A 71,433-nucleotide genomic window follows, 5' to 3' on the forward strand; every position below is an offset into this window, starting at 1 on the left:
CTAAAAATAGACTTTAGAAAAATAATTTAAAATCAAAAAATTATTAGCTTACCATAGTGTTGATTATCATAATTTTGCGTAGTAATAAACTTATAAAATAATACTACAAAGACATTTTTAACTTTGTGAATTTATTTCAGTTTTTGATAAGATCGTTTTAAACAAAACAATAATTTCATGTTTTAAGCTAGTACAATAATATTAAACTTAGTAGAGGAATACATATAAATAAATTTTTAATATTTTGCGGGGACTAAGTCGAAATGGAAGTATAAAAAAGTTAAAGTGTATAGACTATTATTTAATACTTTTTTAATTATTGCTAAAGTTGTTTCTAATATACAATTAAAAAATTGTTTGCCTTATATAAGAAATGTGTAGTAAATAGTGTTGAAAAAAAAAATAAACTAAGTTTATGTGTATCACATAATAATTAACTAAAAACCATTGTTAAAAAAAAAACTTTTTATCTGTTTAGTCTTTACTGATCAAAAATAGCTTAAAACATTGTATCTGTTACAACTTATTGTTATTAAAACTTTGATCTTTATAAAAATCACAACTCAGTAATCTTTTAGATTTTTTAGTATTTTTAAATTCAACTGTTTATTTTTTTTAACTTGGTTAGCCACACAAGACACTAATAAATTTAAAACTTCAATGTAAACAGTAGAACTTTAAAAAAGCTAAACGTCTTTTCATTGATCTAAAATTTAGTCTTAATTACCAAAACCATACATAAATTAAGTTTCATTTTTATATTTGCTAATGTAATAATTTGATAAAAAATAAAACCTTTCATTAGTTAACTTAAATTTTTTTTTAATTGTTGTAACACATCAAATTACCAACATACAAACTATGATAAATAAAACTTTTCTTTTTTTCATCTGAACTTTTTTTACTTTAATCATTAACAAAAGCCTTTTTAAAATGCTGCTCAGATATATACTATAAAAACATATCTATCAAACTTTTATAAACTTACGGTACTTTTTGTTCTACAATAAAAAAGTTCTGTAAGTAGTGCTGTTCTACCTACTTATGAAACCTTAGAAACTGAGAATTAATTTATTCATCTTAGCAGTAACGTTTAGGAAGTAGAGGTTTGCAAAATGCTCTCGCTTGCACAGTTCTCGTTAACAGCACAAAAGATTAAATTTCAACTTTAAAAAAATCACGTGAGTTCTTTAAAACACAAAGTTCATGTAAAAGTCGTTGTTTGTCACTAAATATTCAAAAATATTTAAAATCAGATATGTTTAACTTTTAAATGAACAGCTATTGTAAGTAAGATAAATACAAAAACAGTTTAAACACTTTGAAAATTATGTAGAAATCAAGGTCACAGGTGCTAATTTTTAAATTTAATTGCTAAGAACAAAGATTTTTTATATAAAATACAATGCTAATTGTTTCCTGTAGTTGACCTAAAAATGTTATACAAAACAGAAGACTTGATCTACAATGAATTTTGCATCACTTTTTTTTAACTACTAGTAAGTTTATAATTTACTTTTTTTTTCTCGCTTATTAACGTTAAAAATGGTTAACATTTGAAACAAAAAGAAAGGTCAAAAAAAATTATAACTTTTTTTAATAATTAAAAATAAGAATTTGTTTTTGAGCATGTAAAACAATTGTATTCTGGCAATGTTTCCGTTGTACGAAACTTTTTTCGTTTATTTCTTAAATTTCTCTTCATTCAAAACTTATCATTACTTGCTATACATCTAAATATAGTTTAGACTAAAACAAAATTTGTTTATAATTAAAGACTATTTGTAAACTAAATTGCTGATTAAATTCTCAAAAAACTTTTTTAAATAACAAAGTATTTGTTTTTTTTTTGATTTAAGATATTACAATAAATAAGCTAGTGCCTAGTCTCTTAAAACAAAAAAAAAGTTTCGGTTTTGTAAGAAATTCACAGAGTATAAATATCTTTAAAACAAGAGACTTTCTACATTAAATAAAATATATTTAAAAATATGCTAGATAACTTAAAACTTAGTATATTTCAGTTGTACAGCTTTTTTGTAAAAGTAGTTATTTTGTCGATTATGCTTCTACTACTTTTAAGAACTTTAAGCATGTAAAACAAAAAAAAAAGATTAAAATTAATACTCAAACTAAGTTTAAATTTAACTTTTTCCCTCCTTTATGGTCGATATTTATCTTTTTATCAAGACTTTTAAACTTTTTCATAGTGTGAAAAGCTTTTTTTGACAAATAGAAAAACTAAAATTGCTTACTTAAAGCTTTTGAACCAAATACTAGAGTTGTAAATCTTTACTATTTATCAATTTCGATAAGTAACGTTATAATTTAATTTCATTAAACAAGACATTATTTGAAAAATTTTGAACTTAAAAAATAAAAATAAGTTTTTAAGCTTGTTGACCGTGTAAAAAACCTACTTTATCAAAAAGCATATAGCTTTAAGTATTCTTTTTTTGAATTTTTTCGATTTATTAACAAAATGCTATTTTTTTAATTCATGAGCAAAAGCTTCTCTACAAAGTGCTTCCAAATTTTCTAAAACTATCTGTGAAAACAGTTCTTTATATACTAAATTTAAACTAAATTTCAAAAGTTTATGTAAGTTGTATATCGAACACTTAAACGTCAATTATTTTCGAAAAAAATAAAAAAAATTTTGTTTTACTAATTTCAATTTTTTATTTCTCATCTAAATTAGCAATATTTATAGAATATTGTTACAAAGAAGGACTATTTCATAGCAATCACATAATTTTCTGTTTATTTACAATATTTTAAAAACTTTATCAAATTTAAAAACTCTTTTAATTTAGACTATATAAATTGCTAAAAGCATCAATAAAGCAAAATTCAGTAAAAAACCCCATTAATATAAAAACTTAACACACACAAGGTAATGATATTCTAAAACTATATTTCAATACAAAAACTATATCAGAACGTCAAAGACTTTAAGATAAAGTTCAAATTTATACGCTTAGTTTTATGTTTTGACTGGATATACATTATGTAATATATATATATTTGTTTATTTAGACTATTTGCTAACAAAAAGCGCATATTTATTAAATATTTCTTTTTTTTTAATGTTACTTGTTAAAACAACTTACAAATTTATAATGTATGAAATCTAACTTGATTCCTTATCATGTTGAAGTAAATGTACAGAAAATTGTTTAAGAAAAATGTTAGCGATTTTATCAAATCTGGAGAATTATTTATTAACTAACTAACAATGAAAACAGTTTTTAGCAGTTTTGCTTGCTTTGTTCTTTTTATTAAGTGTAGAATTTAAAAACTAAACTTTTTATTGTTATCTTTCGTCACTTTGGTATACTTGGTATATTTTTACTTTTTAAATTTTAAAGTTATTATTTTAACAGTCAGAATCTACTAATTGAAACAACTAAAAGAAAACAAGAACTTTTTTTGTATTTATTACTATAAATTTCATGTTTTTTTTTGAATATTTTGTGTACAGCGTATTATCTATTTTGATTAACATATATTATTGTTTATATTATTGAATTTAAATTGTGATTTAGATGTTTAAGTTTTTGAATTTGCTATAACATTCTTTACTGATGGATTTAAGTGTTTTTAGTTTTTGATAAACTTAGTTGACAAATTTAATTGAAATATAAAATCAAAACCTTATTACATCTTTACTTGTATTAGGTAACCTAGTGGAAAAGAAAAGAATAAGATTAATATGTTACTTTAAAATTTTCATTCTTTTAAACAAATTATAAAAACAAAATTTTATAAACTTAATTATTTAAGAAAAATGCTTTTGTGTCTTTTTTACCTATAAATGTCTAAAATAAACTTGCTAACAAAGATGTTTTGAATAACAAAGATGTTTAAAAAAAGCAGTTGTAGAAATTGACTTCAAAAATGTTTTACATAAGTCAAAGAGCTTGACTTGTTCTTAAAAATCATGAAAAGTTGTCTCTGAGTTGATTCATATCTTTTTATTAATAAAACTAAATATTGCTCTGCGAAACTTGATAACACTTAATAGAAAAAAATACATAAAAAGTTTTAATATTAACTGTTTTAATTTCGATTTTTTTGTTTTTATTTATTTAGTTTTATGAAAAAGACTTTTTTGATTGAAAACTTAATCAAAAAAGTTTTCATAAAATATGTAGAGTAATTAAACTGATTCGTTTAAATACTATCTAAAGTTATCTGCTTTTAATCAAGTCATCATAAAAGCCCTAAGTCAAACGTTTATGTTAGGTTTATACAAAAGCATTAGTAAAGTTATGCTTTTATAAGACATCATGTGTAGTGAAACAACTTTATTAGATACTAAAAACCTTTTTTTTCGAAGTTTTGCTAAATTTTAATGTAATGGTCGGTACAAGTTTAAAATACCAATTTTATATTTGTTTCACATTCAAGAACTAAAAAGTCTAAATAGCAATCAAAAAAGTTATGTTATTTGCTTCGTATTTGCATTGATATGCCCACACGTAAACAGTTAAATACTTAAGAAATAGTTATGCTTAATCACGATACGACATAAAATACAAAAAAATAACTAACATACACGTTTAACAAAAAAAACATTAGATTTTTTTTCAAAAAGAGACAACTTGTTTAGAATTTAAATAGAAAATTAAAATATTTTTTAAAAACAATACAACTAAATCACTTAATACATAAGTTTTTACCTTAGCCAGAGATTTTTGAACTATTACTTTAAGCTTAATGATTAAAAAACTATGCAATCCTATAACAGCACACAATCGGAATTTTTTTCCACTCTTCTACAATTTTAGATTTTAGAACACATTCCTAAAAGTAGTCTTTTTTTCAAAAACATTATACACTAAAGAAAAAAAAAATTGGTACTAACAGTTTAAGAAAAAATGACATAGAATAAATTTTTGACAGTTTTATAAGTATATAATTGTTAAATTGTATTATATTACTCAGTTCTAAATATCATAACACTTGAAGTAGTTTTAATATTCAATGCACATCTTTATCTTATAGAAATACGCTCATTGCACATACTTTACAGCTAATTAAGCTATGATATACAATTAAAGTAATTAATAACTTGATAAACAATTGATACGATAATGTTGAGTTATGTTAATAAAGAACCTTTATAACTTAAATGAGGTAAATTTTCCGTAGTGTGTGGTTAAATGAGGCAAATATACAGTGGGTTCGTTCAGCAGGTTTGACATCCCTGGCATAAATAAAACTTTAGTGTGATCACAAACTGTTTCTTAAGACAGGCATTTTTACTGACAGTTGTTTTTCAAATTTAAATGCTTTTTATTAAGTCCTGATTAAACAATAGAGCGTTAAACACTATTAAAACAATGTATCAGCTATAGTAAAAGTTTTGTTTAAGAAGCATTAATATTTATTAGCGCTTAAAGTTTTCAAAAGTTGCTATATAAAGTTAAGTCAACATTTTTAAACTTTTTGAAAGTTTGCTATTGTACCTTATATTAGGAATTTTTATCTTTTTTATAGAAGGTAACAACCAAATTAATAGAGAGCTACACTTTAAAGGAGTCAATTTATAATAAAAAAAATACTGATTTTATTTCTTAGTAGTTGTTTCACATTTGCACGATGATCACAAGAAACTAAACTATTAAACTAGTAAATAATATGTTTAATTTCTTGTGATCATCGTGCAAACGTGAAAGAGTTGTAACAACATTAATTTAGTAAAAATTATTTGTTTTTATTTTTACTCTTTTAGGTTTCTACATAAATAAGTATGTTAACAAAAGAAGTTTTTGCTTCTTATGTGTTTTTATTTAGAGTCTTAATTTGTTTTAATATTTACAAATGAATTTTATCTCAAAAAACATACAAGTCTACTTAGGATTAATTGTATAAATTTTGCTATAAATAAAAAATAGGAAATATTCTAATTCTAGTCCTTAAGTTGTTCGAACTAAAAAATTTCAATAGTTTTTAATCTAATTACAAACGATTTAAGTCTTTTTTACAAACATTACACTTGCTTTTTGTTTTCATTCACAAAGATTAAAGTAAAATGTTTTTTTGTATTTATTTAAATACATTTATTTACTTTTTTCAGGTATCAATTTATTAAATCAACAACTAAACTAAATGTTATAAAAAAAGTATGACTCCAAATTGAAAAACTCAATTTGTACGAAATTTTCACAGATTGCTCCAGTTCTACAACTTCCAAATAGTTCTATTGGACATGTAATCCGAACAAAGCGCTTTGAAAACACATTCCACTCACACATGACCACTAAATTCATGCTTGCTGACGTCACAAAAGCACTTGTTGTAGAAAGAGAAGAAGCGGAGCAGTGAAAAATTTTACTCACTGCTTTCAACTGCAGCACTTTTTTCAGCATGCTGGTTTTAATGCTTGAATGACTAACTGTGTTTTATTATTAAAATCGTTTTTTTTTTTGCTTAAGCTATTAAAACTTTTTTGGTTAAAATAGACATCGTAAGTTGTTGAATTATAATTTGTGAGAGAAATTTGTTTATTAGATTGATTTATCGTTTGAGTATATTGATTGATCATTCAAAACAGTGTTTTTTTCCTATATAAACTATAAAACGGTTGTTTTTTATTCAGTCTAACTTAAGTAATTTAAACAAAATCTCTTATATCTTTTATTATTTATCAATAGTTTAGATATTTAACAATAGTAAGAGGAATAAATAAGCTTATTTAAAATAAAATAGTAAGGAGTAGGTAATATTTCGGTAAAACTAAAAAAACATTTTTTATAATGGAAAAATCAGTAGCTAAACAGAATCAGCAATAAAATTATAGTGTAAAACAAACAGTATTTTTTTATATATAATCTGGGATACTTTCTCTTTCATGATATATATTTAAAACTATTTAGGAATACAACTTTGAAAGTTTTCCAACAACGTAGGCTAGTCACGCCCAACATTAAGAACTATATGCAAATATAAATATATATACATATATATACTTTTTTTTTTGAAGCTAAACTATAAGTACACATCTAAATATGATTGAAAATTTAATGCTACTAAATAAAAAAATTTTAGAAAAAAAAAACTTACATAGGTAAAGTTAAATATGACTACATTAAAATTTATTTTAAGCTTTGCATAATATAAAATACATATACTGAATCGAAAGCTGTGAACCAAAAAAAATATTTAAAATATACCAAATTAGTCTGTTTTTGCGATCTAGAGATCAGCTTGGAAAGTGTTTTTTAACATTTATAGATTTTATTTATCTGTTTTTAATGTTTTTTTGTTGTAGGTACTGCTAAAAATAAAATTAATATAGTACCAACGCACTGATAGCTGTCAACTAAGCTCTGCTTTTTAATGAATGCAAAATATTTTGAAACAAACTAAAACGAATCATATAATCAGACTTTTAACTTGCACATACATTACAAAAATCAAATGTCTCATCTTCCTACCGGCTCCTGCGACCTCGGAAAACCTCTGATTCAGGATGAGCCTCCTGCATACTCGGAAACTACCAATGGTGCTTTTGGCCAACCTGCCCAGTTGGGTCCTCGACCACAGGGAACCACGGTGTTCGTGCCAGCTCAGGTTGTTCCCGTTGCTCCAGGAAACCCTGCAGGAACGGTGAACGTCGTGACAACCTTTCAGCAGACTCCAGCCTGCACGGTGTTACCCGCAGTGAGTTGTTGTTCGTTTAAATAAGTTTTTACATAATCAGATCTGACTGAGATGAACTGTATTAGTTATAGTTTTAAGGTAGTTCCTCAATTTTTAATACTATGAACAGGTTTAATGTTAATTTACCCATTATTAATAACAAACACACTTTGTTAGTTATTTTAGTTATACATTAACAGTTAACAGGTATAAACAAATCGTAAATTGTTAAATCTTTAGTTTCTCAGCTTATATTCATGTTTTTACTGATTAATTCTTTTTTTAATTAAAAATATTTTAAAAGTATTAAAGTTAAATGTAATAGAAACTATTTTACAGCAAACCGAAAGACATAAATCAAGTATTCGCAAACAACGAATTATTGCAGTTACTTTTGGTGTGGTGTTTACAGCATTGGTAGTAGTTTTTTACCTGCTTTATTTGCATCACTTGGGACAAACTGTAATAAATTCGTTGAATTATGACGATTACGACGATGATTTTTAATGGAGTAAATAATTTTGTGATCAATGGAACGCACTAAAGAAGTTATATTGTTATGAACTGGAAAAAATTTTGTTTGCATTTGGTTTTAACAACTTTTTTCAATTCGTTTTTTTTTATGGTGCTGTTTACTTGTGATACTTAGACGAAACAAAATATAATCTATATTGTTTAAATAAATTTTTAAAACTCTGTTATATCAAAAAGGTATCTTTTTTACGATATTTTGTTAAATTTATATTGCACAAACTTTCGTTTTGTTTTTTATTTCTCTTTATTTTGTAAATCAAACTTACAACATTTTTTTTTTGTTTTTTTTTTGTTTTAAATCATTATTTTTGATACACTAACATACGCTTGCCAATATATTTTATGTAAAAGTTAACTTTTAAAAGTTTTTCACAGCGTTAATTACACACTTTTGTTTTGTAAATAATTTCACTAGATTATCTCTGAAGCTTAGCTATAAAATTTCAAAAGCAGATGTAAAACTTTTATCACTAAACCTGAAACTTAAAAAATATTGCAGTATTTAATCTATACAGATACTAATCTGATCTGTACTTCATACATGTTTTGAAATCTCAAAATTTATTAAGCTTTAATCATAAGTTTGTTCAAACAAAATTACAACGCTTTTAAAATCTGCAGACTTAATACAAATTTAAATAATGCAAAATAATCCACCAATTTCTTACGAGCAGTCACAAACTTCGCCACCTCAAAACTACCCGCCTCCACCTCAGCCCACCTCAACCGGGTACGATCAGCAATATCCCACTTATTCTACAGCAAACTACGTTACTCAGTATTCTCAAAACCCTGCTCATTTCGCCAGTCAACAGACCAATGTGACGTCACACTACCCAAAACAATCTCAAGTCGGGGCAGGTTTCCAAGTGAAGCCACAAAACTCTTATGTACTCTCTGGTGTTAGAAATCCTGCGTTTGAAGGAAATGTTGTTGTTTTGAAAGCGCCTGACCAGCAAACCAACGCAGTGCCAGTAAATGTAAGTAGATATTTTTTTGTACAATTTCTAAATCAAAAAGTAATAATTATACTTTTTTAGACATTTTCAATATTTATTTATTTTGTACAAACATTTAAATGCAAAAAGCAGCTTACAAACTTAAACAAAAAATTAGAGTTTTTAATAACTTTATTCTAAAATTTAGCTTGTGCTGACAAATTTTATTTTCCATTATTTTTTCTCATAAGTTCCTAACAAAAACCTTAAAGATTTTTTCAAACTGATTAATTTTTTTGTTCTACATCTTAACATTATTTTCATACGGACAGCAGGCAAGGAGTGGTATCAGTATAAGGAACCAACGTAAAATTGCGATAGGTTGCGGAGTTATACTGACACTTGTTGGTGTGATTGCGTATGTTGTTTATTATACAGTTACACTTGAGCGAGTATTTTAGCTTTTACTAACTTGTATTTCTTAGAACAAAAAAGAGTTTATTTTATTTTGAACTTGTTTTTGTTAACCACCAACTCTTTTATTTTTCAAATAATTTTAAGTCTTTTACACTCAAAGTTTCAATGGACTTTTGATCCTTTTATTAGTTTAACAGTTTTTATAAAAAAGAGTATGGTTTTATCAATAATTTTTTTCTATAAGAAAGATTGTTAAACTGTTTTCAGATCTGTAACATTCTATATCAGTAACAATTCTTACTGGATGTAGTTTCGTTTTAAATTAAGATTTTATACGTTATACATTTGCGTGTTACTATATACGATTTATTCTACTTAAAACTTTTTAATCTAATTATTGATCGCTTTTTAATATATATATTTTGAATTAATGTAACAAATAAAATATAAATATACAGAATAAAATTTCTGCTTATTATAGTATATTGATTTTTGAGTTACACTGCCATTTTTTAAATTGTTTACAGAAAACAATAACTTTTTTTAGCAGAAATTCGTATAGAAATATTTTACTAATCATAATGTTTAAGTTTGCAATAATAACATTAGTTTGTATATACTTTTTAATATATTTAGATTATAGCTCTATTTGTAGCATTTGTATGCCTAAAAAACATTGATAAATCAACCCTTTAAAAGATTTTTTAGTTTCATAAACTGCTAAATTTCTTTATTTCATATATTTTCATCTAGATTAGTGTTTATCAAAGTTTATGTATCTGGACAGTAATGTGCAAAAACGTTGCTTTTTTTCAAAATAAATTGGCACAAAATAAAACTGAAGTTATCTTGGATTTTTTATCTATTCATATACTTCCTTAAAAACAATATCTTTTTTAGTCTTGACATGAAGCACAAAACTAATATTTTTAAAATCAACTTAGTAACAATAACAGAAGCCTTTTTTTTCAAACAATCTGAAAAATACTTTATTGTGTATATTTTGCTCATTTATAAAAATAACTAGTCTTTTTTTTTGACTGATTAAAATTTTTACAAATAATTTTGTTTGTAATGATAAATGCTTTCGAATTAAAATAAAACATTATATTCAACATATAACCAAAAAATATGAATTGGTGTTAAATTATTGAAATTTTTTGAACACAAGATTAGACATTTAAAAAAAAGAAATATGATAAAATGAGCTATTTCAGTAGATACATAGAATAAAACATTGTTGTGGCTGTCTTGATACAGTTGAAAGATTAAGAATTTTAATAATCTAAAAGAGAAAGTATTCAAAAACTGTTCAAGTAAATTTCTTAGTCACGAGATTAAACTTTTGTACTATTAAAATTTATTTTTATATTTATTTTACATCTGTTTGTAGTTGAGTTGACCACAGTAGTATTTATATCTTTAATGTCCTGAAAAACAATTAAATTATGTCTAAAGTTAAAAAAATTTGAAGTTTTTGATTTGAAATTTGATAACTTCACCGCTTATACCAAATATTCAAATAACAACAAATTTAAAGTAAAAATTACCAATAAAAATGTTTTGTGATTTAAAGTTTGTCGGCTTTTGTGAACTGAAAATTCTGAACCATTAATTTTGTCAAGTACTACACTCATAAAATAAGTTAAACAGTAGCATAAAAATATTACAATTTTAATAAACCTACCTTTTTCATATTAAGTTTAGATAAATTAAATATAATTTTGTAAACGTTGTACATTTTAATCTTTGTTTTTACATATAGAAAATATAAATATGTTATAATACAATAAATATTATTTCTGTTTATTTAAATATGTATTGTTAATTGTTACATTAGCGTACTTTTTATTAAACTTGCTGAAATAAAAGCCTTTAAAGCAAATTTTCATATCTCCCTTTATACGCACAGAAAAATATTATTTATATTTAAAATATCATAAATTTTTTTGTTGTACTTAGATAAACACTTAGCTTCTTAATTTTGTCACAAAAACGATGTATGGATTTTTTTCGATCAGCGCACTTGAAACTACTTTAAAAACACAGTTTAGACAAGGTAGTACAGACTAGCTTAATAAAAAAACTCTAACGAGATAAATTTCGTAGACTTTATAATATAAAATGACAAATGAGCAACCACCACCCTCGAACGACCAATCAAACTCGACCGAACAGTTGTCACGACAACCGCCCTCCTACGCCTCAGCCACTCAGCATCGAGAAAAACAGGAAGCCATGCTGACCCCGCAGTACCCTTGGTCGCAGCTGCCAATCGGTACCAGCTACTCGACAAGTGTCGCGCACGTTGGCCTGCCCGTCAACCAGGGCTTCAATGTGGGGCTGGCCGGAGCGACGCGGCACCAGAGCTTCAGGCAGGTTCCTGTGACGACAACGGTGGTGAGAGTCAATGTAAGTTTGTGAAATTGTTCAATGATAAAAAATAAAAAACTTAAAGTAATTACTTTTTTCTAATCTTGGACATTTATTCAAAAAAATCACAATACCAACAGTTTTTTCTTTTAACAAAGTGTTTTTTTGCTTGACAGTATTTTTTTTAAATAGACGTATTTTGTTTATAAATAGTTCTTAATACACTAAATTAACTTAATGTGTTCGAATATTTTGATTTTTTTTTCGTGTTTTACAGATAACCCCTGATTTCGAAAAGCAGCAAAAACGAAAAAAGTGTGCAAGAATCTTCATTATATTTTTTATTGTGACTTTTTTTCTTACGATGTTTAATTTTTTCTTTCACCAAAAACACTAGTTACAATGGCAAAAGATTATTAAAGCAAACTTTTAATTTTCGACAACTAAATATTTGCCAAAATTTTTTGTTATTTTTATCAAATCTTTACAACAGCTTGTTACGGATCTAAATTAATATATTAATTAACACAGTATATACTTTTAAATTTTTCACATATTTATTAACTAACAATTAATTTTAATTTTATTATCTCAAACTATGTAGGTCGTAATGCAACTTTAAACTTTTAAGAAAAAAATTGGCTATAATATTTTTATGGGCTAGCTTTTGTGTTATTTTTCAATTTTGCAATGAATAAGTTTTGATAAAAAGTTCCTGCCTTTTTATACTCAAACAACATACTTTAGCTGACTTCGAAGCTGTAAAACAAACATAAACGTGTCAACAGTCATTAACTTTTACATGAGCCTATAAATAATTTTTTTTAATTATTATCAGCATGTTTTAGTCTTATTTAGAAATTGTTTAACATTAATGCTTCAAGTTTATTTGCGTACTTCGAAGTCGCAACTTCCTTTTGAGAAATAAAAGTTTCTTAAATGTTATTAAAATACAACAACTAAAATGTAATACACAAAGATATTAAGAACTTCAGCATAACTTCCTTTTTTATTGTTTATTGAAATACTTGAACTTTTTTATCCAGAAAAGTAAAAAACTGAAAAAATGAAGTTGACTAATTCATATTTATTAACAACTACGCATTTTATAATATAAATATTTTATAATCTTATAAAATCTATATACTATATTATATTAGTATAAATGTGTGTACTATATTGTAAAAGAAATATTAGTTGTGTACATTATCAAATATTTCAAATTAGTTTAACACGCAATAAACATTTAAATGTTACCCAACAACTGATGTAAATATTTCTGTTTATTAGAAATAAGACTTTAAAAATGGCAGCAACTCCACCACCGCCTTCCTACGACCAAGCGCAAGCTTCTCAAAATCCCACGCAAAACCCAATCATGCGTGACCAGCAACCTCCCTCCTACGCATCAGCTGTCAATTACCCCAATGAAAATCCTCCACACAAAGTCAATATGACGTCACAACACAACCCTCAACCAGCTGACGTCATAAGCTATTCGTATGCGTCCGAATCTAGATTCGGACTTCCCATTGACCAATCCAACTACGAAAGATCTGTTCCGACAAATGCGAGCCCCCGACAACCTGCTGCATCTGCCGTAATTGTGAGTTAAAATTTTAACTACAAAAAATATCTTTAAACGAGCTTATACACCAGCATACGCTTTTTTAATAAAGAGTGAGCAAATCAATCATAAACTTATAGTTTATCAACAAACCTTTATTATGAATTTAAACGCACATAGAATGTCCTCAAAGTAAAGTTGCTTAAAAATTAAGAACAATTTTTTTAAAGTTAAAACTTTTACAGAGAGGTTCTCAAAGAACGTTGACCAGAGAAGAAAGACTGCTGGAGGAGCGAAGAAGCAGGGAAGTAAGATTGCAGGAGCGAAGAAAGAAGTCAGCGAGGGTAGTGGCTGTTGTCGCTACAATATTGTTTGTTTTTTCTTTGTACAGACTTTTTTTAAGAGGTAGTTTGTAAATAGCTTAGAGAACATATCTTGTTAATGTTCAGGACATTTTATTGTTTTTTTATTTCCTTTTTTTTAAATTAATTTATGTTATATAAAGTATTAATATACTTAAAAAGTTTATTTATATGTATATGTATATATATCAAATTTATACTTGTTTCAGTTAGGCTTCGTTTTTTTTTGTTATTTGACAATTTGTATTTTTAAATAAGGTGACTAACTTTAATTTGACAAGTATTTTGTTTGTATCAATTATATAAACAAATAGAATTACAAATATTTATAAAAAAATTTAAAGAGATTAACTATATTTATATACCCATAAACATAACCAACGTATATTTGTAATTATCTGCAGTCACCTTTTTTTCTAATAGACTTTATATATATTTTTGGATGTAAATTTGTTCCACTGATTAAATAAATTTCTATCAAATCAAAAATTTTACAATAATTATAAGTATTTTAAGATTGATAATAACAGCAGTCTTAATTTTTCCTTTTTTATTTTGCTGCTTGGCTAATTTTTTATGTCTTTATTCAATCCATTTTTTTATCTGCTCAAAGCTCTACTATATTGTCTATCTAGCTACACAGTTTTGTTTTAGCAAATTTTGTTTATACTAACAAATTTTAACTTTTTAAGCTTTAAATTTTTGAACTGATAAAAAACCTTATGTTTTACAATATTTAATCGATTAAATTTCAAAATGCGCTAAATAATTTTGAACTTTTTATTGTATTTCATATATGAGTGTAAAACATTGTTTTCAATAGCTAATGTTATTTTTTTAAGCTCAATGTGTACAACAGTATAAATTTGAGATAAAGTAATTATTTAACAAATTTTATTTGTTTAACTTTTCATTTTTTAAGATATACTTTTTATAAAAACTAAAAAGCTAAAAGTTAGCAACATTTGTTCAAAAACAGAAAAAATAATAGAAATATCCCTAAGAAAATTATCAAAAACAAACAATCAAAACCACAAAACTTTTAGTTAAAAATCCCAAAAAAGTCTGCAATAAATATTTTAAAAGCAGTTAATTTTTAGCCTAAAGAAAAAATTATATAACTTTACAAATGCTTTTAGCTTTTTATTAGTATCAAAATGGCAAGTGCTCCACCTCCACCGCCTTCTTACGACCAGTCAAAAACTTCGCCACCTCTAAATTACCCGCCACCAACCCAACCCACCTCAATCGGGTACGATCAGCAACCTCCAACCTACTCCGCACAGAACTACGCCACCCAGTACTCTCAAAAACCTGCTCCTTATCCCAACCAACAGGCCAATGTGACGTCACCTTACCCGACGCAAGCTCAAGTCGGCGCCCCTTACCCACCAGCAGGTTACCCACAACAAGGCTTCGTACCGGCGCAGCAAGGTTACGGTGTGGCGGGAAATCAGGCTTACAACGGAGCGACTGTCGTCATTCCCCAGCCGCAGAGCTACCAGCAAGTTCCGGCTTCTAACACTGTGGTAGTCAGCGTGAGTTTGTGTTGTTCTATGTTCAGTACTCAGTTTGTGAGTTGTAAACAAAAATTAAAACTTAATAGCTTTTAAACGTCTTTGACTATTCTTGACGTTGTATAATTAATTAATATCGCTTTATAGTAAAACGTTGTATCTATCTATTAAAACTAGCTAAGACATTAAAAAAAAGATAATTTAATAAAAGATAAGAGTATATATGTTCTTTTGTTCTTTATTTTTTTATAGTTTCTGTATTTTTAGTTTTCTCTAATTCAGTTTCTATATAGTCTAACCGCACTTTATTGTTTTAAAACATTTTTAAGTTATCTTAGCTTAATGAAAAAAATATTGTTTTAACTTTATTAAAACATTTCTATAGAGACTTCCCGGAGCTCCTAGTCAGCAAAGACAGAGATGCATTAAGATTATCGGCATGGTTTTTGTTTTATTTTTTATCATCGGAATGATAAACTTTATAATACAAACAAGCCATTGAGTCTTAAATCGGAATGGATGCAGTAAATGTTATGATTTTTTTAGGACTTTTAACACTGATATTTTTTATTTCATAAGTTTACTTATCTAAAACTTCCACCTAGTATCATACGCAAGTATTTTTGATTTATGTCGATTGTATGTTTTAAGTGTAGCTTTTCCACCTAAACTACAAATAAGTGATCTTTAAAATTTATACTTGGTCTAGTACCTAATTTGTAACTTGCATGCATTTGTTTAATTATAAGCTTTTTTGTGTTAAGCAATATCAAAACATATGTATATATTGATTATTTTTAACGTAAATTTGAATTGTACGAAAAAAAGTTTATAGATTGATTCCTAAAATAAACCAACTAACAATTCTTTATTAGTTTCAAGGATGATTTTTATGAAACTACTTATAGTAGTTTTTTACTTAATGTTGTAATACTTTTTTACAGCTGTTTTCAAAACAAAATAAGTTTATTCTTTTTTTAGTACCATATATTTTTTATGTTTTCAAAAGTCTTTATGTTCATAAAACTTTTTTATACAAATTTACAATTCAAAAAAAAAACTTAAAACTTTGCCCGCTTTTTCTAAAATATTTTACTACCTACGTGTATGGATAAGTAAACATTCCGATGCTGTTTAGAAGCATAGAAATTAACATTTTCACAAATATTTAGAGTTACTCTGTTTGTAAATATTTAAAATAAAAGAAATAAATTATGTTGAGTTTTGTATTTTTTGCTCACTTTTATTCGAAAACAAAATTGAAATGATGTAACTGTATCGTACGTATAAAGCTTTTAATCCTAAATAACTTTGTTGTAAACCTATTTTTAATAATAACAACTTATCGTACTTTCAGTTTTTATAAAATTACTTTAAGATGTCAAACGCACCACCTTCCTATGACCAATCACAAGCTGCAGGTAAAAATTCAATTACAAGCATACAAAAGTCTATGTATTATACAAAGTAATGTTTATTAAATTTTTAAACTAGCTTTTAAAATAATGTGATATAGCAAAACTGCATTGTTTTTTTAATTACTGATGCTTTTTGTGGACTTAACTAAATTACTTCCAGGCTCAGCTCCGCAATTCACATACTCAAACAATTTTCAAACCAACTTCAACTCTGATTTCGGTAAACCAGCTGCGCCACCTGGTTCTAACTACCCTGTTCAACCTCAACCTGGGAACTATCCAGTGCAACCTCAACCTGGGAACTACCCTGTGCAACCTCAGGGAAGCTACCCTGTCGGGCCTCAAGGACATGCAAATCCGGTGATTGTGACGTCACACGCTCCTCAGAACGGAAATCCTGTTATAATCAGCGTGAGTTTTTCAAAACAACCAAATACTTTCAGAACTAGTTCTACAGCTAAATATTTAAAGTCAACGCTTTATATTTTATACAGAATATTTTTTTTAACTTTTGTTAGTTAACACTAAAAATTAAGAAAACTTCCAAAAGTTCAAAACAAAATACATGCTGAGTGAAATGCCAATGTTAAACTATATTATTTTATGTTAAGAGCAGTTAAATATTTAAGTTTTCTTAGATATTACAAATACTTAACTTGGAGTTTTATTTGAAACAGAGACTACCAGGGCAGGTAGACCCTAGCGTAAGAAAGAAAAGATGCGTTATGGCAATCACTTTCACGGTGCTGATGCTAATCATTGTTGTTGTCACAAACGTAGTTGTAAGACTGTAAACACTCTGAAAACTCGTTACAAGTAAGTTAAAAAATTTAAACTGGTAAAATGCAGTTTTGCTTAATTATTCTTAGTTTTACTTGTCATTTTTTATTATCCTTTTATTTTAGTTCAATCATATGTAAGGTTTATTTATGATATGTAGTTATTTGGATAGTGCTTAAGTTTTTAGTAGAAACTTAACTGATGAATTTTTAATTTGTCTCAAAGGGCTTGTGCCATTCTAGAACAAGTAAACTAAAGACTTCAAAAGTTAATCTTTTTCAACTTCGATGATTTTAAGGAAGATTACTAATAAAATTTAGTAATGCAAAATATTATGAAATATAGACACTTTTAAAGTACTAATCAAATACTATACTTATTTATAAAACTAAACTTTTATTTTCAATATTTTTAGGTTATAACTTATTACAAGACTAAAAAAATAATTCTAAGCACGTTTTAATGTTATGTATGTGTTTTTAAGTTGTTTAAAAAAATTACTTACGATAAAGTAGCAAATTTATTTTCTAATTTTTTTCGTAGTAAAGAACTATCTTGTTTTAAATAAAAGCTAAAACAGCATAAACTATATATTTTTTTGTGGTTTTTTATACAATAAACAATTAAAATGTTTTTATTTAATTTAGATGGCAGAGAGTTGAATAGTAGTATTTTTACTTTTAAGTTATAGTATGAAATAATTAAACCCTTGTAACGTCTTAAAGTGTTACTCATCAACGGTGTTTTTGAATAAAAGGTCTGAAAGAAATAATATATTATAATCAAAATTTTAAAATGGTATGTTTATAAACTTTTAATGTACATATTCGTTACACGTAAATTGTAAAACTATTTGCATCACAAAATTAATTAACTTCGATACTACGTTGCATAAATAAAGCATTTATATGAAAGAATTTACAAGGTAAACTACGAATAGGGAAATTTTTTAGCCGAGTGGGCCTGATTTAGCTGAAAAAAGCTTTTGTAGGCCGAGTAACTTTTTTTTAATTGGCCTTTTTTTAAATAAAGTTGTAGTATGATGTTAATTAAATAAGTACTATTTTGTTCTAAAAATCAAGTTAAGAGCTTGTTTATAAACATTTTCTAAAAAACTCTATACCAGGGTGTCCCAAATATTTTTTTATAAGGTTTATTTAAAGAAATAAAAAAATTATGGCCTCCTCCGATAAAGTTCTTAAAAAAATTCCCTTAAATGCACATAAAACTTTTTTTTGCTCTTCACCTTAACTCCAGAATATTTAGTGTAAGTTTCAAGTTATGGCCTCATGGCCCCCTGTGGCTCCTTTACTACTCATGGGTCCCCTTTTGGCCCCTTTGTCAACATATTGCACACTTTCGGAAACCTTGCTCTATACTAAATTTGTTATCAAAAGTATTATTTAAGCTTAAGTTTTGTCGCAGGCCATATGTTGACCGCTAGTAGTACAATGCTCGATCCTAACTTAAACAATCAGTGCTAAAATACTTAAAATTACAAACAAAATATTTACAGCTCACCAAAAAGATTTACTTTGCAGAACTGATCCAAAAATCTACTCGTACATTTCTACAATACGTTTCATGTATAGTAATGACTAAAACGTGTTTTATTTATTATTAGTTACCTTTGATCTAAAACAGTTTTTTTTTACTACGTAAAGATTTGTTGTTTTTTAAGTTTTGTTGCTTTCCTTTTGTATTGCAGTTTTTACTAATCATTTCATTTATTAAGTTTTTTTACTTATTTTTTCGATCATTTATGACTATTTGCACAACATCTTATTGAAATGTCACTTGTTTGTTAAATAAAAGCTTTAGTTGTAAAAGTAGTAACTTTTATTATTGTCCTGGACATGACATAAAAGGAATCCGTGGTGTGCGACTCGACAACCGATGGGTGTTTTCGTACAACAAGTCTAAAGACCAAAAATTTTGAGCGCTTTTTTTTTTGGTTTAATAAACATTATTAACTTTAAAAAAAAATTATAAACATATCATTTTTATTCTTTGTTTCACAACATTTTTTAACATAAACTTTTTAAATTCATATAAATTGTGTTCATCTTTTTATAGTATAGGCTTTTTTAGCTTACTCATAGTTGAAACTTATAACTACTATAGAATTTTACTGGTCTTGATTGTAGAAGCAAGTTTATGTTGATTTAAATTATAAGTAAGTAGTGTAGAGTTTAAGGTTACATGACAATTCAAATTCGGACAACTCAAATTCCGACAATTCAAATTCTTAAAAATATATATTTAAAGTACTATATCTCAATAAGTAATATAAATTTGAAAAAAATAAAAAGTACATATGTAGATATTATAAATACCTACAAGCCATTTTTTTCTTTCTTTCAAAATCTAAAATACTTTTCAAGATATTTTAAAATTACTAAAAATAACTATGTTTTTTACTTTATTCAAGCCATATCTCAAAAAGTATTTAGTGTTTTGCAAAAAGAAAAAAATGGCTTGTAGATATTAATATGACTTACATATGATTTTTTTATTTTTGACAAATATACATTAATTTTTTATTTGTGGCTGTTTCAATTTTTTTTTAAGAATTTGAATTGTCGGAGTTTGAATTGTCCGAATTTGAATAGTCGTGCACCCAGAGTTTAAAGATTTTTTTTTTTTTTTCACAAAAATGTAATAACGAAAGGTTTAACTTAAGTCTATTATACTATATTTTAATTTTGTTTTCAGCTTTAAATAATATAAATAACTCAATTGCATATTCTTTAAAGGACTTTGCAACTTTTTATCTACAAAATAGTTATTGTTTACTTATATACTGAATATTAATACAGTTTTTTATTGAAGTGTCTATTAAAAAAAATAAAGATAATTCCTTAAAAACTTTTTTCAAACTTATAAGAAACATAATTTGCGCTAGTCATCTACGTTAATGGGTAGGTGTCAGAAAAGCACAGCGTCATTTTAACACGGGTCGTCACTTTAGCACGGAGTGAAACTTTTGCACGGCGTCATTTGAGTCTTGTTTATAGAAGGTTATGATGTATAAAAATTTCTAAGTTTTGACATGTTTGACCAAATGAATAATTACTTTTAATTTTTGATATTTTAAAAATTTTGCAGATTCTTTAACACAATTATTTAGTTTAAACCCTGCCTGAATGTTAATGTTTTAAAGTTATCCTCAAGAGTCTTACTATTATACTATAATTAAAAAAAAGTTTTTTATTTAATTTTTAATGTTAAATAAGTAAGTACTTAACTTATTCAAACAAAATGTTTTGTATAAAGTTACATATCTTTTTTTGAGGTAGTAATGACACATACGAACATATGTGTATAAAAACATACAATACAGAAATTGTAAAGGAATTTATATACTTTATTAATACAATTTTATTTTTACAAAAAAGTTACATAAAATCTTAAAAGTATGTTCTGTAGAGTTTGAGTGTTTTGTAGTTTTTATACGACGTTAAGATAAAAAAATTGTCAGAAAAATTAATTTGATTTAGAATTTTTTAATGTTTTATGAAACATGAGTTTAGTCATTTAAAATAGATAACAGAGTGTTAAAGTTACTAAAACAAAATTTATTGTTTTGGTATTAAAAATTAAAGAAAAAATCTAGTTTATGATAAATGTATCCATTAAACCACTACTATATTACTTTATGACAGTTAACAATCAAAAATATGTTCTATTACTCAAGAGTATTGTAATAAAATTTAAAATTATTTTTTTTACTAGATACCTGTGAAAAAATGTATTTGTCATAGTTCAAAAATTGTTAACCATTTTAAACAAAATAAAACATTTTTATACACTACTTTTAAAGCCATACTACAGTAGAAGCAAGACATTTTTTTTTGGATATCTTTAAAACTACATTCATGAAATTTTTTTAAAGATACAATAGCTGAGAGACTTTTTGAATAATTTTTAACGAGAAATGCGTCACACAAGTAGAAATTATGTATGCAAAAGTTTAGGCTTGCAGAAAAATCATTTGTATTGTTGCACTTATGACTGCTTTCTATGCAGCTTTAATTTAACTTTAGTTTATTAATATTTTCATACAAAAATTGTTTATTTCAAGTTAGTTATTTTTTACAGTTTTAGCTTAAACTTAGATAGAGTAGAATATTTCAACACAACTTAAAAGCTTTGTACTTGTTTGTTTAACTTTAAGAATTAATGTTTGCTTATTATTTATGATATAAACTCTCTTAGTAAAAAGATTAAAAGTATAGACTTATTTAGTTAGATTAATAATGGTAAAAATATTTTCGGTTTTTTTTAAGAATTTAGCACATATTAAAATATAAATTTATGAATAAAAAATAAAACTTCAACTTATAACCAGCTTGACTTTAACAGATACTATAACTTTTTTTATATACAAAAAACAGTAGTACTTAAAATTAGTTTCAACACTATTTTCTATCTCTTTTATAGCAAACATTTTCTATTATCGAAATATTTTTCAAAGTCTGTAAGACTTCAATTATAGCAAACAAAAATAGCTATTTTGTAGGTATAAAGACTTTAATAAGCTAAACAACAATGTGCTTCAAGAATTAGTTAGAAAGACTGACATGATTGTAGAAGAAATGCGTAGTTTGGTAAATACATTTTTGATTTCTTTATCAAACAAAAAAAACTTTTTTTTTTTAATAATATGACACCTTTAAGGGACTTATTGTTATAAGGTGGCAAATCATAATTATGTCAAATAAACTTTTTGAAAACTTTTTTATTCTTGGTATATATAAATTCCACCTTCAAAATACTTAATAACAACTAATTTACACAAATTTTCAATTTTGATCGGTTACCTAGGCCCTTACTCTTAACCCAGGGGTGGGCAACGAACGACCCGCGGGCCGGACCCGGCCCTTGGACTGAAAATATCCGGTCCGCCTATAAAAAAAAATTAAAGTGGAACCCGGCCCGCGAAAGATAAAACAGCACCCGTGAGCATGAGTTTTGAAACTTACACTAACATTTCGGTTGTGAGATGAAGAGCTTAAAAAAGGTCTCAAGTACAATTTGCAGAAGGTTTTAAACTTACTTAAAACATAGTAAAAAAGAAAGGTCACGTAGAACTTTTTTTTGTCAAAAAGAATCGAGTAATTAAGTTATTTATTTAAAATTAATGAAATGGCCCGCCAAGGACTATATTTTTCCACATCTGGCCGGCCAGCTAAAATCTTTGCCCACCCCTATACAACCTATGGCCAACATTTTAAATTTAATACTCTACTTTCAAGCCATGTATATTCAATTTAGCTTTAATCATAATGATATGCATTGAAAAATAGTTTTAACAGTGTTACTCATTTAGAATTATTTAGTATTAGAACAAGATTTTTTGGCAAACACTTGTTGTAGAGATATCAACTCAGAATGTTTTTCGAACGACATAAAAGCGCTCAAAAATTTGGTTGTAGAAAAACTCTTTTGGTTATCGAGTCGCACACCACGGATACCTTTTAACGTCTTGTCCAGGACCTTTTAACATCTTGTCCAGGACGTCTTAATTAGAGTTTTAACACAAAAACCAACAATGTATCATTCGTCATGTTTTTAAGTAAGTTCAGAATTGTGGTAAGTAACGTTTTAGATTGTTTTTTATGGTTTCTTTTTAAGTTAATGTATGTAACTAAATTGTTTGTTATAAACTTACTTTAGAACAAACAGCATATTTTTTTATTAACAAAAGTTTAGCCATGTGATAAACTAAAGTGAGAAAGAATAAAAAATCTTAGAACAACAATTATTTCATACTAAAATTTATAGTGGACATCAAACTAAATGTCGCAATATTTCGTGCTTATCAGCCAGTAAGATGGATAAGTTATATAACTTAATTTTTTCTTAAAGTAAAAACAAACTTTTTAAATGATACGGGTCTGTTATGCTCAAAGTAACTTTTGCACAGCGTCACTATTGCACAAGTCGTCAGTTTTGCACCGAGTCAATTTCGCACGAGTCGTCTGTTTGAATTAGGCCTGTGTTAGAGTTAGAATCAGGAATAATACGAGCAAAGTTACTCGGGTGCAAAAGTTACGCCGTGCATATGTGACCACTTGTGAAAAAGTGACATTATACGTTCTATCTTGTTTTAGTAAAACATTTAATTTTTCAAATTAGTATAATCATAAACAATTAATAATAATAATCACTAAATAAAGTGTAAAGCGTTTACTTCCTGCTAGAAATCAAAAAAATAAAAACTAATAAAATAAGCAAGTTAACATCTGCAGAAAAAAAATCGAGTTCTGTTGTTTTTTGAAACTTATTTTGAATTACATCCGGGTCATCCACATTTTAAAAATAGTGGCTAATATCCATATTATATTAAAAATATAATATAGTTCTATGAGGTTTAGTGCTCGAAAAGCATTTTTAAATTTAACATTTGTTGTAAATAATTTATGTTTTTTAGTAAACCAAATTCAGTGTTCCTTTGTAGAAATTAGTCAATTTGTATGAACTTCGAAACTGACAAGTAAAATGTGTAAACAACTTAGCTAACTGAAAGTTTATGTAAACAACTTTTGTATATATAGATATAATATCCTAGTTAGTAAAAACCTATATAGAAGTATGTAAAGTGTATGTATAAACTGAAAGTAAATCTATAAAGAACTTATTCTATTAAAGAATATTCAATATTTAATTTTATTGTTTTTATTAGATAACGCATAATGTTAAAAACACTGTATAGGTAATTCTAAAATTCATTATCGAAATATAATTAGAATAACAAAAACTTTTAAGGTCAATGTTTAACTTTAACTCAACTTTAATTATACAAACAATTTAAAATTAAATCATATTACTGGTTCGTTTAAACGATTATCATAATTTGAATTAGTCTTTAAAATACATTGTTGCATTAAAAAGTGGTAACTTCTTTTTGTTGAAAAAGTAAACTATACCTGCTACCTAACAACTTTTATCTAAATCACCACTAATCTTACAAAATGTTATTACTTTATTTATTAAAAGATTGTAGTTAAAAAAAAGCAATTAACTTCAACTTTTTATCTGTAGCTTCCCTAACTTTACAAATTAATATTTTAATACTTTTTAGTTTTCTAAAACAAAAACTATGAAAATCTTAACATGTATTTATTCTGGATTTTAAAGTTTGCTAAAAATGTTAAGTTCCAATTAGTGAAAAAGTAAAGATGAAATAAAAACAAACTGTTTGATATTCTTCATACTAACACGAAAACATATACTGAAAACTACATAAAACAGTCAAAATAAATATTCAAAATAAAAAGTTTTGCTTTTGACTGAATGTTTTTTATTATTCTAATTAAAACTTCTTATTCAAGCTTGGCTGAAACAAGTTTTGAAAAATTATATAAAAAGAAGCTAAGTTGGGCTAACTCTATTTGGCAGCAAACAATTAGTTTTATTAGTGTATGCTGCCCACACTAAGTTAAGTAAAACAACGCCTCAACAAAGGTAGCAACAAACAGCAAATTTTGCTTTATAAGTACTGTTGCCTCATTAAAAACCTTCAATAAACTAGTCTTTCAAATAATTTTTTTTTTATTAACTTTAGTTGTAGTTTCTTTTAACACCTAGTTGCTTGACGGTGTGTAACTGAAAATAAATGTGATAAAAAAATGTAAGAAAAAATTCGACGAGTGTTATTACAAAAGTAAACAGATAATATATGAGTATATATGATGAGTGTTGTTTTAACAAAATAAATAAAATACTAATGCATCTTATATTAAATTAGAAACGTATAAATGAAACCACAAGGTAATTAAAATTGATGTGAAAAAAAAATGTTTATTTAAATGTACTTAATTATTCTCCATAAAAACTATTTAATTACTTGCAGTGTTATCAATTAAATTTAATTATAGTATTTTTTAGACTTTTAATTTTTAGCCATTTTTCTGTAGTGGATAACAAGTAAATTATATTTATTATATGTATTATGGTTACCGTAATCTTAAAGTTTTTTCAATGTATACTTAAAGGTCAGTCTGAGCTGAAAAAAGCTGAAAAAAAACTGAGTCAGCAAACTTTTTTAAAGCTTTCTGATATATTTTTTTATTTATACACTTATCCCTAACCCACCTTACCTAAACATATTAAAAATTAATACTAAAATAGTGTTTAAATAATTAAATAAAAAATAACATAAAAAAAGCCTTTATTTTTGCTAAATCAGCTTTTTTCAGCTCAGACTGATCTTTAAGTATACTAACCAAAGTTTTTTAGTTATTCTAAGATACTACAAAACTTAAAAAACTGGGTAGCTGTTAAATTTGCACGAGGGGACAAAATTGCACGAGTGCACAAGGGCAAAAAATTGCACGAAGAAACTTTTATACGATGGGATAAAATTGCGCGAAGACACTTTTGCACGGAGACGTTTTTGCACGGAGACATTTTTCCACAAATATTTCTTTTTTTTAATTTTTTTATGAATTTTAATTTTATTTTTATTTAGTTGTTTTTTTTTACTATCACTGTTACCCCTAACCCTTACCCTCGGTCAGTAACTTGTTTTTTTTTATTAATTATTTTTTATAATCACTGTCACCCCTAACCCTTACCCCTCGGTCGGTAGCTTTTTTTTATTTTTAATTAGTTTCTTTTTTTTATTACTTTCACTGTTACCCTTAACCCTTACCCTCGGTCAGTACTTTTATTTTTGCTTTTTCCTAATTTGTCTTTTAGGTTTTTTTTTTAATATATTTTTCTGTTTTATTTTTCGCTCTAGAGCAAAATTGACCATTAGTGCAAAACTGTCTTTGTGCAAAAGTATCTTCGTGAATTTCGACCCGTTCCATAAAAAACTATTTTAAGTCATTCTAATAACTAATTGAAAACAATTCTTTTCGTCTTTTTCATATAAATATATTTTAACTAAGCAGAGACAAATAGTATAATAAACACTATTGTTTCTAACTTCTTTATTTTTGTCTCAAATAGTCAAAACTCAAAACTATACGCTTGACAATCTAAGTACAAAATAAATTATAGTATTTACAACCGCTAGATTTACACTGTACTAGATTTCTAGCAACTTGTTTTCTGGAAGCTATACTTTAGGTCAAGGTTGTCAGAATGCTAATATTGCTATGCCAGTTGAACACTTGGTTTACGTGTGTTTCTCCTAAATTAAAACTTCGCTCTAGTAATTTTTGTATACAATTGTAATACTGCTGTGGACTACTCGCACCGCACATGTTACTTATCATTAGCCTGAGATTTTCAATTTATGTACAAAACAATATTAACCTTATTTGCTACGAAAAATGTTAAAAGATTAGCATAGGAGTTTTACAAAACTCTACTTAAAATTTTAACGAAACATATTTTGATAAACAATATTATAACTTAATTTAAAAAAACATCATTGTTTTAAACTGAGAAAAAATAAAGTCTAAATGTATACATTGAAAAAGAAATGTCTACTGAAACTCATCTAAAGGATACATTAGTGAAAAATTAAACTCAAAAACATATTTTGCAGACATTACATAATTGAAGTAATAGGTAAAAACTTTTTTCATGATATGTTGCAAACTATTTTTATTATTCTGCATTGAAATAATACACAAAAAGTTTTGAATTAATCTTTGTTTAGACTTTTTTTTTTGTGAATTATAAATACAATAAAACAACATCTTTAAATTTAGGTTGGAGTTGTTTTTTGTTTTTCGTTATTTACCATACTCTACACTTGAATTTTTTTTATGTACTCGATTAAAATTATTTTTACATAAATACTATGTACATGCATTTTTGTAGAATTTGTTTACAGTATAATCTGTGTTAGTGATAAATGAAAATATTTTTAACTGAAATAACTTTTTAAAGCTAGTTTTAATAATTAAATAAACTTGTTTTATGAAAAAAAAATTGACAAGTATGACAATAGTCTTTCAAAATCGTTTTGAAAAATAAGTTTTTGAAAAAAATAGTATTTGTATAACTTAAAGCACTTCTAAGTTTTTAAAAAATAAACTATTTTATAATTTGTATAACTAACGTTTTTAAAACAACCAATAAAAATTAGTAACATATAAAAGAAGAATAATCTAAAAAACAGTAGCTATGTTTTCTTATAAGTTTATTACTAAACTAATTTGTCAAAACAAGACATCATTAAAGCATTTTCTCGTTAAAAGGTATGTTTTATTTACATATCCTCATAAAATCTAAATAACCTCCAACATTCTTAAATAAAAAAACATATTTTAAATTCGATTTAACTAAAAATACTCACTTAGATTCTACTTTTGTTGCATGACTTTATTTTAAGTCTAATATTTATAGTTAAATTTTTGTACATTAAAAGGATACTGTTTGTTTGAATTCTGTTTTAAATACTGTTCCGAAGTCGTTTTTATCAGAAATTTTTCAAATAAAGTCAAAGCATTATTTTTTATTATTCTTTTAAAATCTTTTCTTTTAACACAATTCTAAATTCATAAACTGTTCATTCTTTCTCGGCTTTAATTATTTACCCAACTAATTTCCATAGAAACTAGTTTCCATGACAAATTTACATTTGAACTGTTTTCAACGAGACCAATTACTACCCAATAAATTTCTTACAAATTGCTTCTCATCAAAACATTTTCTTGTGTAAAATGTATACTTATAACGTAAGTTTTTATCTTATTTGTAAGCTTACAAAACCGTTAAATCCAGCAACTAACACTACCTACGATAAAGTTCAGTAAAATTATGTTAGTGTTAGTATTTAACAGGGGCGTAGCGTGGGGAGGGACACTGGCGCATGCGTGCCACCCAAAAAAAGAAAAATGTAAAAAAAAGAATGTAATATTTTTATCCTTTATATTTTTGTTTTCTGCTTAATTTGCCTTTTTTCAACTATGTTTATCTAGTATTCGAAAAGCTAAACGAAATTTTGAATACCAATTAGTGACAAGTTAGGAAAGTATATGTTATTATTTAATATACTGATTCGGTGCGTAATTGCAAATGCGCACCGATGTTGATGAAAAACTCCATAAGGAAAAATTTTATAAGTTCATTAACTTCATAAGAATTTAGACTCAAAAAGCACGCAATTAATATAGCGCACCGCTGTAGAATAACCTTATGGCAGATTATTTTTATAAAAAAAAAATTACAAAAATACGTCACGCTTAAAGAAAAATTAAACAATTTTACAATTTTTTTTTTATGCTACATTGTTAAGACTACTGCTAGTTTTCTGAACTTTATTTTTGTAAACATACAAGAAAAAGCGTGTCGGCCTATGAGAAATAAACTTTGTTTGTGATTTTTTTTATACAAATACAATCAAATGAATTAAATTTAAAAAGTATACTTTTAACTATTTTACAAAGTTTAAATAAAGTGTAATAACAGTTATAAAGTTGTTCTATTTTAACTTCTTTGTAACTTTATTAAAGTTATGTGCATGAGGTGTTGTTATCACTGTTGTATTGTATATATTAAAGAGATTGATATTTTTTTCGTAAATAGAACAGATACTTTCGTTTTATTGAATACATTAATTTTTAAAGATATAATGTTTACTGTAAGTAATAAAAACAATTTTTATTTAGTAAGTTTACATTTTTGCAAGTATAAGTAATTCTAATTAAATTTATACTTTTATTTAATTGTTTAATTTTGTGATATATAAATATTTTTTAAAACAGTTAACGAACTTATTTTACTTAATAAATTAATTTCAATTATATTACTTATAAAAAGTTTTTTTAAAGCTAATTACAAAAGTTTTAAAATTATAGGATTTTTTGAGAAAAAATTTGCGCACCCCCTGACCAAAATACCACGCTACGCCACTGGTATCTAATACTCAAATTTAAAGTAAATTACTAAGCAAGGTATGGTAAGTTAATGCGCCAATGTGAGTATCTCTAATTTTACAACAAATAATAAAATTAACTAATAAAGTTTTTAATTACATTTGAACCAATAATTTCTTTTATGTAAAATATAACTTAAAAATTCGTCCACTTTAATGAAAAATGATTGGTAAAAATGGCAAGAGGATGGGATTTTAGATGGGAATTGATTGCGGATGCTATATGGCGGACTCCTGAGAAATTGTACGTAAATACAAGTTAAAAAGAAAGCTAAATGAGAACACTAATGTACTAGCTAGTAATTAAGTTTGCTAAAGCTATAAAGCCAGGCCCGAAAAATAATTTATGTTGATTTGTAAAACTTATTTTAAGCTATTATCTTTTTTTCTAGCTAAAAAAAAAGGTATTCGTATACATATAATAAAGTTATATACACAGTATAACTAAAAAACTTGTTTAAAAAAAATCTTATTAATACCATAAAAGTATTTTTAGTTTTGTAGTATGATATAAAACAAGTTTTGTTGTAAAACAATAAGTTAGTTTAGTAAATTTAACTACTGTTGTTTTAAATTAAGTAACACAAGTAGAAAAACACAAACAACATATAACAACACTTTCTGAAAACTATTAAGCCAAGTAGATTAAGACACTAAAATAAGTAATAAGTAAATACTAACACTTGGTTTAAAAAAAATACATACAACATTAGCAACACTGCTGTATTCGTTACTATAAAGGATCCGTTTTTTATTTAAAGCGTAACAAAATCATCATAAAAACTCATTTTTTATATTTTATTTTGATTTATTTATTTGGCAACAATCATCAAAATAATATGATAACTGATTTATAAAAAATGTTATAGAATAAAATTTACACTGCTAATACTACAACTTTACCTTCAAAGAGTTTTCAAAGTCGCATAAAGACCCTACACAGTTTATTTGTAGCTACAAATTACCGTTTTTATTTTTTGTTAAGAGAAAAATAGTAATCAACTAAAATAAAAATTGTATAATATAAATTATATAGATATATATATATTATCATAAAAATTAAAAAAAAAGTACAGAATTTATAGAAATATAATGATATTTTAAGAGCTCTATAAAAACTAAATCTTATTGTTTTAACTCTCAAAAAAAGCTAAGAATTAGATAATTATAAAATATTTTGCTGCTGTTTTTTTTTATTTGTTTAGAAGAAGAATATATTATACTTTTGTTAGATTTAAAAGTTCTTAAGGGGAATCAGATTAATTTTTATCAAACTTTGACTTTTTTATATACCATTTGCAACTTATTACTAACAGATTACTCATTTTGTTTTATATTTTATTTCACAAAGTTTTAAAAAACTATACTAGTTCCATTTTCAAGTGATAAATGTTAAATGAATTTGAAAGAAATGTCTGGTTAGTAAACACTTTAAAAAACTACTTTAAATTATGACGTATGAATAAATTAAAATAAATACAAACTTTAATGATTTAGCAAGTAAAACTAAAGTAAAGGTATGTTTATTAATAAAATATTAATAATTTTGCTTTTCAATTTAATGCAATTTGCATATTTAATTTAGATCGCTCTTCCTCAATCAATATTCATTCAGGCTGTAAAGTTCGCTTTGTTTACATCGTTTCAAAACTTTAAAGTTTTGAACTATGTAAGAGTTTTGACAGGGTGTGCAATTAAAAAAATGTTCAAAAATTGCGCTGTTTTTATCTGTTCCGCAGTCATCTGTAATTTGTAAGAAAATTTGTCATTACGTTTCTCCAATGTAAGAAATGCTCTGAGCTGCAGAGCAGGTGTCTTTATAAATAACATTTGTGTCAATTGCTGCTCAGTATTTACTTTTATTGCTGAAGTAGTCAGAAACATATTTGCTGGTAAAGGCCGGTTTAATAACAATGTTGTGTTTTTGAAATATGGATGCTATTCGTATTTGGAATCTTATTGGACAACTACCTAGTATCTACGTAAACTGTTGTGAAATATGAGCAGTTTTCGGTTTCTGCTTTCTTTACTTTTGTTAATATTTTCATCTTGTTTAAATAATGAGTTGTCGATTTTGTGAACGTCAAGGAATTTGTTGATTTTGGACTCTATAAAGTTTTTTGGATACAGATTCTTAAGCAATAAGTTTTTAATTTTTGTAATTTTATCTTTAAAAGCGGTGAAATTTGAGTATATATTTAGCGCTCTGTTTAGATAAAGTTCAGAGTTATTTTTTTAACTGTTTTCTAACCAAAAATTTTTTTTTAAATCATTTAACATTTATTACTTGAAAATGGAACTAGTATAGTTTAGAAAAGCTTTGTGAGATAAAATAAAAAACAAAATGAGTAATCTGTTGGTAATAAGTTGCAAATAGTATATAAATACGTTTAAAAACCTTCCTATAATAGTATTTGACTTTTTTTTTCACTTTACATTAATTTTTTAAATGCTATAAATAAAAATTTTCAAAACTAACCATCATTTCAATAAAACTTTATGATCATGAATTATTTACCGTCAAAAAGCAATATAATTTATGTTAATTAAGAAAACTTAGGAATGCAAAGTTTTGTTTGTAAGGACTTAAAAAGCAAAATTCTTTTTAAAAAGTTTGATGAAAACAAGTTGTCCCTCTGATACTGATTTTAATTTCTTTAAACTGTAGATCTTAAAACAGTATGTTTTATAAATGTGAGTATTTTAATCTATGATAAAAAATTATTTTGTTTAAAAATTTTCTATTCTAACATCTTAAGGCATATCAATGTAATATATATAGACGGGACACGTTCAAAATCCACCCAGTCAAATTCGAGAACTGCTGACCGAACGAGGGTAAGGGGTAACAGTGATAGTGAAAAATAAATAAAAACAAATTCAAAAAAATATATATATATAAAATAAATTAGTAAATTAAGAAAATGTATAAAAAAAATCGGGTGGGTTTTGAACGCGGGTGGATTTTGATAGTATACCATGTTGACTTTAATTCTTCAAATTAATCTTCAACCATTAGCTTAGTTCAGGGTTCCATAGGACTTAAGAAAATTTTCTCCAGGTTTTCTGAATTTCTTCCAAGTTTTTTAAAGAAAGTGTTTTTGGTCTAATTCTAAAATAAAAATAAATTTAAAGTAAAAAAACTTAATCAGTATAATAACATTCAATAGACACTGTAAAACTACATTAAATGTGTTCTTTAATATTTTTTACAATAGTACAATTTTTTTAAATCCAATTAAAACTTAACTAATTTAAACGTAAAAGTAATTAAAAATAACTAGTTTTTCCTGGTTTTTTAGTGATTTTTTTTTCAAAACTATAGAGTTTTTTCAAATTTTTTTTCAGGTTTTATTTTCAGGTTTTCTCAGCCTAAAATATTTAATTCCAGGATTCCAATTTTTTTGGTATATATAAAAAGTGGGTATTTGTTAAATATGCACAAAGGGACACTTTTGCACGAATAAAATCCGTGAAAAAATATCTTTGTGCATATTTGACCCGCTCCCATATAAAGTGTATATTCAAATATAGTAGTCTATGTTTATTTAAATAATACTTAAAACACTAAGTTTTTACCGTAAGGCTTATTAAAGACTAACAAGAGTTGTAAAATTATAAATAATTTGATTAAAATCCCTGACTATTTCTTTAGTAGTACTTAAAATTAAAAATTTATACTGACTAGTATTTAAAAATTATAATCATCAGATGCAATGATAATTAAGTTAGATAAATTTTTTAGCATATTAATATTGTACTATTTGGTTACAATCTGGTGTGACCTTGAAAATACTATTTGTAAAAGTTTTACTCAACTTGTAAAAAAATAATCTAAAAATTTATAAGTTAAAATCAACGATTTTAATATATTAACAGCTTTTATCTCTTAAAACCAATGTTACAATGTGTTTTTATAATCCTCGATTAAATTATTTCTTTTAAATAGTTAAAAGTACATTCAAGGTTATCAAATTTACTTTAACGTATTTACGGAAAGCTTGATAATAGTTATAAGACTGTTTTTAACAGCAAATTATGAAACTAAAAAAACTTAAATTTCTACAAAATCAGATCCTACTCAATTTTTTTTTATTTAAAAAAATATTTTATATTATTCTTAGTTAATCTGAAACCATGTAGTATTTATAAACTTTAAATTTATTTACTATCCTATCAAAAATAATACACTTATTATAAAAAAATAAACTGAATGTACAAAATATATATACTAGTACTTGTTACTAGCTCCTACAAAATTAAGCCTTCACTCAAAAGCTTTTTATTTATTTTACATTTTACTTTATTCACTAAAAATTGATGAAACGAACTGAATATTTTTACTCTTCAAAATTTACAAAAACAATTGAATAAGTACTTACTAAAATTAAACTTTTTTTAGATACATTGTTTTATAAATAAATAAAATAAAAGACTTAAATGAAACATTAAGTATGACTTCTAAAATTTCTTTAAGTTGTATTATTAAAAAAAAAATAAGTAGTTTTAAGATCAAATATACGAAAATTTGTCTAACATATTACAGTATTAAAATAATTAATACAATTAAATATATAAAAAGCAAAGGGTTAAAGTTCTGCTAAAATTAATTTTATAACTTTTTTTTATAATTTAAAATTATTCATTATTATTTATACAGTAAGCTGTTATGAAGAAACAACCGCACTGTCTTCTTTTTCAAATTTTTCTAAAATAAGTTTTGCCTGGCGGTCAAGGTCAGTGTTCGATGGTCCGTTCCAGTTAAGCACCAAACCGTCCTTAATGTTTCCAAGAGCAGTGTACCTCTTCTCTCCTTTCTGACCGAGCAGCACCCTGCAAGCCATGTTGAACTCCCTTTCCTTCCTGTAATACTCCACGGCACCCTGAGCGTACTCATCAGAAACTTCAGCTGCTTTCTCGGCAACGCTGTAGTTTCTCATCTGGTACAACTGCGCCCAAGCTAACTTGCACAAGAAAAACGAAGCAAAAACAGCCACCAACTGGTATCTTATCAGGCTGATTAACAATGATTGGTTGGAAAAAATAAATTTTGGTAGGTGAAAAACTAAAGAGTATCCGATTGCTACCATCAGTGGTGACAGCAAAGCTTCTGCAAACGCCCAGTTGCCTTTTAAGTACATAAGATGAAGTGCAACAGCATACTTTTGAGCTGCTTCTGATAGAACAAGAGACTCAAGAAGCTTAATTTCGTTCTTACTGTTTGGTTGTATTGCTTTGCCTGCAACAAACCTCAAGTCTATTTCGCTGACCTCAATCATGTTGTCACAGTAAAAATTTCTAGGAATTCCTATGTAGGAGTTTGGTTTCAGGGAGCCAAAACCGTTCAGTCCTCCGCTGACAACACCAACTGTTGTAGATGCAAATGGTAAAATTGGTCCATCATAGCCACAATCCCTTTTGGTTATTCTAACGAGCCACCTCTGGTACTCCCCAGGATACTTGAGGCATTCTAAGGATGCTGTGTAAGGAACTAGCAAGTACTCTGGTAAGAAATTCCTCTGCCCATTTTTCACATACAATGCTAATGCTAAGCCTCCTGCTATGTACCTTCGGTATTTGTAGAGTTTTGCATACCCATTTCTTAATGCATCCATTTAATAAACTTTTATTATAACAAGCACCTTAAAAAAGTTTGAGTAGGTTCAAATTAAAGAATAATAGCAATCTGTTTAGTTACAGACCGCCACATCATATATCACAGATACAAATAAATAGTGAACCAGAAAAAAATTGTAATAAAATGAACAAAAAGCTTGATGTCTTACTAACATAACAGAAGTTACTCAGTTTAAACAAGTTTATAAAAAGTTTTTGAAGATGTATTAGATGCAATTGTTTAAATACATAAAAGAATTTTGAGATATAATTTTTGTGTCTGCTTTGACCCAACTTTAACATCATTCCAAAAACTACTTTGTTAATAATATTTATTTTTTTACAAAGCTTTTGTTGAATACTTAAAGTTGTTTTGTTACTTTACCTTGTACAATAAAAAAAATCTGATATAAAAAAGCCTAGGCAAAAACTCATACAGGTATTCAATCCTGAATTTCTTTTCTAACTTTCAGATTTTTAAAGAAAATTTTAAAGTTTGTTATAAAAAATTTTATTTAGAATATTTTAAATTTTTTTAATAAGTTGTGATCACCACTTTGCTTAAATTTTTTAGCATTACTTTTACAGTTAAAAACAAAAAAGTCTCAAGTATAAACTTTTGTTCTAGTTTTCAGCTATCAAGTTATTATTTTATTTCATACAATAACTTTTTATATTCTTTTGCTAGCAAAATTTTAACAAGTAGGTTTCTAGATTATAATTATTCATTATTTAATGTGAAAACTGATTAAACAATGTTTTAATGGCATCTAAGTATAAACTCAGTTTAATTTTAGTGATCACATAGTTGGATTATAGTGCTAATTTTAGTTGTTGTTCTAAAACTTAAACTTTAAGACATTAACAAACTTTTCATTGTTTTTAATGTTCAGATTTCAAGTATTTGCTCATAATGACATGTTACAGAGGTGTTCAGTGTTTAAGATAGAGTTACTTTTTAAGTATTCTTGTTTACAAGGTTGCTACTCTTTAAAGCAAAAAAATGTTGGATGAGTAATCAAAAACTAGCCTAAATTAGCCTGAGTGTGTGACAACCTTGGAGATATTTAAATGTTAGTTCTTTAAGGACAACTAAAGGTAATAAAGATACACTTGCTCAGCTTTTTTAAAAACTAATATTGCTGCAGCAAGAATAGTGAGTTAATGATGAGTTTTTACCTTTAATTACAAAATATAGTTTTAGAATTTAATTTTGATTATTTTTCGGAGTTTTATGTTAGCAGAGGTAAAAAAATTTCTAATAAGTTAAATTTCATAGTAGTTACAAAATAGTTTAAAATTAAAAATAAAATAAAACATTTTGTACTGAAATTTAAAAAATGGTTATCATAATTGTGATTAATTGGAACAAACTTAGCAAATAATACAAAATTATAGATTTATTATCTTAAAACACAAAACTATATATAATAGATGAAAAACATTTTAAAAATAAAAAAATCATTTTAGCACAAATAAAATTAAAAAATGTTAAAGAGTTGTAATCATAAAAAATACTATATTAGTTCTGTTAAAGAAAATACTAATGAAAGTAAAACAAACTGAAACAAATTTTGTTGTAAATTAATAAGACTTAGCTTTTTTTTGCCACTCCCAGCAGCAACTAGAAACAGCAAAAAATGGAATTTTTGTTTGAAAAATTGGTGGTAGAAAGTCAATATTTTAGTGTATTTAGTGCCTATTAAACTTTACAAGTCTACCTATAACAAAATTTATATATGGCAAAAGGCCATTTAAAGGGTTGTTGATTAATTCAATTTTTGATTCTATAGGCTTTTGATTAGTTCATTGTCTTTAAAAATCAAATATTAACAGATAAATTAAAAAACTATTATAAACTACTTTAACAGAGATGTTATAATATTGCTTTTTTTACAAGTTTAACAATTATTTTCAAGATTTGTTTCTTAAATTCATCAAGAATTTTTATAAATTTTTTGAACTATATTTTATAAAATAAAAGTAAATAAGCAAAATACGTTTTTGTTGTAAGTTTTTCTATCAAAACTTTAGTTAATTTACTAAAATTAAGGTATTTTGGGCAATCTTCAGAGGTATATATGTATATATTTTCAAAATCCTGAGATTTTTTTAACTTGAAAAAAATAAAAAATCATTGGCACCATATACCTTTTTTTTAATATAGTTTTTATTCAGATTAGCCAACATACTTTTTAAAAACACCTTATAAAACATATTTTAAAGCTTTCATTAAATTATTTTAATACAAAGAATTTATTTTATTATTCAAACTGTATATTTATTGTCTAACAAACATCTACTAGCTATTACATAATTAGTTTTAATTAAAATATGATCTTATTTTGCCTCGATTCAAATGTTTAAACAATCATATTTTTGAGTAAAACATTTTATAAGAGCTACTTCTTAAAATATGGTAACTTTTGTCAGGGTGGCTACTGGTTGTTGAGAAATTTCTTTCAGGTTTTTTAAATAACTTGTTTTTTAGTCTATGTTTAGTTTAAAGTTAAGTTTAAGGTTAAAAACTGTGTTTAAAAGTATAACAGCATTGAAAAGATACTGTAAAGCTAATTTAAATATGCTTTTTAACAAAAAAATTCATGATGAAAAAAAAATTTTATCTATACTTTACAATTAGATTTTTCTTGTCAAATCAAAATTTTACTACTTAACATGTAAAAATTGTCTAAAACTCCTGGTTTTGTAAAAATTTTTGTTTTAAATTTCAGGTTTTTCCAGTTTTTTTTTTCGAAAATCTTCAAACTCCAGGTTTTTTTAACCAAAATTGTCATACTCCAGGTTTTTCCAAATTCCAAATCTAAGGGCAACATTCTTTACAATAAAAAATGAAAACAATAATTTTGAATTACTGAAACTAATAATCAATATAGAATCTGATGCTTTTTTGAAAGCTTTTTTATTAATTATATTTACGTTTATATAGCTTTAAAACTTGTATGTATATACTTTATTGTAATATCCATTCACCATCTTAAGTTTTCTATATACTTACTTATGCTTAAAAGTCTTGCGTATTTAATTTTTACCAAATTTTTATCCTAACAGTATTTATACCGCATTTTCTATTTAAACTCATTATGATGTATCCATTATCTAGCTTTTATACATGTTAATATCATATTGTATAGCTTAATTTAAAACATCAGTAGTTTATAAGTATGTTTTGAATAATATTTTTTACCTAATAAAACAATGCATTTGTTGACATTTTTTATTAAAATTTGTACCCAAAAAGAGTTATTTTGAATCTGATGAGTATATAATACAGAGTTGTCACAGATCAAGCTGAGAAAAATTTCCTGACTTTTCCTGACTTTTTGTTAAAACTTTCCTGACTTTTCCAAATTATATTCTCAATTTAAACTTGTTCTAAAATACATAATTAAACACTTAAAACTATATAAAGCTTTCAATCTTATACTTCCTTTTATCATTTAGTATAAAATTTGTAATAAGAAATCTACACTTACTTATTTTATAAACTTTAGTCATTCTACAAAAAGCTACAAGTAAGTAAACTTAACCATTGCATATACCTGTCTTATAACTTATTTTCAAAATTTAAACAACTATGAAAAAATTCTAAAGAGGTAGGTATACACATAAACTTGTTACATAAAATACTAACTTAGAGCTTAATTATAAAGAACTTATTTATTTACTTAAAAAAAAAAACTTTGATTCTAAAATTATGCAAGATTAACTTTTGTGTATATATTACAGTTACACTATGGAAGTGTCCTTGCCACAGATCATCAAAACTAAAATGCATACAAAAACTGCTTGTTTAAGTAGGGTAGTTGTTCAATATGTTAATAGAAAAATTTTGCAGGTTTTTAAAGGACTTTTTTTTATTTTAACCAAATTTGGAAATTAAGTAATTTTGTAAATTTCTAGGAAAATTTTGCAATTTTAGTCTTGACTTTGAAGGATTTTTAATTAGTTTTTAACCATTTGAAGGTTTAGGAAAAAAAGGAATTTTTAAACTTGAACTGACAAAATCTGACCTTTAATCAATTTTGTTAAACTTCCTGACTTTTCTTCAAAAACCCCTATTTTTTCCTGAATTTTCCTGAACTTCCTGACCTTGTGGCAACCCTGATAATGTATTATAACTATACATTGGTCATAAAACATTGCATCAAATCTTTTTGATTTCCTCTTACTGTTAATTTTCTCTAATCTAAACACAATTTAAATTGCATCAGAAATAGCTTCCTCTTGACTGACTTTACATACTAAACATTCAAAGCAATGAAAATAAATGTAAAAAGTAGTTTCATTTTTTTAGCAATAATTAAACTAATAATTTATCAACTACTAATTAAAAACTTGAAATAAACTTTTTATCAGACTAAAAATGCTAAAATTTACTGTTATCAATATATAAAAACTGTTAAAAAACTCTTTTTTTTTTAATTCGAGGTTTATCCATTAACTTTTGTACATAATTCAAGGTTTTTTTGCCTAAATTACCAAATTCCAGATTTCCAGGTTTTGTGGCAACCCTTGTTCTAATATATGTATATTAAAACTATATAACTTGTCTATAGGTAAATATAAAGTGTATTCTTTTAGCCCAAAAAGTCTTGACAAAACTTATTTTCAAGACAATATTAATATTAAACTTATTTAAAAAAAGGCAGTTGTTTCACCCTACAGGGATCATTATATCAATGACTCGCCTATGTATGTTGTCACCTATTTTTTATTTAAATTAATATTTTTTTGATAGTTTTTACAAATAAAAAAATAAACCTATTTCCAATTAATTTAAATAATTAATATTTCAAAAAGTGTTTGCTGAACAAAAATCTTTTTTTGTGTAATTTAATAGATAGAAATCTAAACAATAATTCATACATTTTGTCAATTTTTTTTTTTTTAATTTAAATATGACTTACACAATATACATTGTCCATTGACCATAGTTGTCACCAATCAACTTTTTAGCATTATTTAGAAACAGTTGTTATCAAATCTACATGCAACTTATTTTAGTTTCATATTTAAAAAATAACCACTATTAAACTAGATGTACTCTTCAAATATATAATTTAAGCACCTCAAATCAAAGTCTAAAGCTATTTTTTTTACTTTATAGTGGTTTACTACTTTATTTTTGTACGTAGTTTCAATAAAAAAAAATTAACTAATTTAGAAAAAGTATTTTTTTTGTCCATTTAAAATTAATATAAACTAAAAAAACAAATGACTGGTGAGTTTTAACTCACTTTCATAAATTTTTGAAATTTGTTAGCTAAAGTTTTTTTAGAGTTTAAGAGTCTAATCAAATCTATTGCATTTTTTTTCTTTCCTCAGTTTATTTTGATAAACTTAATACTTCAAACAACCTTTTACTTTACTTAAAGTTATAAGCATTTTATTAAAATGTTAGAACTATATTTTTTTCAGTGTTTTAGTTTATAAATAGAATATAGATCGTTTTTATATTTCATCTACATAACGAACAAAAAGTAAAATAATTATATAATTTAAAATTGTTTATATATATATTTTGTCAAACTTAAAACTAAAGAATACAAATAATAAAAATGCGTATAACAAAGTTTTAAAGTGTAACCAGTTTAAAAATCAAAAAATTTCTGGCTTGTTGGTCGTTTAGTTTAAAATTTAGAAAAAAGTATATGTGCTGTAGTTTCCAATTTACTTAAACATGTTTACAAATATTTTAATTTAAGATGTATTTTTCGATTCTGAGTAGTGAGTTAAGCGATTCATGACTAACATGTAGTTTAGTTTGAAGTAGTTGACCAACACGTTTTATTGATGAGTAGAATTGCAGAATTATGCCAGTCACTACTCAGAATCAAAAAAGACATCTTGAATTAAAATATTTGTAAACATGTTTAAGTAAATTGGAAATTACAGCACATATACTTTTTTCTATATTTTAGATATTATATTTTATCATCACTACCAGTTAGTTATTAGAAGTTACAAGCTTCTAAAAAATCTAGCTAAAAAAAAAACAGAAGATGGTGGTTCCGTAAGATCATTTTTGCAAACCTAGTATAATATGTGTATTTTTTTTTGTTTAAGTTCCACAAAGTCAAGACTTAAGTTTTTTTAAGTTCTTCAGCAGATAATTTTTCTTCAGCCAAAAAAATAAACTTCTGTCTTAATCTCTTGATCAACTAAATCTTGTTGCTCACATTCGTGAGTTTTTTCAGTTGTTTCTGATTTAATGTAGAATAGAACGACAAATCTTATTTGGGAACATCATTTTTAGGTAGTTGAGCTTTAGTTTTATTAGGCGGTACTAAAGGAATTTGACCACTTTGACCAGTCTCACAACAAGTATGTTTTTTTACTTCTGATTTCAGTAGCCTTACAACCTTCTGTTTGAGGTTAGCAGGTAAAAAGTCAAGTTGATACCGTGGATCAACAGCTGTTTTGAGTAAAAACAAATCGTTATCATGAAGGTTTATTCGTGTACAGTTATTAGTAGTATAGAATCTTCTTTCGAAAGCCTCTCCTATATAGTTTTTACCAAGGTTGTCAAGATTGTAGAACTGATTTGACCTGGTGGACTGTTAGCTTTTTGATTACAAAACGTTTTTAGTACTGCTGCATGCGAGATTACACTTGACAGCAGTGCTTTGTTTTCTCTACACTACTACGTTACAATGTAAAAAGTTTGAGCAGTTAAGGTGTTTAAAACAAATGATTAAATCAACTAAACTTTAGTAAGTCTGTTTCGCTGGACTAGTTTTATATATACAACATATTCAAAACAGAATAATCTAAGTATATAAAACTGAAAGAAGCTGATCGCGGAAAACAGAGCCTTTCCAAACTAACTGGGTTCAGATCTAGTCAAATCTCAGCTAGGATCCGACTGAATCCGGATCCGGATCTTGAATCAGGTAGATGACTAATTGTTACAAACCTTTGAAAAAGTGTATTGAAACTAATTTATTTAGAAAAAAAGAAAATCATTAATGTTTTTAATTAAATTAAATTTTTAATTAAATTTTTAAGTATAAAAAAGTATTTCTTTGCCATAAAAGAAGTAAAATTACTATGAATCAAACAACCAGCATGTTTTTTTATTAATAAAGCCATGGTAAGTTATGCCAATAAAAAGCAAATTAAAATTTTACCTCTGTTTATTTCATAAAAATTGGTTTATTGCAACAAAAAATCAAAAAACAATTGTTATCCTACAATACAACATATATCATTTACAATTTATAAAAAGTACTAATACTGCTAATCTGTTTACACTCGGTAGTTTACTTGTGTAAATTTTTGGAAACGTTTTGTTGTTTACGTAGTTTGGTTGTTTTATAATATAAAAGTAAAAATGAACAAAAAACTACTATGGCACTATCTAAATAATTCGATCCCGATTTTTAATTTTTGATAACATATGCCAAAAAAAAAAGGTCGGCCGAATCTTCAAAATTAGAGTTCAGTCAGAACTGAATTTGGATCTATATTTTAAATTAAGATCTAGCCGGAACCGAATCAACTTAAAATACTAGGATCCAGTCAGATTCGAATATTTGGTCGAAAAAGTAATAACCGGCTTCATCAGATGGAGTAAACATTTTGATAACAATGAAACTTACTAGAAGTAGAATGTAAGAAATGTAGTATAATATAAACTCAGTTAGTATAAACTTTAGGTTTTTGAAACATATAAATTTATTTTTAGTACAAATTTTAGGTAAAGTGTACCGTGCATTGTGCAATGCAAAAGTATTTTAAGAAATTTATAATTGATTTGTTATAATTATTTATTATGAACGACTACTATAAGACTAAGTCATTTTTGTTGTAATAAGTGAATGATTATGCTGTTAACAAATCCTGAACAACACGTTCAACTGTATCCAAAAAGTGTACGATTTGATAACTAAAACGTTTTATTGTACACAAAGTCCTTAGACAAAAGCTTTTTGAGCTTTTTCACCGTCCAATAAACTGTTTAACAATCTATTTAGTTTTAATACTAGACGCATGACAGTTTTTGGTAAAATACCTTAGCAATTTGGGTTGAAAATTTTTCAAATTAAGGTGTAGATTCTAGAAAGCGAAAATCTGCGGCATAAAGTTATTTTTTTAGCTAAAAACATAAAAGAAGAGAATTTTTTTTGTTAAAATTTTTTAATTTAAGCGTTTAAATTGATATCTATTTGTTATTTAACGCAGCTTTTTTTAATCATATTATTCATATGAAGTACTGTTATTGACTACTCCAATCATTTTTCATAACTAAGGCTCGTGAAAAACTTTTTCTGTTGAGTGCAGCTGAAAATTTTTATTTGGAAAAGTTTGCGACTTATAAAATGATGGCTTCCGTTCCGACCCGTGTGCTAGACTTACAAAACTTGAGTTACAACAAACAGTCTTATGAATATACAGTAGTGCGGGTCCCGCACTCCGGGCATAATTTGAACCTAATTTTTTACACTACTTTTATCTAAATATGTATTGTGCAAGTTTATTTATTAACCACATTAGACTCTACTTCAGCTTTAGCTAGGCTTGTGTAAGCCCAGCCAACCAAGTAATTACTTTAATAAGTCGTTTTAGTTTATCACTGCATACAATGCTATCAGGCTCTAATTCACATTTGTTAGAAGCTATGTTAAAAGCTATCAGAAGTAGTATCTAATTAAAATAAAGTGAGTGTGTAATTTAGTAGTAAAGATTGTAATAAGAGTAATTGTTAGTTATAGATAGTTATTTTTAAATAAGTTAAAAAAATAAAGAAACTATCCTATCAAGGGAAAAAAGTAACATTAAGTATTAGTTTAGGAAAAAATTAGTACTAAACACTTCTTTTTTGAGGGCAAACATTTCTTATCAGAAGATGTTAAAGTGCAGTTTAAATAACATTAATATGCCAAAATTACTGCAGATATATTTGTTAAATTTTGATTATGTTATAAAGTTTTCAGTTTCATACTCTACCCTTTGGATGTTAGACACTTTCTGGGTATACAAAATTGTATAAAGAGAAAAGAAAATGTGAACCTCACTATCTTTAATAGATTGGTGTGGAGAAAGACCTTTTGGTCATCAAGCCTCATACCATTAATTTTTAAACAACTTTTGATCAGTTTTAAGTTAAACAGGAATAAAAATATAACTTTAAGATCAATTAAAACAAATTTTGTTTTTATTTTTACTTAAATTAAATACGAAAATAAATATTAACAAAAAAAGGTATGCACTTTTTTTAAAACTTATCATTGCTATTATTAATCATGAAAACCATTGTCTACCATTGTACCACCTCCCTTAGATTTTAAATTTTGAGATCATGTGCTTTCAAATTTTTCTTTTTGCCCTTTGTTGTAAATTTCGTATATACCAATAAAATACAATTTATTTTAAAAAACTGGTATAATTTGAGACTAGAACTTTATTGTTGACAAGTTACTGCATATAGTTATAATGATTTATACATGTACTGTTGAAGAAATTAAAAATTAACATCTAATTTTATTTTGATCTATTAAGAAGTTACACTAAAATTTTTTTAGCTAAAAACCTATATCTTATAAGTTTACTGCTAAAATAATCTTTCAATTTTGTACAAGTAACATTAAAACCCTTTGAGAATCAATTTTTAATTTCATGTTGGTATATTAAGTAATTATTAACTTTGTAACAATTTTTTTTTGATCCAAAAGTGAAACAATAAATAATTTTTGGTTTTGACATAATTTGATCATAATTACCAAATAGATAGACTTAAAAATTAAGAAGTATATTAAAAAGGTCTTTGATAGTACATACATAATTTTTTATAACTATATGTGCAATAACTTTGCCAAAAATGAGATTATTATTAGGATTTGTACTCCAACCACAGTCCAAAAAAAAGTGATTTAAAGCTCATCAAACAAAATTTTAAATCTTTAATTTATTTTAACTTTAAAAAAACTTGTGCAAAAAAATAAAGTTGAACTTTTTTTTGTAATAAATACTTAAGAGTATTATGTTGTCTTTTTTTCAGTACATATTAGTGTTCACTTTTAAACAACCATTTCATTACAATTTTACGTTTAATAGTCTTTTTATAATTATTTAAATTACATGCTTTACTAAGACTTTTAACAAGTTTTATCTGGTAAAGGATTGCTTTACTAAATCTGGCCTACTAAAAAATCAATTAGTCCTACTTAATTTAGTCCATCATATACCAAATATTTTTTGAAATTAAAAAAAAAACATGAAAAACAAACTGTTAGATTATTTAAAGTTTCTAAACAAGATCAGTAAAAAAAAAACTTAAACCACGAGTTCAACCCAGATTTTTAGCTTAAATAAATTTAACATTATACAATGTCCATTAGGGTGCTTATAAATAGAGCAACTTTTGAGTTTCAAACTGGAAAAGTTAACGTTTTGGAAATAACACAAAAACACCCTATGCAAAATTTTAAATGATTTAGAGAAATTTCATGTTGGCGGAATTCAATTTTCTGAAAACCACCCCAGTGCAAACTGTATGTAACCCGAAAAATTAAATTTTAGAGTTTTTAGCTGGAATTTTTTTTACATGTGGCAATTTATCACTTCAACATTTTGTGCGCAATTTAAAACAATTTAAAGAAAGTTCCATGGAGGCAACTCTTTATTTTATATAGTTTTTACCATTTTTTGTAAGTTTTCTTGAATTTTTTAAAATTAAAAGTGCAACCATAAAACTTTCTTTAAATCGTCTTAAATTGTGCACAATGTGTTAATGTGATAAATTGTCACATGTAAAAAAAAATCCAACTAAAAACTCTAAAGTTAAATTTTTGGGTCCTATACAGTTTGCATTGAGGTGGTTTTCAGAAAATTGAATAGTGCCAAGGTGAAGTTTCTTCAAATCATTAATAATTTTACACAGGGTATTTTTGTGGTATTTCCAAAGCATTTTTTTTTTTCCAACTGGAAACTCAAAAGTCCAATGATTAGTTGAATGTCTTAAAAGACTAATATTTTTAAAGAAAAAAAAATTATAACTTGTGTAATTTGTTTACTTATAAATTAAAACCTTTTTAAGCATTTTCTTTGAAAATGACCTTAACAAGTTCTTCTTTAAATACTTCTTGAGATTAAAGTAGTTTTAGCTTTATTTTCACAGCTTTTTTTGTTATGACTACGTTCACTGACTGGTTTTGGCAGGAGAAGTTTTGGTTACCGGAAGGAACTTCCTGGTCAGACTTAAGAGACAGACCGGGAGCTCAGTTTGCTCAGCCTCATCATCTGTATTTGGTTCTTCCCTACGCTGTTTCCTTGTATTTGCTTCGGCTGTTTGTGGAACTGTTAGTTTAAATTCAGTGTTTAAACCTAAAAATAAATATCATTTTTATTCAATTGTAGTTTTAGCTCTGATGTAAATAATTACTTGCAATTTTAAGTTTTTACTATATTGTTTTAAAATAAGCTTTTTTTAACATAACTGTGATAATATTTAATGAGTTTTTTTGTATTACAAATAAAAATAGTTATAGATTACATTTATTACCACAGTATATACAATAAAATATATAGCTTTGTTTACTTACATCTAAATATAAATAAATTACTTAAGTTTTTTTTCTATAAATATTATTAAAATTTTTAGCTGATAAAGTTATAAAAAAATAGAAAGAGATAAAAAATATACAAACTTTTCTTCAAATAAGTTATCCAATAACTTTATTAATGATAATTTTTTGATAATTTAATGAATAAGGTGTTAAATTATTTATTACAAATTTTGAACTTATTTTATAAAAAAAATGTTTTGTTGATTAATTCCTTTTCTAAAAGTTGTCTATTTATAAATATTATTTTTTATTTTCTAGTAAGTAAACAACTTTATACTTACTAATAAAACAATTTAATCATTATTTTTTATCTAATATTTTAATGTTTTAGTATTATTCCTTTTTATAAACTTTGCAAAATCTGTGTTAAAAAATCAACTTGTTTACCTTCATTTAAATATTAATTTACAGAGTTATAGCGAAACCACTTGGATTGTGGTTAAATATATCAAATGCAGCCGCAAAGCCACCATCTCCAAATGTTTTGCTTGAAAGAGTTTATGGAACAATAACCAAAAATCCACAAGGTGATAGATTAGAAGGTTAATAAATTGTATTATTTATAGTATTTCTTTGATTTTATTAAGTTATAAAAACAAATATTTTTAGTCAGTAAAATTAAAGTTACAACCTTTAAATTAAATTTTTTGATTTAAGTTTACAAGTTTTTTTGTTTTTTGTTAATTTTTTCTTTGTTTCTGTTAAAGTTGTATAAGTTATTTTAGTCTAAAATTTAGATACGAGCAACTTTCTTTTATCTTATTGCTTCTTTTAATAACAGTTTTAGTTACCAATGTTAACTAAAAGTAATATAAGTGTTATAATTTCTTTTTAAAGTGTATGTTCCATTTTAATTTATGTATGTTATGTTAATAAATTATAATTTTTTTCTATTTTCACTAACCATTTTTAACAACAATTTTCAAAATATGTAGCCTTAACAACCTTGCTAAACTCTGCCAAATTAAGTTATTAATTTTTTTAAAATGTTAGTTTTATTAAGTTATGTAGTTCATAAACTTTGACTATTAAATAGACTTGTTACATATAATGTTTTTATTAGAAAAAATCAATGACAAGTACTATTTTAAACATTTTAAATCTTTGTTTGAATACAAAAACCTTTTCAAGCTTCAAAATTAGCATACTTTATTTTCATAAAACTTATTATTATTAAAATTGATCTTATGTTTAGATAAAATTAAATTATTCTTATTAATTAAAAATAAAAGTAGTTCTAATTCTACACTTTTTACTAAAAATAACAGTGGCTCTCATATAAAAGCTTTAAGTATAAACTACCAGCCAGTTTTTATAAAATTTAAAAAAACTATTTAGCTTTTGATATATTGTTATTTTTGTAAAAAGTTTCTGATACAAATGTATGGACCACAAATTGTTTGGGGTCATTTTTATTGGGAATTTAAAAATTCACTAAAAATCTCTCTTCTTCATTTTTTGAGCTAGAGACCTCAAACTTTCACGAAATGTCCCTTTTGTCAAAGACTTTTCAAAGTCAAAAGACTTTGATTGTTGCGATTTTTAAAATGTCAAAAGATAAAAAATTAGATAAAAAAACAAAAAAAAAGTAGTTTTATTTTAAAAAGATTTTAATTTTTTTAATTAAAAAAATCCTGCATTCATTTGTTTTTTAAATTTATAATGGATTTTCTGTGAAAATTTGAATAAGATTGGTTAAAAAATGAAGGAGGAGATAGATTTTTAATGAAATAGTCTTTTTTGACGTTTTTGGTTTGCGCCTTCCATTAGGAACTTATTCAATCGCTTATATATTAAAAAATAATTTGTATTATTTTAAGTGGTTAAAAATGTCTGGTAGCTCAGATAAAACTTTATAAAATAAGATCAACTTGTAAAAATCAAGGTGGACCCCCCTATGCCCTTAACTTGTCTTAGAAAAAAATCTTAAAATTAACTAACTCAAACTTTTTTTTATTTACTATAACAAGTAATTACTTTTAACTATACCATATAATTAGTTATTTATAAAGATTGTGTGATCCTACTTAAAATAGAAAATCACTAAAGTTTATAAAATTAGCTTTATTGTGTACTATATTATTTTCTTTGATAAAATATTAATCTATGTACATATATAGAATAATATGTTATAAATAATTATTCTAATATAAGGTATAATAATATAAAACATTATTATGGAAAAGATTTTGATTAAAAAAAAATATTTATACTTTAAAATGTATTTTGAAATCATGATGCTATATAATAATATCAAATACTTGTCTGCTTGCAGCCAAAATAGACCATATGTGGCATGTCTGTTCACTAGATTTGGTACTAATTGCTGCAAAACAAAATAAAACTAACATTAAATAAAAATAAGTATTGTAAAACGAGTATAAAAGCTACTTTATATAGATAAAATTATTTTGAGGGTTTTTAATTGTCTTATTGGGTTTTTTAAAACATTCTTATCTCATTCACTTATCCTTTTACTAGTTGTGTTTGTAAAAGTCTTTGTAATGTTGACCAGCTTTACATTTTCCAACAAGCAATTCACTGTAAACAAAACATTTGGAATATGCTTCATTTCTCATCCTCAGTTGCCAAGGCAGTGAAGACTGCTGTCTTAGGATGGTGTACATAGGGGTGAGGTCAGTATGTTTCAAAACTTCTACATTGCTAATATTATGTTATTATCTAGTTCAGATAGTTTTATGGAGGCATTGTTGATGAAAGATGTTTATTTTCTTCTCCTGAACTTCTGACTGGGCAATATTCAGCTGTTGTACAGCTGAGTACTGATTACACAAGCACTAAACACAGCTGAATTTGTGCAAAATTATTGTCTTGGAATCATCCCAAAATCTTGCATATGGTCAGGCGAAAAAGCCTTAAGCTTTACCAATTAGAAAGTTAATCTCAGTGTCCATTGATGCAAAAGACACAACATTTGAGCCAAATTATACAAATTTTCATGTATTTAATGCACTTGTCATCAATTAAAATTGTTGGCAAAAGTATCTTCCTTTATTATTTAGACTTACTTTTTCCATTACTAATAGTGGGTCCAAAATTTGAGCATGCAGAAGAGAACTAAGTCAGTCTTGCGAACTTTGAAAGAATGAGCTACAAAAGAAGCATCATCAACAGAGAATAGGTCTCATACAGTAATTTTTCTCACTGCTTTGCTTTCAAAAACTTGTTTTTACTGTATATTTTGTTCAACCTTGAACTTACAGGTACCATAATGTTGCGTGTAAAAGCAAGACTAACTTTATATTTAGTATCTTAAAATAAGTATAACTATTAAAACTTACTTAAACAAACATCTGAACGTTTAAAATTAGTTTTATGTTTACATTTAAAATAAGAGCTTGAGAAAAACAAACTCACTCTGAAAGTATAATTAAATACTAATATCATACAGTATACCACACTTCAATTCTTAATCTTTATGCAAATTTTCAATTCTAGGTCTTTGCAAGCAGTTGGACTGGAATGAAAGGAAAGTGCAGCGTTGGTTTAAAAGAAAGCGTGATATAAACAGACCATCGCAGCTAGTAAAATTTCAAGAAACAGTGTAAGAATAGATGTTTATATTTTAAAATCTCTTTTACAACAAGATATTTTTCAAATGTTATTTCAATCCTTATTTAAAGATCAAATATATAAAAATGCTACTTTTTTCAAAAAAAAAGTTTGAATAACTACAAATATTAAGTACATTACTTTTTTTTTTAATAATTGATAACAATAAATTTATATCATTCTTATTTTTGCAAACTTGTAACGAATAAGAAAATTAATACTTGATCAGTTTTTGTGAAGAGTGTAATCATTTGAAACTAAAAAATCTTTCGTAAAGAAAATCATCTTATCTCAGGTGGAGGTTTCTGCTGTACACGTTTCTGTTCGTGCTTGGAAACGTGACTTTGTACAAAACGTCGCCTCAGTGCCTCTCAACGCCCAGCACGTGTTGGAAGGGCTACCCGGAGAAGCAGCAACTGAACAGCTACAACTACATCTACTTCCAAACCGAATTGGCCTTCTACACTTCCTGCGCCATATCCCAGTTTTTCGACGTGAAAAGAAAGGTTTGTTTGGTTTTGAAACTTTATAGGTGTTTTGTAAATGTTTTCGATGTACTCAGTGTTTCACAAGGTGTATTAAAAAACTTCTGTTTTACTCAGCAATGTTTTTTTCTTTCAAGTATCTGGTTTAACAAAAAAAAAAAAAACAAATATATAACGTTTGCCACTCATTTGGGCAAATTCCAGGCAAGTATGGAATTTTTATATATTAAAAAAGTTAGACTGATTTAGACTAGTTTGATTTTTTGTTGAAAATTTCAGGCTAGTTTCTTTAAGATTATTTTACTAAAAGTCTTTTTTTTCTGAACTTAAGTTTTAAACTTTAATTTCTTTCACTTTATGGTATTATACCTAAATTAAAAGGTTTAAGTTAGTGGCTTTTACTAATTTAATAGAATTTGTATATTTTTTAAAACTCAAGTTGAATAAGGCTTGTTTTTTGCTTTTAAATCTGGCAACTAAGCTTATAATTTAGAGCAGTTGACTTAATTTTTAATAAAAAATACCTTTAAAATTAAATATTTTGTCTTTTTTGAATGAAGCTGTAAGTAGTGCTTTCTTTCACATTAGTAGTATGTTAGTTTAGAAAAATACTTTTAAGGTTTTTTATTTAAACTAAAAAACTTTCGAAAAAGCTTTAGAACTAGTATACTCAAGTTATATCATGATTTTTTAGTTTCACTTTTGTTAGGGTAAACGAATACATTTACTATCAGTAAATATAATTATTTTACCAAAATTAAAAAATATATATAAATAAAATTTACTGCTAAAAAAGTGGTTTTTGCTCCGACTTAAAGCTTTGCCATTTTTGTGTTCCTTAAAAGTTAAGCACATAATTGATTTAAATTTGACATTTTTTGATATCAGCTTCTGCGGTTGTGTGTTTAGTAATACAAAAGACTTTCTACTTACAAAAGTATTGTTAGCAAACTGGTTTTACGGTAAATCAAGCATTGATAAAAATCAAAACAAGTAATTCTTTATATTTGATTTCCACATTATAACTATACTGAGTAAATATTTATTAGTATTTAATTTTTTTCAAACTTAAATTTTGTTAAGTGTTTATGAACTAGAATTACATGTAACACCTTGTTCTTTTTAGTAAGAACAAAAAACGTGTTAAATTAAAAATTTATTTAATTATTTTCTTGACTTTTTGTTCAGGATTTCTGGGTGATGTTCCTTCACCACATAGCAACCATTTTCCTCATAGCGTTTTCTTATTCGATCAACATGCTCAACATTGGAGCTGTCATAATGGTCTTGCATGACTTTTCAGATATATTCTTAGAGGTGAGTTGATCAAAATTATTAAGTTTTCAGTGTTCTGATGAGCAGATTCAGTAGGTTTTAATTCAAATGAAATAAAAAAAATCAAAGCTAAAAGTTGATATCTATTATAAAAGCGTCATGAAGCTATAGATTTTTCTTCTTAATAAGAAAAATGAATTTTAGGAATATATATAAAACTGTATGTTTATACATCTGTAATTAAGCAGATAAAAACCTTAATGAAAAAAATGGCTTTATTTGAATACAAGTTTTAAATACAAGAGGTGAAGGTTTAAATAATATTTTTATTTTTAACGTTTTCATTATAAAATAAATTTATTGACTAGTTTTTTCATCTTTATACTTTAAATGCATTGTTTACTCATTGCATTTTAAGTTTTTGTTGTATTGTTTTAGCTACTACACCTTAAAAACTATATCAGTGGTTCTAAAACTTTTAAAATATTTTACCCACTGATAACTGAACACAATATAATAATATAAAAAGTTGCAAACAAGAAAATAAGTTGTATATTCAAAGGAGAACAAGTGTTATAATGCCGAGATTGATTTTATAATTTATCCTTCGTAGTTCTTTTATTATATTAAAAATACTTTAAATGATACTAATAAATAAGGTTCGGATAAAATGTTTTATACGTATCATGGTAGTAAGGTATATTTAATTTATAATTTTATTGCGCTTGTGAGAAGTTATTAGCATAAGTTGAAAAAAAAAACTTAAAACTTGAATATTTAAGTTGAAAAAAAATTTAATTGTACGGTATGAGTATACATAAGAAAGTTTGAAGTATTAATAAAGTTTTTCAACCGAATTCTCAAGCACTCTTATAAGCCAATATAAATTTCTAACTTTTGACGGGTAGAACTTTAGTTTAGTATTATTTAGCACTAAACAAACTATAGGAACTTCAAAGCTTTAAAGTAAAAATAAAAGTAGTCAAGACATTAACTGACATCTTGCTCAGTAATCAAGCGTGGAAAATATTGATTTTTCTATATTAAGATGGATTTGTAGTGTTTTTATGTAAAGTTTCTCTCCTTAAAAGAATCCCTATTAGAGAAAATAAACTTTATAGTTTTAACATTTTCAGTTCAATATCTTTATTGATTTTCTGTGTTTTTATTCAACTTTTTATATTTTGACAATGTATTAAAATTTTAAACTACTATTTTTTAAATCTTAAAATATTTTATATTGTATGTAACACTAAATCAATTTACCGTGTTAAATGTTATTTACTTACCACTTATTAAATTTTAGTAGTCTTTCTTTAACTAAGTTTTTTGATAAAAGTAGTTTAATTATTGTTACCACTCATAATTTTGATAGGACTGGAAAAATTTTCTAAGTATAGTTGATAAATTAAGTATTTGTTCAAAGTTTAATTAATACAAACTTGAATTTTTTCTTGAAATTTTGATAACTTAATTTATGTTAATCGATTGAAAGTTTCAAGTATTCTAAAATTTATAGACATCAAAAATGATAAAGTACGCAAAATTCGACCAACTAGCAGAGTACGGATTCATATCTTTTGGACTGTCTTTTTTTCTAGCTAGAATAGTATATTTTCCATTTTGGTTAGTTTGCAACTATTCGTAAATGACAATTTATTAAAAACTAGTTTTATTTTTTTATTTATATTTAATAAGTAATTGTGTAATTGTAAGTAAAATTTCTTAAGATCAACACAGCATTTCAATAAAATTGAATTATCAACTTATTAACCTTAATTTTCTTAAACGGTTATAACAATTGTTACGCTTATCTTCTTTTACATCTTAAGACTTGAACGTTTATGTTATTGTCATAAAATGTTTTTATTTTAGTTTATCCAAAAACTGAGCCAAAATGAATTTAATGTTGAAAAATGAAATATTTGTATCCAATTTATTTTGTAGTTGAATTGTTAAAAAAACGCATAAAAAAATATTACATAAAAACAAAAAATTGATAGATGGCAAGAAATGTAACAACTGTAAGGATGTTTTTATTGCTTTCAACAGTATATCATTTCCAGCTCAGCCGAACAAGTACTTGTAAGCAAAAAAATGTTGGAAGTAAAAAAAAATACTTGAAGTTGGTAGCTTCAACCGGTTCAGCTGTTACTATGCATTAGATCAGGGGTCGGCAGCCTTATGTAACTCGCGGGCCAATTTTCTCGCGAAAAATTGCTCGCGGGCGGCACTATTTAGAAAAACACTTTTGAGGGCCGCATTTATTTAAAAAGGGTTCTAGTAATCAGCATAAAAATATTATCTAAGATCAAAATAAGAAATATTAGAGCATAAAAAGGAGTAATTAATGAAGTAAGAACCTAACTTTAATTTCTTATTACAAAAGCTTTAATTTTTATTGTTTTAAAAACGTATATTTTTGGCTAAAAAGGAGCTCGCGGGCCGCAGATTTTGACTTTGAGGGCCGCATATGGCCCGCGGGCCGCAGTTTGCCGACCCCTGCATTAAATGAATTGTTTTATATAAAGCAAATGAAATATATTTATACAAACGTTCAGGGTGCTGCACAGTGTGTACTACGACGCGTTCGAGGTGGCCGGCTACTTTCCCTCCTTCTACTTTTTCAGCGTATGGCTGGTGGCGCTGCAGATCCTCCACGTTTACTGGGTCTCCTTCATATTCAAGGGGCTGTTCGACTTCATCAGGAGCGGCGGCGGTGATGTTAGTGCTTTGTGTTGTTTGTTTAAAATAAAAATTTAAAAAAACGAGAATAAGTTTTAAATATTTATAATTTATTGTTATAATTCAGCAAATCTTAACCTGGGGACAAATTTCCTTGTTTTGGGGAGTGAGTTTTTTTGTTACAAGTTAGGGAAACTTATGTTCATTATCTATCTTTTTAGGTTAAAGTTAGTGTTTGACTGTAATTTATTTAAAGTCAAATAAACTGTTCAAGTTTTACGATTTTTTATATTTAATAAGCTTAAAGTTCAAAAAATCTATTTTTTTCTTCAAAAATAAACGCCGTTTTGGGAATTGGGGATAAATTTGGTAATTATCCTCTATAAAGGTGTAAGTTTGGTAATAACCTTCCAAGAAGGGGTGAAACATTAAAAAGGTTAAGAACTGCTGTTATAGATAATAAATCTATATTCTATCTGTATGCTATCTTTTTTTTTGATGATACTTGCTTATAGTTTTATTATGTAATTGCTTATACTTATAAAAAAACCGTGTAAAATAGAAGTAATTGTCTTGCAACATAAGTATATTTGAATTAAACAAATGTCATCAAACTCAGTTTTATTTTCAAAACTAATATATTTCACTACATTTCGTCTGAATTTAACTAGGAGAACAATACAAGGAAACTAATGTTTTATATTTAGATAAACATCAAGATAGTTTATTTCTGTTTCAATATTAGTTTTCTTGTTATTGTTCTGCTGCCAAAAAAACTGTTGAAATATTGTGAAATATATTAGTTTTGAAAATAGAAAAAAAAAAAAATTGACTTTGATGTCATATTGTTTATTTCAAATTGAAAAGACTTATCATTTTACTACTGAAAAAACAAAACATGTTTATTTAAAAAACAACATTATTTTTTATACTTAAAGTATTACGTTTTCTAGTTATATTTCAAGTAACATAGAATATCTAGTGTTAATTTTATTCCTGTAAATATTAAATACAACTAAGTTTAACATATTTGAAATAGACCAAATGTTTAACACTTTATAATTAACAGTTTATGCTTAAAAGTTTTATTTAACTAACAAAAAAATTTCAAATACTTAAAAAAAATTCTTGCAAAAACTTACTTTTATCTATTTAGATTTTAATTTTAAAAATGTAATCAGTTGATTTCATGTTGTAAAAAAAAATTTTCATACGCTTAATCAATATTGATTGATAATAAAGCAAATTTATAAACATAATTTCAACTTAGTTTTCATACTCTTATTCTTTTTCAATATTTTAGTACTATGGAAATGTTTTTTTCCGTTTGTGAAAAGTAAAAATAATGTTTCACTGTAATTATTTCGTTGTAGATTAAGGTGTGTTGCGATAGGGGGTGTCTAATGCTTAAACAATGTGTAAGAATGGTTAAGTTTTTTTAACTATATTTTCATGTTGAAATTTCATTATGTATTTATTTTAGGCGTTTGGTATAATGCATACTTTTTGTCACTACTAATATGACTATTTTTTTTTTTTCAAAATTAAATTATAGAGAATATTTACTTAAAGTTATGTAACTATGCTAAAACTTAATATAACTTTGCTAAATGTGCAATTAATATATTTATAAATTATTAAAATGTATGGCAACAAAATAAAAAAATAATGACAATAAAACAAATTGGCTTTAAGGTAAATAAGTTTTAAATTTTCAAAAAATAGGAATTAGATTTTAATTTTTTGTAAAAAGTACATTTCTACCATGTTTACTTGAGTTAGTGTTTATTTAATCTAATCAGATGTTTTATTTACTGTAATTTACAAATTTCAACATATAGTTTTGTAATCAGATTACAGTAAACGCAAATAAAACTTTGAAGGCTTGAATTTAGGTGTTGTTTAATCGATCTTTTTCAAAAGTTGTTCGAAACATCTTTTTATATTTTTTAAACTTTCTTTTAATATTAAAATTTTTAATATTTAAGTTTCTTTTTTAGTTTTTAAAAAGTTTATCATACCTTGTCTTATGATAGTAAAATTTTAAGGAGTTATGATTTTGTATATGAAGTTAAAAAAAAGTTCTAAAAACCGTCAACTGTCTACTATATAGTTAACAACGGTAGTTTATTTGTTATATTGTTATTGGTTGTTAAATAATATTTTTAACAAAAGGTCGTAAAACCATAAAAAATTTACGACTTAAACTGATTTTCTGACAGCCGTTGATGGCATTTGAAGTGTCACTAAACGATGAAAATAAGATCAAACAATTTATTCAAAATTTTATGTTATAAATATTTATCAAAAGCATATGAAAATATAATTAAGTATATACCAAACCATTAGTTTTAAGTATCAACCAACATTTGCATTTAGAACTGGTAAAATTTTTGAAGTAAGCTAATAGTTATTTAAAAAAATGTTTTCAAAGTTTAGTTAAATGTTAAGAAAATCTTACTATTGAATTAAAAATTAGAATTAGAAATTAAAAATTGAATTACAACCTCAAATATAAATTTATTGAATTAAAAGTAGTTGTCTTAGCAACTTTTATTTGAAGTATTTTTATTGTTTTAATTTTATTTCTAGTAAGTGTTTGTATTGAATAAAGGTATCAAATAAATCAACCAAGTATTTAAATAGTTGTGAAAAACTCAGTGATTACTTATTACAAAAACAGTCTTTCAAAACAAACATGGTTGACACGTTTTTGTTTGTTGTTTTTGTTTACGTAAAGTCCAAAATAACAGTTCATGTTAGTTTATTAAACAAAACATTACATGATCTTGGTTAGCACATATCACCTTGCTAAGTTTTTAATTAAAGACAGCATGAAATGAGAAGTCATATTTACTTCACTTGCAAATTGTGTAGATATTTTATTCATAAGTCATAACAGCAAAATTAGCTTCTGTTATGGCTCAAAATAAACATTTCAGTATAAGTAATTTTTAAGTTTCTAGTCTTATGAATAAATAAAATTTTAGTAAATATATAAACAGATATTGTAAAAAATATAAATATATATACTTTTAAACACAATACTTTTGGATATACTGCAAAAATTTTCTTTAAATTCAGACGTAACTATAAACTAGTTAAATACACTATATTGAATTATAAAATATAAAAACTGATTTATTATTAAAAACATGTTGAAAAACAACCGCTGAAGTTTAAACGAGAGAAAAAAAATAGTCAAAAGTGTAGAGTTGCAGCAATTTACAACTTTAGGTCGGAGATGTGAGAAGCGACTCTGAAGCGAGCGACTCGGAAAACGAAGACCAGAAAACCAAGTAACCGCTGTCAGGTTCATGATGTTCCGTTCGTTGTTGAGCTTTTGCCAAAAGAACCACTCTGGTTTTCGAATCAAGTTTCATTTAAAAGGTCTCCGCCTAAAACGTTTTTTATTTTTAAAATTAGTTGCCTTCACAGACATTAAAATTGTCCGGTGCAAGTTGAATTTTATTTTCAAACTGAAAAATTCAAGTTGTCAAGTCAAGTTTACGAGAATTGACAAGCGGTCGTTGAAAATAAATTTTAGTTTAATTTTTTTTCCGCAGATTAAAACTGAAAATTAATAATTCACAACCGAAAAATTAAATTTTCATAAAACTATCTTGTCGTGCAAACCACATTGGGATAAATATACAAGTCGCTTTTTTTTTGGCAACTTTTACATACTGAATGATTTCGTATTAATTCAGCTGCTAGTCTTGTAGATAAAGTTGTTGAATTTGATAAAAATGTATTTATTAACACGTGTTCTTTTTATTTGAAAAATTGCAAATTTTATTACTTTTTCAACGGTGCTTTTTACAAGTTCTAAGTTTTATTATAACTGTCATACTTTATGTTAGCAAAAGTTCTTTAAGATAGTTCATTTTGATTAAACTATTTTTTTATATTTCAAACCAGGTTTAAGCATAGTTTAAAATTATTTAATTTTTTATTTCTCAAAATCAATTTACAAGTTTATGTTAAACTTTTTTTTTAAGTTCAAACCTTTTTAAAAATTATTTGTTAGATACTTTTAAAGGTTTTTAATGAATAGTTTTTATTGATCTGCTAATGATCTTTAGAATTTTTGAAAGGGATGCTTAATTTATTTGTTGTAATCATACATGTTCAAGTTTATTAAAAAAAAAAAACTTAATTTATGTTTTTAAAATAAACACAAGTGCCAATAGATTAAGCAGCTTTAAATTATTTTTATTCAAGTTTTAGCAATACAAATTTATAACACGCTTAATATGAAAAATGTTACTTTTTAGTTATTCTTATTGTTTTTTTATTGTTGTAAGAATTATAATAAAGAAAAATTACGGAATTTTATTTTTCACGTTTTTTTTTATCTAAAAAATGTATGGTCATCTTATAATAATTTATAACATATATTTTAAGTATTAAAATTTTAATGTTTTTTTAACACTAGTTGTTTTCACATAGTTCTGTTTAATATTAAAGTTAAAAGTGTTACTGTTCCTTGAATGAAATTATATTTTTTTTATTTAAAACTTACGTTCAAAAAAGAAAAAATACAGTTTCAGTTATTCTGTGAAGTTTTCAAAATTATAAACACAAAGTATCGTATATCATTAATTAAGCATTCAAAATCTTGAAGTCAAATTTTTGCCGTTCAGATATCTACAGATTATTTTTGAAACTCAAGAAAACAGCAATTTTTATATTGATGCATAAAAGATGATGCAAGGATTACTGTGTTTGCTCATTATTAGGTAAAATGCTGACAATTGAAAAAGAAGCTTGCAATCAAAATCCGATTTTATTATAGAACTGTAGTTGTACAAATTAACAATGTAATGATAATTTTAATACTAACTAGCTTTTATTTATTACTGAACTTCCTTTCGAAAACACTTAGTTTTTTAAAAGCTTAAAAAGTAGTCTTGATGTTTGAAAGCAAGTTTCTGATTTTTTAACTTAAAAAGTTTTAGTTTATTAAGTAAAACCCATGTAATTCAAAAGTAGGGTTTTCCATAGGAGTCCATATCGGTAACATTTAGTACAATACCGATAGTTTGTTTCCTAAGTAAGCGGTTTTTTTAACACTACCAGGGTTGTCAAAAGGTCACGAAAAACATGACAAAAGTCTGGAAAAAAAATGGGTTTTTGAAAAAAAGTTAGATATTGTCAGTACAAATTTACAGAATTCCTTATTTTCCAAAGTCTTCAAACGGTATAAATTAATAAAATATCCTTTATATAAGTGCAAAAATTTTCTATTTACATTATGAACAAATACCCTACTGAACAAGCAGTTTGTGTTTTCTTTTTAGTATTGATGATCTGTGGCAAGGACACTTCCGTAGTGAAACTGTGATATATACACAAAAGTTTATCTTGCAGAATTTTAGAATCAAAGTGTTTTTCGTTTAAGTAAATAATTAAGTTCTTTATAATTATGCACTCAGTTTAGTATTTTATGTAACAGTTTTATGTGTATACTTTACCAATTTATAATTTTTCAAAGTTGTTTGAAATTGAAAAATAAGTTACATGGTTTAGTTTACTTATTTGTAATTTTTCGTAGAATAAATTAAGTTTAAAAAAAAATAAGAGTATATTTATTTGTTAGAGACTTTATGCCAAATAATAAGAGGAAATATTTTATATAACAGATATAAAGTTTACTTTTTATGTCTTTTTTACAGTTATTTAAGCATATTCTTTTCAAATTGATTTTTTTTTATTTTAAGGATTTTATATTATATGGTTTAGGTAGTATTTTATTAAACTAATAGAACTATTTATGTAATTATTCCATGTTTAAGATGAATATTTTTTATCATTATATATTACAGGGTTGCCACTTACCTGAACACCTGGAAAAACCCGGAATTTTAGAAATTTTGAAAAAAACCTGGAATTTTGATCAAAAATCACTTAAAAAACCTGGAAAGACCTGGAATTTTCACACTTTCAGTAGATAAAATTCTGTCGTCATCAAAAATTTTTTATTAAAAAACATATTTAAAGTAGCTTTACATTACCTTCTCAATGTTTTTATTCTGTTCTACACAGTTTCTTACCTTAGACTTAAGTTTAAACTAAAAATAGACCCAAAAATGTGTACTTTTAAAAACCTGAAAGAAATTTGGAAAATCTGGAAATTTTTTGAAAAGACAAGTGGCAACCCTGTATATTATTACCTTATTATTTTACAATTTTTATGCCAAGTCTGACTAGATTTTAATGATAGAGCTGCTTATTGAAAGTACATCAATCATACACAGATGGTTCAAGTGATGTAATGGAAGTTAGATGATTGAACTCAGCAAAATAAAATGTTGTTTAAACCTGTATAAAAATAATGTTAAAAGTTTTAAGTGTTTGATTATGTATTTTAGAATAAATTTAAATTAAGAGTATGATTTAGAAAAGTCAGGAAAACTTTAGTAAAAAGCCAGGAAAAGTCATGAAATTTTTCTCAGCTTCATCTGCGGCAACCCTGCACTACAAATGTTTTAAAGTTAAGTATGGCAAAAAAGTTTAAATAAGTAGAAGTATAAAAATGAGATTGTATATAAACTATACTTAAATATAAAACTATACTTGTTTTACAAACATTCTCCAGATTTTTGATAAGTTTAAGTTGTATCTTTATTATAACTGCATGAAATAATAAAAAAAATTCTACACTTTAAATTAAAAAAAATATTATTAAGAATAATATACATTCTATTTAAAACAAATTCTATTTTATAGAGCTTAAAAGACATATAATAAAAATGAGCTGTGTGCAAGTGAAAATATAATTACTTTATGAAATAAGTTTTTCATTGAAATTGTAATGAATTTACTTAAAAGAAGTCAGTTTTCGAGAACTTACAAACGTGATAAGAAACTTGTACAAAACAATTTAAACTTTTTCATAAAGTATCTGCCTTAAGTAAAACTTTTTTTGACTAATAACTTACAGTTACAACAAGTTAATTGAACAAAAAGAAAAATATCTAAAATATTGGCTTAAGGACCTGGTGTACAAAAAACACCCGGCCATTTAGAGTGAATAGTTTTAGAAAATAAACCAAGCTTAACAGTTGAAGAAAAGCCTTAGTTTTAGGAACAACTAACTATAAACTTGAACTTACTTGTTGTTCTTTATGTAAGATGATCGTCGTCGGCCAGATTTTAATATTTTTTAATATGAAACTTTTGTGAAGTGTATAGATTAAGAATGTTGTGGTTTTTAATTGTTTGTGCACGTTTCCTTGAACGTTCCCTTACCGCTTATCTTCAAGTTTGAAGTTAAGTGCAGTTTTTCCTCGTACTAAGTAAAAATTAGTTTTTTTTCTTATCTTTTCATAACTTGCGCTCGTAAATCTGTTACACAACTTGTCAAAATTTACATCATGTCTTAAGGAAGATCTGTAAATGACACTATTTTGTAGGTATTTATTTTGTTTATGTAGGTAAGAGTTGATGTTGTACCGATACTTGTATTGAACAATTTTTGTTGAATCAGTTTACGATTCATTAAAAAAAAATTTGATAGTTCAAGATTTTTCTGTGTGATTTGTTTTGTACAATTGATAAGAATCAAAGAGATTTTTAATGAATCAAAAAAATTAGCTCCTATATTAGTTTTGAAATATTGAAAAAACAGGGGATTATAACAAATATTTTTTTTCAAAGAATGATAATCCTATTTAAATTAGCTATTATTGTGTAATTATAGTAAGGTTTCCTAAACTAATCAAATAAAATGTTTCTTAAGCAAATAAAATTCAAGCTGAATATTTTATGCTTAACCATGTCTTGTACAGCTATCTTATAATTACTTTTGTAGTGACATTAAATTAAAACTAAAAGTCTAAAGAATAGAATAAAAAACAATAAAAACTGCTTTGGTATGTTACGTATGCAACTCGATGACCGAGAGGTCTTTTTGCGTATCCAGGTCCTTGAACTAAAAAATTTTTCACTTTTGTTCAATAAACCACTATATTGAAATCTATTTAGATTCACCTAAGGAATAGAGTTTAACCAGTTTAAGAATAAAATGCAAACCTATTCTAATTTACCAATAGTTAATTTATATGAAAAAAAACGCTTTTTAATGTTTTTGGCTACCGAGTTAGCATAGCCAGTCAAAATGAGTGATAATCTTGATAGACAAAATATTATTTTACGTTTTGAATGCTTTAAAAATTATTATTTTAAGGCACATAAAAAAAAAACAGAAAAAAAACCTTGGCAAAGCTTGGATTTTTTTATGCTTAAGAATTCATTATACTATAATTTTTCACAAAAAAGTTAAAATTCTTTTTAGCTAATATTTTTTTTTTAAATCAAACTGTTTATGTTTAAAACGCTACTTTAAATTTTCTGGAGGTGTTTTTGGTTAAAAAATTATTTTATTATTGCTAACTTTACTAAAGAAAATAGAAATGATGAGTAAGATTAGATTTTTATAATATAAATGCAAAAAGTAATTGCTCACTTACATATACACCTTATTTGCCACTGTTTATGACCCATTAGCTGCTGTAGCTTAAATTTTAGAAAACCTAACCTAGTGTGACAGCTGTTAAGCAGGGTTACCGCAGTTTGCATTAAATTTTTCTTGTAACTGTTTGCTTTCTTACACTTAGATTGTCATTTACTTGCTCATAACAAACTGAGTGCAAATCTAAAATTTTAGAACCACTAGATTTAAGATAGTCTTATTTATAAAACAGTCCTGTTTCCAAAAAAACTCAGATGAAACGATACATTCATCGCTACAATGAAAAGTATTCTGTAAATCAAGCTTTTTTTTTGTTAAAGAGTTGGTTATGAATTTGTTATGCTTGTCCTGGACAAGACGTTAAAAGATATCCAAGTGGTGTGCGACTCAAAAACCGAAAGGCTTTTCGTGCACCAGGTCCTAAGACCAAAAAACTTGAGCGCTTTCTTTTGTCGTCCAACAAATTGTATCGAGACTTATCGAGACGTGCACAAATAATTTAATATTTTTATTATAAAAAAAAAACTACTGACTTTAAGATATTATTAGCTTAAGAATTACTTAAATTTATTATTTTTGCACAAATTCATAATATTTCAAATGCTAGTTTTTAATAAACGATAATTATTTAAAAGCAAAAAAAAGTATAATCAAGTTGAGATAAATTTTTATTTCTTTAAAGATATTCAGTATAATTTTTTTGTATCCTAATAACGTCCAAGAATTCGATTCACATACGCACAATTTAAACTTTAAACACAAAATAGAGGTCACAGATTGATTATAAACTAAGAGTAAAATGAGTTAAAATAACATAATGACAATCTACTTTTAGCTAAAGAATAACTTATGTAAACTTCAAAAACTTTCTACGTTATTTTTTTTTTTCAGCATTAATACTTCTCCGGTAAATGTTGTTTAGCTCAAACAATTTTTAGTTAAGTTATATTTAAAGTTAGAAGTTTTTTAGTGTTTTTACATGTCAAGTCAAGAAAAGATTATATATAAATATTTTATCTCGATCTAGCTCTTACTTTATTTAAAATTGAATTAATTTCAAAAAGTTATCTATAAATAATCACTACAGAACAGTTTAGGTCTATTTTCAACTTTGTACGGATCAAAATTCAAAAAGGCAAAGTATATAGTCACACACAACTTTAAAGTGTTCACTTATGCACATAAGTTTACATATAAATTAATTTACCAAGCATAAAATATTTATTTTTGACAAGTAAATATATTTATAAAACAAATACAAAGAAACAAATAAGTACAACAACTTATACTGCATGTTATATTTTAAGTTAAAATAACATTGTTATAATTATATTTTTGATACAAAAACTGTTTTTCTAACTTTCTAGTGTGCACAGTGTTTACCTACAGAGACTTTTAATTGTAATTTATGAAAAGTCTACCAAAAACACTGACTAAATTTCTAATAAAATAGTTTTTATTAAGCATAAGATTTTACTTTTTTGGAAAGTTTACTGGAAATCTGCTGTGTGTTTTATTTTGGTCTGTTTTAGTTTTCTTTTAACATTTTAAGTAAATAATCCAGTAATTCTAAAATGTAGCACCTGAACAGAGTTAATAAAATATTTTTATATATTCTATCACGATTAAACATACTATATGCTTAAGGACCTTTAGTCCATAACAAGAATAATTTGAAAAACATATCTAGTATGCACAGAATATTTTCTTTACTTGCTGCTCACCGACTTTTTAAAGCTTTGAAAAACTGATTTTGAAATTATTGCTACAACGAAAAAGCATCGATGTAATAATTTTTTATATATAAAGTATCTTAACATAAGTCTTAAGCTGGAGATCTCTCCAATTATTGGACGCGTTAAAATTAGTGATGTACCGGACCCGGATCCGGACTTTTTTTTCAAATTAGATTCAGGCCAGAACCGGATGCGGATTTTTTTAAAATTAGGATCCGGCCGGAACCGGACCCGTATATTTTTTTTCATATCAAGATCCGGCCGGATCCGGATATCAGACAAAAATGGCAATATCCGGCCGGATCCGGACCCGGATAGTGAGTCCGGTACATCACTAATTAAAATCAACTCTGGTTGTTTATGTTTCTTACACTTTATAATCTATAATGTTTAGAGAGGTCCAAACTAAACATTAAAGTTATTTAAGCTAAGACTAGAACATTAAAACATTTAAAGCTTGTTGAAGTTTTTTATATTTGTAATTTTCTTGAATTTCTAAAAAACTTAGCACTAAAAATATTATTTTGAGTAATATTTGTCTGAAGTTAGCTGTTTTAAAAAGTAAAGTGTTCTATTGATCAGTGTATGTTAAAGTTAACTGCTTTACTTACGAAAAAGAAGTTCATGAACAGTGAAAATTTCTAAAAATTATTTGTAAATAGTTTGTTAAATATTGTTTTAAAGTTGTTTTGTTTTGACAATTCTTAACAAGCTCTAGAAAAATTTTGGGTAATAAAAAAATCATAATAAACTATTCATTGAGTCACCTATTGTGCACATAACTTATGTTTAGTTTTTTATGTATAATGTATTTAAAAAGTTTTTAGAATTACTACTTTTGACTCAACAATTATATTTTGATGATGGAACCAAGAAGAAAATTTAAGATAAACTGGAAATATAACTAAAGTCTTATTAGTGTTAAGCAGACTTGATTGTTGATTATCCATTTTTACATCGAATAGTAAAATTTAGAACTAGTAAATTTAATTTCTATTTACAAAATGTCTTATTTGTAAAAGAAAAGCTGTTAAAAATATCTTTGTTTAGTTTTAACATATATATTTTTAAATTTATTGATATAATTTATTTTGAAATTTTATGCTTAATGTCGAAAAAAAAACTTTATTACATGTTTATACAAGTTTTGTTATTTTTCCTGGTATGATAAAAAAAGGTTGTAGTAAAAACTTTATAAGCGATGCAGTTAATAAAAACGAATTTAAAATAGTTTTATTTTCGAACAAAGTAAAATAAAACCAAGACTGTGTAAATTTTAACTAACTATTTATAAACTTGTCTCAAATCAAATAGTCAACTAAATTTTTTTTTATTACTTGTAATTTGTATGCTCTTCTAGTAAAATACTGTATACTAAAATTTGGGTAAACACTCAGCAAGTTAAACTCACTGATTTTTTTGTTTAAAAAAAGTCCTTTATTGGCCACACAATATTTTGAGTCCGATTGAAACGTTAATTTATTTTACCTAATACTTAATGAGTCGAATTTCTTTTTTTTAACTATTTTTTTACCCTGTCCCTAACCCTACTTACCTAAAAATATTCCAAATTAAAAAAAAAAAATTATAACTAAAAATTATAACATAGACTATTTTTATGCCGACTCAACAAATATTAGGGGAACACTGAAGTGTTTCAATAAGATTCCAATATTTTTGATAAAAAATACTTTAAAATAGAAAACTAGGTACAAAAGCAAGCATTCAATGAAATGGTTAAATAATGTTTTTGTGGTTGTAATAAATGTTACTGAAAACAAGTTATCAATCGTAACGTTAATGTTAGTTTGAAATAGTTTTGTTTCGGTATAGTGTAGTGTCATTAATTTTCAAAACTTGAGTTTCAAAATTAGTATTTCATAAATACTAGTTTAGTACTTTAAAAAAGTAACAAATAAGCTCTTCCAAAAAGATTCCAAAAAGCATAAATTATTGAAAAAACAGCTCTTAAAACATTTTTAGTAATTAGAAAATAACTGCTCAGCAGTAGGCCTCGCACTTTTACTTATTGTCTGAGGCTTCGCTTGCAAACAGTTGCTTAATTTTTAAGGTTGTTTCATTGTTTTATCTTAGTTCCTTATTGGTGTGTATTTATTTTTTCAGCTAAGAGTAGTTATTCAGTTAAAAAATAAAATAACAGAGTTCACAAGTGAAAGATAGCTTTTTTGTAAGTTTTTATTAAAAAGTAAACTTGATTTTGTTTTCAGTTGTTTTCTTGCTGAAAAGCACTTCGCTGACCAGAAACTTTCGCCACGTTTTGCCCACTTTCTGCTTATTGCAAAAAAATTAACTTTAGTTAGTACAATACTCTTTTCTAGTAAATACTTATTTGAAACTTCTTTTTGATCCTTTTATTAACCTTCCCATATAAATTATTTTTATACTACTGCAAACACTTTGATGGTTGTAATTAGTTGACATTTTTAAACATTTAATACCAATTTTTTAATAAACATGTTTTTGAGTTGATATTAAAAAGTTTAAAAAAATGCTAAACATTTATAATCTAAAATCTATTGAAAATTTTGAAATCATGTATTATTTTTTGAAATTTTCAGTAGTTAAATTTTGATAATAAAATCCATGAGAATACTTCTAATGTATATAAAATTTTATTACTATTAAAAATTTTATGTGCAACTTGTAAAAATTTACTTAACTCAGTCAAAGTATGAAAAATTACTTAGACATGAATACATCTATTTTTAAAATTGCTTGTGTTTAGTTTATTTAAGTTTTACTTTGTAAAAGAGAAAGTATTCATGAAAATATACAAAGAAGAAATCAGACCTAATTCGAAAAAGGAAGCAAACTTTAATGAACTAAAAATTGCTTTTAAAAATAACCTACGCGTGTTTCGAATTCTTTTACCATGTGTTGAAGACTTCAAGACTCAAGTGTCTACTTGTGATAAAAAGTTTTCCTATGAGAGAAAACATTTGTTACTTTTTATCTCGCTTAAGTGACGCGATGTTTAGAGCTTTTTGTTTAGATTTTATAAGGACAAGAGTTGGTTATCATTTCAATTATTATCATAACGATAAGCTGTTAGTAAGTAAATTTAATATTGTTTTAATGATATTAATGTTATGTATAACTGTTTTAAATTTTAAAATAGTACAGAAAAAAAAATATTTTGAAAACTTGTTTTTTTAAAATAGTTTTAATTAAAGCTTAGTGATGTAAAAATAAAACAATAAAAGTTTAATTTTGTTGTAATAAACTAAATACCCTTTCAACTAATAAAAAATTGAGCAAGTTTCGTAACTCAGTTACTTCCTTATACGTTGCAAAAAAAATTTGCAAAATAAAACGGATATTAAAATATAACTTTTAAGTCAAAGCTTTAAATAAACTTTTGTTTTAATAAATTTGAATATGTTTCTAATGGAGTTTATCAAAAACAAACTAGTTTCTAAAAATTTATTGTTGTGTTCTTTAGTTTTACAGTTAAATTCTAAAAAACATGCTTTTAAAATAACAGTTCAATACTTTTGTAAAAGTAACAAAAAAAAGCTTAGTTGTTGAAATAACAACTCTCAAAAGGTTTTTGGTAATGAGAAATTAACTGCTCAGCAGTAGGCCTCGCGCTAACTTTAGTTATTGTATGAGGCTTCGCTTGAAAACAGTTGCTTTGAGAAAATACTTTTAAAATATGTTTAATTGTTTTCAGGCTTTTTTTTACTCATATTTAGTACTCTTATTTTCAGCTATAATTTCTATATGTATTTAGAAAAAATATTTTATAGAAAAGATAATGTTAGCAATTTATATTACTTTTATAAAGTAAATTTCGTGTAATAATTTTTACTATAGAGTTTTTATTCTTAATAAGGTAAAAAAGTGTTTAAATTATAAAAGCGAAATTCAAATAAATTAATAAAGCTTTACAAAGTTAAACTTTTAATCTGAAGTTGGTTTAACAGTATTTTTTTAAAGCATAGTTATAAAACCACTTACTTTTTAAAACAATACATGCAAGCTTAAGTGGTATAAATTAGATCAATGTTATAACAAAAAGTTTAATAACCTAAACATTTAGCTCTTAAAACTTTGTTGCTAATTAAGTTATTGCATTATATTTAACATTTTTTCACAAATTAAACTGTTTCAATTGTTAACACAAATTTAAAGTATTTAATAAAGGTAAAAAAACATTAGTTTGTGTAAATTTTATTGTCTATAAAACTATACTTTTTATTAAAAGCAGCTTCAATGTTTCAACATTGTATAGTGTTTGTTTTTTTTATTAAACTTTTTCTACCATTTTAAGTTTAAGTATATTTTTTAGAGAAACTAATAATTTAAATTTGATGTTAGATAAAGCATTAAATAAACTTACTGATAGTTTTAAAGCCTAAAAAAGATGTTTTACAATTCTAGTATATAAGCTACGTGTAAGTGATAAAGTTTAATTGAATTAGAAAGTTTTATGCACAAAACAAAGATACTATTTCTTTATTTTTTTATTCTTTTTTTTCTTTATAACTATTATCTTGATTTATCTGGTAATGTTTTTACTTATGTTGTACATAAAAGAATGGTGTATTGTAACTTAAAGTAAATAAAAGTTGTGTATAAATTGAAAATATATATATATTTTTTTTAGATTTCAAATCATTTAGGTTAAGTCTTTTAAACTAATGAAGTTTCCTGCACATTTCAGATCTTTTTTTAATTCTTTTATACAAGTCAAAGTTATTGAAACTTACAGGAAATCTGCTTTAACATTTCCAAAAATCTCACAACTTGATCTGAAAATCTAATGTTCTAAATACTTTTCAGCTTTATTCTAGTATTAATTTGAAAGATGTCATACAGACAGCAAGGTTATGGTTTCTCTGCTGAATGTCAATCGAAGATAGCTGCAAAGTACTCACAAGATGACGAGAAAAAGTGTTGCAACTGGATTGCTCAAATAACCAATGAAAACCCGCCCCTGCCAGGAAAAGAAGTTAGTTTACTTTTAGCTAAAAACATGTTTAAAACTTAAAATTCACATCAGTTTAATTTGAGATCTTAAATTTTTTCTTTCTTTTTATATTTTTTAATTTAGCCTTTTTTTTAAATAAAAATTATTTCATTTTTAAAATGTTTTTCAATGACACAATAGCTTGGTTTTAATATAGTGTCAGTATGATTAAATTTCCGGTTTGCCTTGTAAGTTTCAAATATTTCAAAAGATGAAACAAAAAATGTTTTCTGTTGAAAATACAAAAAAAAAAGAGTTGTTGTTGTACCATTTATAAAAGTCAATAATAAAGTGATGTGACCAATTAGTAATTAATATAAAAAAAAATCGAAAAAAGTTAATATACAAGAATCAGATAAAATTTAAACTGAACAAGAAGTAGAAAATTAAAAAATAAGTTTTAAAAACTACGTTTATGCAATGAGATCATATGGTATTATTTTTTGTATAAAGCTTTAAGATTAGCAATATTAAAAGAAGACCCTTTAACATCTTAAGTTGTAAAAAAAAAAGCTTTTAAACTTTTAAGCTATAGATAAACTAATAGTAATTGTAATTTTCCATCTTACTTAAAATCTTTTAAATAGACTTATGTACTTATGTTATGTTCAAGAAATAGTTTTGTTTTTAGCTATCTTGAAATTCTAAAATTGAGTTTAAGTCTTATATGCATAAAAAAGATTTCTGCAAGTAAAAGATTATTATTTTAAATATCAACCCAAGTTGTAGTAATAAAGTTGTAAATATCTACTAAATAAAACCATTTACATTCTACAATCACCTTTTAATATTTTTTTTAATTGTTTATATATATTTTGAGAAGCATATAACATATACTTGTTACCATTCAATTAAAAAAAAAATTTTAAAGTTTTACTTTTTTATATAAATTCTTAATATCAACCTTTAATTATTTTATGTTTTTTTTTTGTTAAAACTCTTGAATTTTCATTATAAATTTCAAAAACTTGTTTTTAGTTAAGAAACGAATAGTTGCATTTGTTCGATTTATAAAATGTTCTAGTAAAACTTATTCAGATAATGTTTTTGGTATGATTATTAGTATTTAGTATTTAATTGTACATAATCAATTCGAAAAATGTTTTATCAAGTTTTTATAAACTTTTTGGAATAAAAACAAAACATAAATTTATAAACATTTAAACAAACTGAAAATATAATTGTTAGGAAAAGTTTATAGAATTATTTTTGCAGTTAATCTTTATACTGAATAAATTATGAAAGTTGCTTAACTTTTTTAAGTGTCAATATTTTGTAATACAAAGACTACAACAAACTATAAATATAACAACATAGAAGTTAAGCTTCTTACTCTTTTATAACTAAACAAAGGGTTGATAAACAAAGTCTAATTCAATTGCTTTTCTACAGTCTAAAAAGTCTATAAGTACGACTTTTGTTGATACAAAAACCATCTTAATAAAAATTTTACACAATTTTTTACAGTAATATCTGCTTAAATATTAAAGAGTTAATCACATGATTTTAAAATTTAATCTAAAGCTATTTTTTGTTCTAAAGTGAAACATTGTAATTATTAACAAAATGTTTGATTAGCTTACTATGTTTTCGTGCATGGTAAAAAAT

The 71,433-nt window shown here is 25.4% G+C and overlaps 8 protein-coding genes across 12 annotated transcripts in view; 7 read left to right on the forward strand and 1 right to left on the reverse strand.

The window, feature by feature from the left end:
* Positions 1 to 7,283: 7,283 nt before the first annotated feature.
* LOC145830933 (uncharacterized) lies at positions 7,284 to 10,405 on the forward strand. 3 transcript variants are annotated; one of them, XM_082938304.1, is made up of 3 exons: positions 7,284 to 7,671; positions 7,990 to 9,164; positions 9,455 to 10,103. In XM_082938304.1, the coding sequence occupies exons 1-2, from the start codon at positions 7,429 to 7,431 to the stop codon at positions 8,155 to 8,157; spliced, it is 411 nt and encodes a 136-aa protein (XP_082794430.1). In that variant the 5' UTR covers positions 7,284 to 7,428; the 3' UTR covers positions 8,158 to 9,164; positions 9,455 to 10,103. The 3 variants fall into 3 exon arrangements, with proteins under 3 accessions (XP_082794430.1, XP_082794429.1, XP_082794428.1); XM_082938303.1 differs by lacking the exon at positions 7,284 to 7,671 and having other exon boundaries at positions 8,155 to 9,164; positions 9,458 to 10,405; XM_082938302.1 differs by lacking the exon at positions 7,284 to 7,671 and having other exon boundaries at positions 8,155 to 9,164; positions 9,455 to 10,404.
* Positions 10,406 to 11,652: 1,247 nt separating this feature from the next.
* Positions 11,653 to 13,119, forward strand: LOC145834899 (uncharacterized). Its single transcript, XM_082942429.1, has 2 exons — positions 11,653 to 11,951; positions 12,190 to 13,119. The coding sequence occupies exons 1-2, from the start codon at positions 11,664 to 11,666 to the stop codon at positions 12,307 to 12,309; spliced, it is 408 nt and encodes a 135-aa protein (XP_082798555.1). The 5' UTR covers positions 11,653 to 11,663; the 3' UTR covers positions 12,310 to 13,119.
* A 48-nt stretch (positions 13,120 to 13,167) lies between these two features.
* LOC145834889 (uncharacterized) lies at positions 13,168 to 14,217 on the forward strand. Its single transcript, XM_082942419.1, has 2 exons — positions 13,168 to 13,518; positions 13,725 to 14,217. The coding sequence occupies exons 1-2, from the start codon at positions 13,219 to 13,221 to the stop codon at positions 13,893 to 13,895; spliced, it is 471 nt and encodes a 156-aa protein (XP_082798545.1). The 5' UTR covers positions 13,168 to 13,218; the 3' UTR covers positions 13,896 to 14,217.
* A 219-nt stretch (positions 14,218 to 14,436) lies between these two features.
* Positions 14,437 to 16,231, forward strand: LOC145828898 (uncharacterized). Its single transcript, XM_082936647.1, has 2 exons — positions 14,437 to 15,379; positions 15,744 to 16,231. Exons 1-2 carry the CDS (start codon positions 14,999 to 15,001, stop codon positions 15,858 to 15,860), a joined length of 498 nt encoding a protein of 165 aa, XP_082792773.1. The 5' UTR covers positions 14,437 to 14,998; the 3' UTR covers positions 15,861 to 16,231.
* A 93-nt stretch (positions 16,232 to 16,324) lies between these two features.
* LOC145828908 (uncharacterized) lies at positions 16,325 to 19,532 on the forward strand. 2 transcript variants are annotated; one of them, XM_082936665.1, is made up of 4 exons: positions 16,325 to 16,779; positions 16,937 to 17,187; positions 17,454 to 17,592; positions 19,098 to 19,532. In XM_082936665.1, the coding sequence occupies exons 1-3, from the start codon at positions 16,737 to 16,739 to the stop codon at positions 17,568 to 17,570; spliced, it is 411 nt and encodes a 136-aa protein (XP_082792791.1). In that variant the 5' UTR covers positions 16,325 to 16,736; the 3' UTR covers positions 17,571 to 17,592; positions 19,098 to 19,532. The 2 variants fall into 2 exon arrangements, with proteins under 2 accessions (XP_082792791.1, XP_082792783.1); XM_082936657.1 differs by having other exon boundaries at positions 16,623 to 16,779; positions 19,073 to 19,532.
* A 14,177-nt stretch (positions 19,533 to 33,709) lies between these two features.
* On the reverse strand, positions 33,710 to 35,038 carry LOC145830874 (transmembrane protein 177-like). Its single transcript, XM_082938298.1, has one exon. The coding sequence runs from the start codon at positions 35,011 to 35,013 to the stop codon at positions 34,066 to 34,068; it is 948 nt and encodes a 315-aa protein (XP_082794424.1). The 5' UTR covers positions 35,014 to 35,038; the 3' UTR covers positions 33,710 to 34,065.
* An 11,112-nt stretch (positions 35,039 to 46,150) lies between these two features.
* On the forward strand, positions 46,151 to 58,861 carry LOC145828586 (ceramide synthase 6-like). Of its 2 annotated transcripts, none has more exons than XM_082936351.1 (8): positions 46,151 to 46,335; positions 47,014 to 47,144; positions 50,062 to 50,167; positions 50,471 to 50,681; positions 51,849 to 51,977; positions 53,455 to 53,561; positions 54,497 to 54,663; positions 57,865 to 58,861. In XM_082936351.1, the coding sequence occupies exons 1-8, from the start codon at positions 46,166 to 46,168 to the stop codon at positions 57,921 to 57,923; spliced, it is 1,080 nt and encodes a 359-aa protein (XP_082792477.1). In that variant the 5' UTR covers positions 46,151 to 46,165; the 3' UTR covers positions 57,924 to 58,861. The 2 variants fall into 2 exon arrangements, with proteins under 2 accessions (XP_082792477.1, XP_082792470.1); XM_082936344.1 differs by having other exon boundaries at positions 54,497 to 54,659; positions 57,858 to 58,861.
* Positions 58,862 to 69,642: 10,781 nt separating this feature from the next.
* LOC145832398 (calponin-1-like) overlaps positions 69,643 to 71,433 on the forward strand; it is a 4,143-nt gene continuing 2,352 nt past the window's right edge. Inside the window, exon 1 of the mRNA XM_082939719.1 lies at positions 69,643 to 69,807. Within this exon, the coding sequence (XP_082795845.1) occupies positions 69,664 to 69,807 (144 nt within the window). The 5' untranslated portion in view covers positions 69,643 to 69,663. The remainder of the gene's footprint in view (positions 69,808 to 71,433) is intronic.

This window comes from Thalia democratica, chromosome 1, assembly GCF_965202585.1.
Source record: "Thalia democratica chromosome 1, ktThaDemo2.hap1.1, whole genome shotgun sequence".
Classification (NCBI taxonomy): domain Eukaryota; kingdom Metazoa; phylum Chordata; class Thaliacea; order Salpida; family Salpidae; genus Thalia; species Thalia democratica.

Excerpts from the sequence above, each read along its gene's own strand:
- LOC145830933 (XM_082938302.1), top strand. The coding sequence starts at position 8,826 with ATGCAAAATAATCCACCAATTTCTTACGAGCAGTCACAAACTTCGCCA. Across the intron at positions 9,165-9,454 it reads CCAACGCAGTGCCAGTAAAT|CAGGCAAGGAGTGGTATCAG; the intron begins GTAAGTAGATAT and ends TCATACGGACAG.
- LOC145834899 (XM_082942429.1), top strand. The coding sequence starts at position 11,664 with ATGACAAATGAGCAACCACCACCCTCGAACGACCAATCAAACTCGACC. Across the intron at positions 11,952-12,189 it reads CAACGGTGGTGAGAGTCAAT|ATAACCCCTGATTTCGAAAA; the intron begins GTAAGTTTGTGA and ends CGTGTTTTACAG.
- LOC145834889 (XM_082942419.1), top strand. The coding sequence starts at position 13,219 with ATGGCAGCAACTCCACCACCGCCTTCCTACGACCAAGCGCAAGCTTCT. Across the intron at positions 13,519-13,724 it reads CTGCTGCATCTGCCGTAATT|AGAGGTTCTCAAAGAACGTT; the intron begins GTGAGTTAAAAT and ends AAACTTTTACAG.
- LOC145828898 (XM_082936647.1), top strand. The coding sequence starts at position 14,999 with ATGGCAAGTGCTCCACCTCCACCGCCTTCTTACGACCAGTCAAAAACT. Across the intron at positions 15,380-15,743 it reads CTAACACTGTGGTAGTCAGC|AGACTTCCCGGAGCTCCTAG; the intron begins GTGAGTTTGTGT and ends ACATTTCTATAG.
- LOC145828908 (XM_082936665.1), top strand. The coding sequence starts at position 16,737 with ATGTCAAACGCACCACCTTCCTATGACCAATCACAAGCTGCAG. Across the intron at positions 16,780-16,936 it reads TGACCAATCACAAGCTGCAG|GCTCAGCTCCGCAATTCACA; the intron begins GTAAAAATTCAA and ends AATTACTTCCAG. Across the intron at positions 17,188-17,453 it reads GAAATCCTGTTATAATCAGC|AGACTACCAGGGCAGGTAGA; the intron begins GTGAGTTTTTCA and ends TATTTGAAACAG.
- LOC145830874 (XM_082938298.1), bottom strand. The coding sequence starts at position 35,013 with ATGGATGCATTAAGAAATGGGTATGCAAAACTCTACAAATACCGAAGG.
- LOC145828586 (XM_082936344.1), top strand. The coding sequence starts at position 46,166 with ATGACTACGTTCACTGACTGGTTTTGGCAGGAGAAGTTTTGGTTACCG. Across the intron at positions 46,336-47,013 it reads CTTCGGCTGTTTGTGGAACT|AGTTATAGCGAAACCACTTG; the intron begins GTTAGTTTAAAT and ends ATTAATTTACAG. Across the intron at positions 53,562-54,496 it reads ATAGTATATTTTCCATTTTG|GGTGCTGCACAGTGTGTACT; the intron begins GTTAGTTTGCAA and ends ACAAACGTTCAG.